Source organism: Meleagris gallopavo, chromosome 14, assembly GCF_905368555.1.
Source record: "Meleagris gallopavo chromosome 14, MGAL_WU_HG_1.1, whole genome shotgun sequence".
Taxonomy (NCBI): domain Eukaryota; kingdom Metazoa; phylum Chordata; class Aves; order Galliformes; family Phasianidae; genus Meleagris; species Meleagris gallopavo.
This window is the reverse complement of record NC_139417.1, coordinates 9926936-9999024: the sequence shown is the minus strand read 5'-3', so window position 1 is coordinate 9999024 and position 72089 is coordinate 9926936. Positions and strand designations below refer to the sequence as shown.

General features: G+C 44.1%; 2 long non-coding RNA genes across 2 annotated transcripts; one reads left to right on the top strand and one right to left on the bottom strand.

The window, feature by feature from the left end:
* The first annotated feature begins 16660 nt into the window (after window positions 1-16660).
* Window positions 16661-28873, top strand: LOC109369938 (uncharacterized). The gene is made up of 2 exons (XR_014886392.1): window positions 16661-26170; window positions 27551-28873. It is a non-coding gene; the product is annotated as an uncharacterized LOC109369938 (long non-coding RNA).
* A 30108-nt stretch (window positions 28874-58981) lies between these two features.
* On the bottom strand, window positions 58982-71781 carry LOC146543417 (uncharacterized). Its single transcript, XR_014886429.1, has 5 exons — window positions 71536-71781; window positions 63911-64069; window positions 63587-63689; window positions 60077-60282; window positions 58982-59143 (listed from the first exon to the last, which is right to left on the bottom strand). It is a non-coding gene; the product is annotated as an uncharacterized LOC146543417 (long non-coding RNA).
* Window positions 71782-72089: the final 308 nt, after the last annotated feature.

Here is a 72089-nt window from a genome sequence, read left to right as displayed (position 1 = left end):
CAGCAGCACAGCACACTCATTTTCCCTGTGGGCTGCTCCCAGCTGCTAAGAGCACATCACAGTTCCAGCTTCACAGAGCTGAATCAAGGCTTGAAGCTGGCACGTGAGCTCACCATCATGTTCATTCACTGTCACATTACCATTTCCATGACATAAAGAATTCACATTAGTGCCTTTCTCGCCAAAGCAGCAGCAGATGCAACCCAAAGTGTCTGATCCTGTGGATTGTGATAACTGTTCGGACTCTACAAACATGCCCAGCACTTTGGTCTCTGTTGGATTTGGTAGATGTTATCCAAACTCCAGAATTCATTCCTGAATATTGATAGGGAGGTTTTAGTGGGAGCATTCAGCTAAAAAAAAGCCAGCAGAAGACAGGAAAGAAAACACAAGAAAGGGTCACGTCTGGATTTGCTGAACAAATGAGCTCTCTTGTGACTAAGAGATTTCACCACGCTCCTCTCAATTTTGTTGTAGGAAGCAGCATAAGACAATGCATAAGACCTTCAAATACAGGGTGGGAATATGCAGGCTAACTCTCAACAAGAAAACCCACCTAAAAGGGTATAATCAGACTTCCCCACAGGAGATCTTTTCCTACATTGCTGTTTAATCCCTCCTACCATACAGCCGTGTGCTCTTTTAAAACAGATCGATCGCACATAGAAAACAAACCAAAATGGACCAAAACAACAACGAAAAATACAAGAGGGTATTATGGTTTTGTCTGTAACATGAAATTAGCTGGAGTGGAGGAGGGGATCAGAAGCACTCAGCTGGCTTACAAAATCTTTAATCTCTCTGGCTGCAGGTGATAGGTGCGATACAGCTATGGATATATGTGAATCTGCGTGCTGAGTGTCCTACCAGCCGTGTGCAGCTGGCCCTTCCAGAACCTTTCATTGCACTGACATTGCTTGGATAGTAACAGCACATCAAGGCCATGAGGACTGAAGGCTGTGTGTGAGCAGTGAGGGATGTGATCCCCTCTCCCAGAGTTTTGCTATCAAATCCACCAGTGCAAGTGATGGTGGGAAGGTGAACATCAGCTGAGGTCTGGAGAGAGAGAATCGTAGATTGGAATGGCATGGCATGGCATGGCATGGCATGGCATGGCATGGCATGGGCAGATGAATCATTCCCATGAAAGAGTTTTGCAGAAGAGTTGAGAAATGAACCCCAGTTTACCCCAGTTTACTCCAGACTCCAAACCACAAGGCCACAATTATCTAAGATACGTAATTTCCTCCAAGGTCAGGAATGACCAACCCTTTTAAACACTTAGAACACTAGATCCTAACCTCTAGCCTCTCTGTCTCAGCCCAAAGCCTTTCATCCAGAACCCTTAAAGTTTAATTTTCACCCCGACTTCCTAGTGAGGAGGAGGACTGTGGCAGGAGGAGCCTGTGGGCTGGGCTTCTCTCAAACCTCTTTTATCAATTGCATTCACCTCTGACATAAAAATGATAGGACAGTGAACAATTAAAAATTAAATCTCAGGCTTGTCAGTGCAGGATCAGACAGAAACACTGTCTAACTTTACTCACTGTGGTTTATAGCTTTTTTTTCTTGTTGTCTCCCTGCAAGCAGGTCCCTGGGCTATTTGATTTATACTTTGCCATCTGAAATGCATAAAAGATGAGGCACTTTCACTCCCCCATGAATCTTCCACATTTTTGTTCAAAATTTTACTGAAGGTGACATGACAAATTACCACCAGAGTCAATTTGTGCTGGAGGAGGGCATCATTAAAAAAACAGAGGAATAGGGACAAAAAAAAAAAAGGGTAAAGGGAGAATGGGGGAAAGAATGAGCTTGTGACCCCTTTGAATATGTCGTGCTCCAAAGTAGCACTACCAGAATGAGACTGGCAGACTAATTATCCACACAGCAGATTCACGGATTCAGAAGAAAGAGAGAACTCAAAAGCTCATTTGACCCATTCACTGGGGCTATTCTGCTTCTTGTCATCTATTTTGGAGGGGATATGGGGGAAGAAAGAGGCAGGACACTTCACAGAGTCACTCAGCACTCATCCTCTCCAACCTTTTCGTGTCCCCATCACAGTGTCTATGCCCCTATGTCCTCTGCTGGCAATCTCTTCTCATAGTCCCATTTGACTCCAACTCCCAGCTCAACAAGCGAGACCATTTGTTTGTCGCAGGTGTTTCATTGTTTGCACTGTGTGAAGAAGACTTTCATCTTTGGTTCAGCTCAGAGCAGTCAAGTAGCAACAGGTAATTTGATACATCAAAATAAATGTGCAACACTTTGAGGTTTTCTGGTTTGTTTCGTTTGTTTGTTTGTATGTTTGTTTATTTGTTGTTGTTGTTTTTCTTTTTCCCAAGGAAAAGTACTGTAGTAAGCAGTATTATAATGAATCGTGATGCCATGTGTTACTTCTCCCACATCTTCATGAAGGTGTTGGAAGGGGACTTTGTGCAGTGAATGGTGTCGCTGGTGTTTACTTCTGTATGTTATTTCAACACTTCTGCAGGCAGAAAACTTGTCTTCTTTTTGCAGATCTGGGGACGTTTTTCTTTGCAAACAACCATTTTCACCACAAATGCCAAGGTATCAGCTGGGATCAAATTCTGAAGTACTTGTGAAAGTACCTGTTTTCACACATGGCTGCAAGCAAAGTAAATATTCATGAGGTTATGCACAGTACTGGGTAATAGTGGATCTGGTATGCTTGGTCTCTGTTGGTTCTGTAGGAATTTTACCCTATTTATTTTTTCTACATCCACAGCTTTTTGATTCCTCACCTAGAGCCAATTCATTTCAGGGAAGACTTTATCCTTCTCTTTCATTTCCTGAGAATATCTGTCACAGATGCTACTTTAGCACACAGATTACATTACAACAATTAAAAGATCCTGGGTATTACTTCTGTTTATACAGTTTATACTAACTGGCAAAAGCAAATGCAAAAAAACACATGGGTTTCAGCAGAAGCAAAGTCTAGTGATTTTCATAAATCTCTGCACCAGGCTTAGCAGATGCATCCTGCCTAGATGCACCTGGAGCGCTGCTGAATTTACAATACAAAGTATGTCTGGCTTTAAAAAGACTTTTATTATTGTAGGTGTGCTGACTGCAGGACACAGTTGCCATGCTCACAAACATATCCACTGCATCTTAATGGACATGGTCTGTTGTGCAACCAGCCTCTGGCCAGGTATGAGACAGCCAGGTTCACATCCATGCATCCCTGCAACATGATGTTAAACTGCAGAACTCAACTAGATGATGTCCACGGAGGCTTCCTCTGGAAAGCTCTGCAAAGTGCAGTGGATCCCAAAAACTTCTGGATATCATGGGATCTAACAGCACTCCCAGTTAGATATCCTTGAGCCTTTTTAGCTGATTGCTGATTTTTTAAAGGAATTTATTTGGAAAGGACTTTCTGAACCACCAAGTCTCCTGTTACTGCAAGCAGCAAGATGTTCAGCACCTCTGTCAGACTTTGGTCTCAGCATATCTTTTGAAAAGAAGGTGATACCATAACATGGCAATCAAATGACCAGAACCTCCTAGCTGCCATCCTACATCTATCTGTAGATGGTTGATTACCTATTTTCCCCTCTGAAAGACATTTCTAGGACTTAGGACTATTTTTTTGTTTGTTTGTTTGTTTGTTTTTACTTGAGCCATTTGATTCCCCTATGTGATATACATCTCTTAGATGTCACCTCCTATAAGAAAAAAATTGCCCAGAAAATGAAGTAGTAAGTCGCGATGGAATCAAAGCTAATGCCAATTGCAAAACAGCAGGCAGGAATTTGATGGGAAATCTGGGATCTGTAGGGAGAGAACTTCATCCTGCTTATTGCAGCTGGAAAGAGGCTGCTCTGGAATCCTGGGCTGAGACAAGCTCTGTCTGGGGCTCAGGCACTATCCAAGCTTGTCCATCATGGGCTAGAGGCTGTCTCCTCCGTACACCTTCATCTGGTCAGATCTCAGATCTTCCCCTCCCTGATTGCTATCTCTCCATTTCTGCTTTGCAGCCAAATGTGACACACAGCCATTGCCCCCCTTCCTCACACCGAGCACCCTCTGCTCTTGAATTCCTTTTTTTGTGAGCAGCATTTGGGGAGGCAGATTGATTGAAAGCTGTGATACTAGAAATAGATTCTGAATGACCCACCAGGAGCCTAGTACCCACTGAAGGATTGGAAAAACTTTTCTCATTCTTTTTCAAGGAAAAAGAAGCCACCTGCTTTCGTACTCTCGCAGCAAGTACTGTCTGACAGCGCTATCCTCAGCAACCTGCCTTGCTGCAAAGCTTCTGATCTATCTGTCTTCAAAGCTGTTAGACCCATGATATGTTCATCTCTAACTGCTAATGGTGTGCATCTCCCTTACCATCTTGGATTTCATCTCTTTTCCACCATATCACTGGAATGGGCTGTAGTCTTCCAGAGCTCTGTTGTTTGTGTGGAAGTAATATTCCTCATCTTTTCCAGACTCCTCCTACCTTGTGTTATTTATTCTAAATATATGCAAGCCCAATAGTAGAGAGCTGTAGATAAGATATCAAGTGCAAAGGGCAACAAAACTGTGTATTTGGGATTTTTGGTGATTTTCCATTGCTCACCTTCCATGCAGGCTTCTAGAAATGAAGTCCTGTCAACACATCTCACTTCACTTTATCATTAAGAGATGCTGAACAACTCATCCACTCCTTATTCCATTTCTCTACTTTGCTAAGGACGCATGCATTACACAGAACCTTGAGGACAGAGAGGTGTCCAGATAGGTTCCTTTCCTTTAGGTTCATGCCTACAGCATCTTCTAAAGGAACCTCAGCTGTGCAGCTGGGATTCATCAAGCCTGCCAGAAAAGAAAAATCAATTGGCAGAGCCTACTGCACAGATGATCCTATTTTCCTGGGCTCAAATACATGCCCCCTCTCCAGAAGTTCAAGGGTATTGAGATCAGATGTTTTGCCTGACCTCATTATACATAGAGGGACCATCTGCCAAAGCTCAGATCTGGATCAAGTTTCTTCCAAGTCCAAGTCTGAGATTCTGACTTGAACTTCTGCCTGACTTATTCAACCTCTGCCAGGACACAATGAAAGCGTGGTGCAAGATACCAAGAATCCTTTCATTAGTAGAAGTGCTGGACCAGATTTTCAGCAAAGCTCAGATCCTACTCTGAAATCCAATTTCTGGACTGCCTTCAGATGTGGCCAACACCCTACAGATCTCTTGCAAACCCCGGCCTCTCCTTCCTTTCTTATTTCACACCCATCTGCCATGTTATGGAACCCATCCAAATGCCTATTAGTACAGAATATAAACCTGACATGCAGTGCCTGGTAATGTATATATTGACCATCTCCACTTGCGAAAGTACGTTGCAAGCGATCCCTTCCCAAGGGAATGTGGTAGATCAACAGATTCTGCACACTCCCAGATTCCCTGTAGGTCTTACACAGGCAAAACATTTCATAACACTGAGCTGCATTGACGAGAGGCCTTTTCTCCTTCTTTTCCTTATGAAAAAAGAAATATATGTTTGAGATCCCATTGACAGCCATTCTCCCTTAACAATCTGCTTGACTCAACACAGGCCATGCTCTTGAGGCTTGTTAAGGGAGGGTTGGGGAAGACATCTCTACACTGTTCTCTTCTTTCCTCCTTTCTTTAATCAAAGAAAGAAAACAGGGAAAGAAAAAAAAAAAAAAAAGAGAAGGAGGAGGTGGGGGGTGGGAGAAACCAATAGTGCCCTCCTCCCTATTCCTTGGTTTTCTTCTCTGTCTTCCCAGCTGTCAGATGCTCCAACATTCCTTGCACGTAAGTGTTTTGCTTCAAAAGTTAGAAGAAGAGAGCGAGAAAGAGAAACTGCATTGCACAGTCCCTGTTGATAAGGTTCAAAGCAGACAGAGACGCCTCAGAAGCACATGCAGCCTCTCCCTCTCTCCCTGCTACAAGGAAAGAAAAAAAAAAAGAGCTAAATTCCATGGCAGAATTTGCTTTCTCCTGCTGCTGTTATCTTTCCTTGCACACAGGCTGGAGGTAGGGAGAAGATAGATGCTGTCCTGTTTACCTTGCAATTTCTCTCCACCCCCGGCCCCTTTGAAATGCCAGCTCTAAGCTTCTTTTGCACTCCCCATTTGTAATGGCATTTTAAAAAAGAAAGATGTCCAGACACATTTGTGTGCTGAGTTGCATTTCTTTCTTGCCGTTGTTTTAAAACTTTCAAGAAGCCAGGCTGAGCCCAGACGAGGTTACTCAAAGCAAAACCCTGCCAAAAGTCTTCCTTGCTGCTAATATTTCCCCAGCCTTGTCATTATCTGAATTTCCCCTTCCTCTGCTCCTTGATATATCCCTCTAATTTTGTCTCCCCGCTCAGCACTGGAGCAGCGAGGAAACACCACTAAGCTATCATCATATTATTCATCTGAGAAATCCAGCCAGGAATTCTTGGGCCTAGCAGAACAGTCACAGCCATCTGTCTGTCTGTTGTGCTAGAGAAGAAACAAGCACGCAAAAAGTAACCAAGAAACGCACACTGACATTTACTATATGGAAAGAAACCCAAGAGCCATGAAAGTCAGAAACTAGCCACTGGAACCGGCAGTCGCAGGGAATATTAAGATAGAGTTTCAGTCATTTCACTGAGACATTTCAGATGAGCCTGGTGAGCTAAAAACCCTCCCTTTATTGCCTTCAGAAGGGAATTAAAATAGCTAAGAGGTTGGTATAGAGAAGTCAGTAAAAGTTAAAGAGCTCATCAGACTGTCCCCTCACTTCCCATCTGCCTAATAGGAGCATCAATCTGCTCAAGGCACAGTGTCCCCACAAGGGCACCCTAGGACAGGTCCAGCTGGCAAATGAGGTTAATTGATGCTTTCTCATTGAGGTGGTTAGGACTCAGGTGTTGCGTGGGTTCCTCTTTCCCTTTTCTCAAGCAATGCAAAGTCTTCTGGCAGCAGCTTGGTTCTTGCTGGCCGCAAGCAGTTTGTACCAAACGCCAAATGCTTGCAGTCAGGAATTAATGCTAGAAATGGAGTTCCTTGCAATGCAGTGCAGTGCTCCAAGAGGGCAAGGGGGGCTGCAGGCTGCTCAGAGGTGAGCAGGGAGGGAGGGTTATCAACTGAAAGCATTGAAATAGTCTTTACTGCTCCCACCTGGAGTTGGTCCCAGCACATTGAAAAGCTCTTCTCTCCCTTCCTTGGTGTTTTCGAGCCAAAAGACAAAAAACTGAAAACTCTAAGAGGTGAAGATCCATTCTAGCTTTTACTTGGCCTGAGTGCCTGAAGAGGTAAGAGACCTAAGCTCTCCTCTGTTTATAGATAAAGAGCGTTGTTACTGTTGAGTTCTCTCCAAGTTCATGGTTTTCATCTAAAAAAAACATGACAAAGGATATCACATGTGGTGGATATAATTTAATGTTTCCCTAGCCCAGATTGCTCCAGGGATGCTGCTGAAGAGTGACTTTACACTGAAAACAGCATCATATTTCTTCATAGGAAGATTCTGTTGTGGAGAGCACTGGGCGGTTTTCTCAATAGGCTAACTCATGCTTCATGAAAATATTCACAAATGCTTGTGGTGTTGAGGTTTATGTCAGTTATGTCTATCAAAAGTCATTTCCTCATGAGAAAGAGCAACAGATGGAAAAAGAGAGACTAGGATGTGCCGGAGATGACTCTCCAATGCTTGTAGTGCATCAGAGGAAGGGCATTGCACAGCCAGCAGAGATATCCTTCCCCAAGGCATAGCTGACATACGCCTTGCCTGGAAGACCTGGCAAGTGAGTCTGACATCATTTCATAGCTACCTGCATGGCTTTCCTTTTTAATTCACAGGCATAAGAGTTCAGGAGGAAACTCCAAAGCTGTAATGGAACAGTGTGGGAACATTATGTATAAAAGCCACAATTCAGAATCTAGTCCCACATGTGCCCATCTCAGAGTTTCTTCTGGAAAAGAAGCGTTTGGGGCAGAAGAAGTTACTTGAGAATAATGGAAGGAACGGACTTACACTTTGTCTCACTGAAAAAAATTGAGTTTCCTTACCAAACAGTGGAATAGCAATAAACTTCCCAGTAGGTAAAAGCAAACCCATGCTGGTTACCGCTGTATTTTCACAGCTGGCCTCACCTACCCTATCTTGCCTGTGGGCATGAGATCAGTTTGTTCCACGAGTCACCTAGCTCTTGGTGCCAAAAAACTAAAGTTCCTGCCCATCACATCTGAGGCAGACATTTCAAAGTTAAACACCTAGTCTGTTTTCAATTTTTCCTTCAAATACTAGAAGAGATTGCACCACATTATGGGCTAATCGCCTGTCAAATTTAATTTCTTAAGCTGAGGCTGCTTTAGAGCCAAGTGAATGAAAAGGAAAAAATATCCTGTCCAAATCCACTAAATTATTATTTTTTATGCCTGTGTAGTTACCTAGAAAAAGGAGCTTTTTCTTAACCTTTTTTTGTTTAACTTTATGACAAATATGTTACTGACAGACTAGGGCATTACATGCAAAATTTGATCTTCCGATAGGTCTCGATGTCCAAATTGTGATGAACTGAATTTCATGAAAGTAGCTCTAGGTTCAGCTAGGAGCAAAGTCCTCCTCTGTAATTATTACTGAAGATCAAACACAGACCTTCGACTTTGCTCTGTTGGAGCAAGACTTCTCACTTCACATATATCACCATCCACCTAAGGATCGCATAGTGACATAAAGGTTTAATGCTGATCAGTCCTAGGAGGGGGTCTTGTTGATTTATCTGCTTGGTGTCCATCACAGCGTGATAAATGTCATTAACACAGAGAGAACCAGGGCCTGAGGTGTATTTTGTTGCAAGCCTAAAACTAAGGTCAAACCCAAGTTCTCATTCCTCAAGATTTTGGTGGATAGGTTTCAAATTTTGACAGGAGGATGATGGAAGTACGTGTGGATATAAATCCAAACATAACTGGAAAAAAATCTAAGAGTCTCTGTGCACCAGTCTTGGGTGGGAATGTCTTGTAGCTCAGTTGTTAAAATATCTAAAAAATGGGTCTGAGCATGGCTTAGCCTCTTGGTCCTGAAACTATAAGAGCAAGAAGGACAAGAAATGGAGAAAATAGAAAATTGAGATTGAGACCAGAGCCCTTGAGAAACCAGAATTAGAAGGGAAACCTAAGGTTTCCTAAGGAAACTTTAATTGAAACAGAAGTACAATCAGAGGCTTCCAGTAAAGATAATAACCATACAGCTATCAATAACTATGATAGCTTTGGGGCAGGGATTATGTCAGTGAATCTAAAATTTCCAGTTTTCCAATCCAGGTAGGTATCAATGGCATTACTTTTTTTTTTTTCTTTTTAACTTGTTGAAGAAAACACAATACAAAAGCTAGAAAAATTACTTGAAAGAAAACATCCCTATCAAAATGGAATTTATTTTGGAGAAATGCCAAAAAAAAAAAAAACAACAAAAATTAAGATTGCCTGCAAACCAGCTGAAAACCTTTGATGTAAGTGTAATTATTCTTGATATATTATCAGAGAGACCAAGTCCATCTCTGATTTGCTAGTGTTTTTCATCTGAAGATCCCAATGTGCTTTATAGCCTCCCACTGCCTTCTTTCTTGTAGGAAAGCAGAAGAGAAATTTGTGGCAGCTGAGTGCCTCAAGTCATACAGCCGACCAATGACTGACAGAGCTACCAAGTGTCCTGCCTTTCAGATGCAGTCTAAGTTATTAATTTCCTCATGTGAATGTAGGCTGTAGCAAATGAGAACTATGAAAAAAATTGATTCCCAGCTCCCACCACCTTCCAGAAGTGTCCCCCCCATTTTGTCAGTGGTCATCTGCCCCAGAGTCTCTCACATTTCCACCTTGCATATCTTGGCTGGCTCAGTCCTCTCTGCTCACTGCTGATTTCATGCCTTCCATTGCACTGAGCACTGTAGCAACACTTTGCATAGCCAGAGGTGGAAGTATTTAATGGAGAATGAGGTGGGTGTTTCTGAAATGATAAGAATAATTGTAAAATCTGCAGTTATTTTTTGAAACTACCATTGGTAAACAGGCTACCAGCCAAGAGCATGAGACCTAAATAAGCCATGCAGACATGGCCTGAAAGAAAGGCTAGAGGGAATTTTACTGCATTCTTCAAACATTTTAAGAGATAACAGGGCACACCTGAACACAGTGGTTTCACACATGTTAACCTAAGCACAGTGAGATAAAGTTTTACTCTCATGTTGGTATAGAAGAGCAATACTGCCAAAGTCTCTACCAAACCCACATTCCTCCTGCACCTACTCTGCTTTCATGTGCAGCTCACTCACACAAGGAAGGAAAGGCACCAAACATTCCCTTCTGGTCACCTGGAGAGAGACTGCCAAAATGGTCGGACCTTGTTCAGAAGCTGTCCCTGACAGATTCATTCTGCTGGTGTACATTCATCCGTCCATTCAGATCGACCACCTTTGTCGAAGCAGGTCTTACAGTGTAGTTTTTTGAAGGAATTGGTTATGCTGCTTAAGGCTTTGAGCAGCTCAGCACAGCAGGATTTTGGTGAGCAGCTTTGTGGCAGAAGGGCAGTGGTGTCAGGTGAAACACAAAGCTCACCAAACAAGCCTGGAAATACGACTGTCCTCCTCCCCTGTTCTCCCCCCTTTCCTATTTCAACACACAGAAACGCCAGTTTTAACAGAGCCAACTTAGAAAGGCAGCAAGCATAGCAAGCATGAATGTCTGAGTATTAATCTGGAAATAAGATGAATAAATAGCCCTGGGAGAATGCTTGCCTGCTATCTCTTCAGCCACAGCTCCTCGCCTCTCTGGGGAATTGCTGCTCCACGTACAAATCAGTTACTCCACTGAAATTATTTCCTTTCTCCATGGCCCCAGTCTCCAGGGCCCATGCCACCTCCTGAATCCACATCCTGAGCCAGATCTGAAGAAGGAACCTGAGTTCGAGGCAGCAGAGGGCCATCATTTCCTCTAGTATGTCCCCAGAGTGGACAGCCAAAGATATAGGTCCCATTGCAGGATCTCAGTGTTCCACCCCAATGTGGACACAGCCAGTGCCTATTTTCTCTTTAGTCTCTGTTTTCCTTTTGACTCCTCCGAGAGGTTCGTCAAGTGGCTGAGAGTCAGCTGGAAGACAGACAGTAGAAGAACAACCTTCAAGCCAGTGCCTTAAAAGAAAGGTTTGAGCTTCTGAGAATTAGGGTAATGGAAATATCTGCAATCAGACAGCTCCAGTGAGGAGCTGCTCAAGAGAAATCAAGGCTCAGAGGATGGACTGGTGTCAACAGTCCTATCACCAACAAGAGAATCCTTCTGAAACCGCTCATTCACCTCTGCAGGAAAACTGGTCCTCCAAAGGTTAGTGTGAAAGGAAAGGGAGGGTGGGGATGCTCTACATGTGAACCCAGGCATCCTTCCTGAGTGTGAGAGAAACACCCATTCACTTCAAAGCCAGCCTTGTTTGCATCTTCCTTTGGGAGGAGAGAACCCCAAGGAAGCAACTTTAATTAGAGTGCTTCAGAGAGACATTCTGTGCTAAGAGGAGAGGAGCAACAGGCCAGGAACCAGGGACTGGTTGCTAATGCCAGTGTTACAATTAGGCATAGTGGGTCTTGTATGGTACCAGAACCAATTAAGAAGGGATTGGGAAAAGTTACCGTAAATACTTTGTAATGAACAATCTCCTGCCAGCCCCCAGGGAACCAAGGTGAGGTGGGAAACAAGTTGATCCCTAATAGGTTTTTTCCATCTCTGATTTCTGTGATGTGCCATACACAAAGCAAATAGCAGCAGCTAAAATCAATGCACAGCCCAAGCTGAGCAGAGAGGTTTTAATCAATCTGAGAAGCTATTTATTGTGAGGATCCAACAAAGCGACAGATATTATCGCTATTATACATGAAACTGGAACATGGAAAACAAAAGAGGAGCATTGAGCTCTTGCGTTGAGAGGGCTGGAAAGTGTACCTGTTGTTTCTCTCTTAGACTTAATAGTAGCATAGCAAGAGACGATAAATCAAGGAGGGGAGATTGGGGATGATTCAGTCCCAACTACTCATCAATGCCGAGTTTAGAACAGGAATGTATTTGCTTCCCTAAGCTTAGGAAGGAGAAGACAGCGCAGCCCTTAAGGTGAGTGATGTTTTCCATTGAGAGACCTGAGTGAAATATGGAGGAGCTGCGAGCAGGTTGGCTTCTGGCTGGAAGGACAGTGTATGAGGGCAGATATTTGGCACATGAAAGGAAGAGTAAATAAATATCTCATGTATCCATCTGAGCCGCAAGAGAGAATTGGCCATTATCTTTCCCTCAGTGGGGTTTTCAGAGAATGGACCTTCAAGATATTTGCTACAAAGGCACTTCTTCTAGAGAGAGACGCCCACTGTGTTTCTGTCCCATCTTGTGGGGCATTTGCCTGGCCCATTTGGAAACTGGCCTCGCAACAGCAAAACATCTTCTGATTACTTTGACCCAAACAACCTAGAATTTCAGTGTTCAGCATCCCTTGCACCAAGTGCCAGAAACAAGTTAAGACTCTCATTGTCAGTGTTCCATCTTATAACAGCAGTACTTGCAGGTTGGAGAAATAAAGAAAGGCCACATTGTCCTGTTGAGCTCTCATATTCACTTCAGCTTGCTCCATCACAACGGGCAGCTGCATATAGAGGACAGAAATATATGGAAGACTGACCCTAACCCTAATCCTAAAATTGCTGGTAGAGATGTGGGCAGGAAGGAGAAGAGAGGTGCTTTAGAGGCTCACCTGAACATGCTTGGGGAAAATCCATCTCCTGTCTTTTTGGTCTGCTTTGGTGCCAAGCTAAATGTTCCTTATACAAATTATGTAGGGAAAGTCAAGGCTGGATCTCCTTTCATTAAACACCGACAATGCGGTGCAACAGGAGCTGCAACCTTGCTGCCTTTCTGCCCTGTCCTGACTCCTGTCGGCATATATGTATTTTCTGTCCTCATTTTCACTCCAAATCTTTCTCCAAAACCGTGGCTGTGAGAAGTGAGCAGACTGAACAAGCACATGAGAACTGCAGAAAACCCAAACACAACAAAACAGTCATTAATCTCTCTTTAAGGTATCTTTTCCTCCATACCCTCCCCAAAACAGGAGCAAGGAGGAGGGAAGATCCCAGAAGAACAGCCTAACGATAAAAATATAAGTGCGGTTGCTAAAAGCCCAATCTATTTTCAAATGATGTGCTCTAATGGAATGTTGCTGTACATCTTTTGATGAGACAGGAGTCTATTTAAAAAGACAGGCGCTTTCGTATGTGCTTTTAAACCCTGTCTGTCAATTAGAACAACATCAAGGGTTCAGTGGCTGGGAAAAAAGATGACAGTAATGAAAAGCTGGGAGGGCAGTAGAAGAAAAGAAAGATAAAGACAAAAAAAAAAAAAAAGTAGAAAAAAGAAGACAGGAGGAAGAGAAAGAAATCTGTATTAAAGAAAAAAAAAAAGGTAAGAAAGCAGAGCAGAATGAAGATTCACAAAGATTAGGGAAGAATAAAGATCCGTGGAACAAGATTGCACTCATTTGTTCCCCTCAAATTATATATTCATTCATAACCAAGAAGGAAGCTGAACACAGGGAAAGCAGTAAACACAATGCCTCTCAAAATCTGATTCTCTGCATTACTCAGCATCTCAAGAGCAGGGGAAGAAAATGGTGCTCAGCTCCTCCCTAGATGGATCCTGTGCTGGAGGCTCTCCCTGAAGCCTCACTAAAGATGCACACAAATGTAGGGGAATAATTTAATCTCTGAGAGGCATTCGGACACCAAGGTGAGGAGCAACGTAGGGAAAAAGCACATGAGGAAATTTATAACTGATATTAAGCATAGGTGTGAGAGAGCAGTAAATAAGGCACTGGGCCACAAACTGAGCACAAGAGGAAACAAACTGGGATGGTGCTCCTTGTAGAAGAGGTCAGGCAATGCAGTGCTCTCGGTGGGCACAGTGTTGGAGGTGGCTGCAGTGCACAGACACCTCTGGGCATGAGGAGCAACTCCTGCTGTGCTAACAGTGCTTCTAAAATAGTTGTAAACATAGCAGTTCCATCATTAAAAAATAAAAATAAAAAAATAGTAAACCCCAGAAATTCCATCATTTAACACCATTTTGCCTCCCCCTCCCAGTCTTGGGTCACTGGCATGCTGAAAGCCTTTCGATCCAACACACTGACCTCTGTCATTTGGGCTAATGACAGAGATGGATAGCAGTAATAAGCTGCTCAGTCTGCCTGGGTAAGGACCATGGGAGGTGGTACATACATGCTGCCTTTAACCCAACTGCTGGCAGCTGTTCCCAGTGTGCTCCCTGAGCTCCAGCACCCCAGCACCCCAGTGCAGTATGATGGAATTCACCTTGCCTGCATGTTCTCAGGGCCATGGCTATATCAGTGGCTCTGTCCTCCTCCTTGAGCTATTGGTGGCTAGGAGATATCCTCAGGGTGAACACAGAGCTCATGCACTGGCTGTTCAAGCTGTTTGAGCAGCAAATCCCATGCAGCACAGTACGTACACAACACAGGTTTGGGATTGCACCCTGCTGCCTCTCATACAACCTGAGGCAATCTGTCTTGCAAGAAAAACAGAGTTTTCAGTAGAATAAGTTGAGTTTTTCACCTTTTGCATTGCAAGAAAGGAGAAGCACTTGCCAATAAGCAGTCCTGAGCTTTCACTCTTCTGTCTGGGCTTTAGAGACTTCTGTTTAGTTAGTTTCTATGACTATACGTTCTTTATCACCACAGTTGCAGTGAGCCTTTAAAAAGTCACAACATTTAACACACCCACTTTCTTGAGAATATAAATAAGTCTCTCTTCCTCTTCCACTTTGCTGCCAGTGGAGCTATTCCCAAAAGCCAGGGCACTGTTTCTCCAGGTTGAATTGCAGCAGATCACAATGGCCCTGCAGGAAGCCATAGGGACACAATAACCCAGCGGCTTGGGAAGGACACAAGCGACAGTGCAGAGGTGGAGATTAACCCATTAAATCAGCATGATGAGGGAACGTCTCCCAGACTGGACTGAACTGGACAAGCACACCTTGTTGAGCAAAGCTGGGGGTTTTGCATGGCTTTACTCACACAGCATATAGAGAAAGGCAGTCTCTCTTTATGTGCTATCCCACAGTTCCGATGTAATTAGCCTGCAGGGAGAGAGGTAATAAAAGGTATATGCTAATGTGAAATACTTTGTATTTTTATGCAGAATTGGTTGATGTATGGTAACTTGTTACCTTTCCTTGTATCTTTCTTATATACTTCAATCCTCTTTCTGCATAAAACTCTGCTTGTTCACCATGTGTCTTCTTAAAAAAATGCTTTGCAAGTACTAGCCTTGCAAAGATATTAGTGGTGTTAAATATTAGGGCTGGGGTTTTCCATGCCAGGCATGGGAACCAAGAGCCCTAAAGGCCCTTGTAACTAATTCCCTTACATCTAGCTCCATATACATAACAAAAACACAACCAGGAAACAATTAATGGCAGAGCGGGCTGCTGTAGAAAGCTCACAGCCTCAGCAGCATGAACCTTTTCTTAGACCTTTGCACCTGAAGGAAACCCTTCATGTTCACCAAAGGCTGCCCGGTCAGCCCTTATGTTCCAAGGTGCCCATTGCACCTGCAGAAAAATGAGCACGGCTTGATGTATGGAGGCCAATCCCCACTTGCTGTCCCCATGACAGAGGCCACTGTCCCCATCTCTTGAGGACTGGGCTCTTTCTGCATAAGAGCTCAGCCTCATTGTTCTGGGGAGAGGGGGACCACATGGGGTTGGTTATGCCAGTGTGGGATGCAGGATCCCTCCAATGTGTGGGGGTGAAAGGCTTGGGATGCCTAGGGGAACGGGGCCTCTCTGTCCTTGAGCTTTCCTTCCCACACAGACCAGGGGCACCCACTCTCCTACTGCAAAGCTGAGATTTCTTCTCCCTGCTTGGAGATAAATGCGACACAGGCCATGAGGTGCTCAGACACTCTGTCAGAGAGGACCACGTAAGTACCTCGGCAGAGTGGGTATGTTTAAGCAGCCACAGCTCAGATCTTCAGTCATCATTACCCAGAGAAACCAGCTGTTCTTCTGCTATTTATGATCCCCCCCTTAAATCTACCCTCCCTATGACTCAACCCACAGCCTTTAAAGTGTGCAGTGTATTGACATTTATATAGTACATTTCATACACTTCCTCTCAAAGCTTTTTACAAAGCCATGAATTACATACCTGTCACCCACTGAATTCATTCATCCAAAAAAGAAGCAGTCATTACGCACTCGGCAATAAGCCTCATAACACCACCCGCCATTGAGTTTGTGTATGTGTGCACCAAAGAGATAAAGTTACTTTAATGCCATCTCTGCTACTAATGCAACAGAGAGCAAGGAAAGGGAAGGGTGGGAGGGGGATGGGAGATGTGATGGGTGGGAAGGCCTGGGTCTTTCTCCGTACCTAGATGTGGAGATGCGGAATATATTTACTTCTTAAGAGGCTGCAGCTGCAGGGAAGTAATTATGTGAGAGGCAAGGTGCCTTCATTCTAGTCTATGGGGGTGATAATAAAACAATACTTTGCATTTGTTTTTCTCCATTCATTCTGGGATCCCAAAGCACTTTTTAGGCATTAATTAATTCTCATTTACAAAAAGAAAAAAGAAAAACAACACCACACTACTACTCCAGAGCAGATCTCATTTTGGAGATGGAGGCACTGCTAGGATGAAGGTTAACGTTGAGGTAAAAGTTTGCTTAGGAATAACGTAACACAGGGCTTACTCTTTTAGGGGGAAACTCAGGACATGGTCAAACATGGGAGGTGTTACCTGTTCTATAGTCATGGAATCTTGGAGCAACTCAAAGTATTGAGAGGTTAATGATTCTCGTGTGCCCAGTTCTGTTTTGTTGTTGTTGTTGTTGTTGTTTGTTTGTTTGTTTGTTTTAATCTAAGACCTTTAAGACATTTACCTTCTCAAATTCTCCTGAGATTTCTGCCTCTAAGGACACAATCATCTCTGCTCGTTGCAAGCAATGGTGCAAGAGTCACCACACCATGCTTGCATCAGAGTCTCTGTGTTCTACTGACTTCCAACTCAAAAGATAAATACGATCATCCTTCTTTAGAGGACAGTATGTCTCTTTATCTGAGAGAGCTGAGCAATCAACACACAGTGAGAAAATATTTTGATTGTCAAAATCCAGTCCCATCCCTCAGTGGAATGGGGCTAACCCTGTCCAGAGCATGTGAAAAAGTTAGAGATGGGGAGCAGCATATACATTGAGCTCCGCTCAGCAAGGCAACTGATCGATGTACCAAACCAAATCTTAAGAGTTTGATTTGATTGAGGAACCAAAACTGAACTGTAGCAATGTGATAGTCCTGGTCTCATTCAGCCTCTCCAGTCTCAAAAAGATCCTAAAGCCAGGCTGAATGAAGTCAGTTAAACTAGGCAACATGATTTAATGTTTTCATCCTCATTTTCCTTCTCCTTGTGTGTTATTGTAATAAGAACTCTCAATAGACTAAATACAAGTATCCCCACATTCAACCCCCAGGCATACTCAAGGACACTGAAAATGTTGCTCCAGAAGATAAAAGAGTAGAAAATAAACTGTGGGAAAAGCAATCTGCCTCCATCCTCACCTTTCCTATTCAAAGAGATGGTAAGAGGAAAAGTGATGTTTTTTTTTGCCTGGTATCACCATTGGTTAGATATTACAGATGAGCAGGAGCAGCTTTACATTGCAAGACAGTCAGTCCTAAGAAATCCTGAAAAATCCACTGTAGAAATACCATCAGCTCAAGATTTCCAGTCCATTTCCTAGATTGTTTTGTCAGTGGTTGGAAAGATGTGTGCGTATCCACAATGGCTTCTCAGGAGGGCTGTGCTTTTGCTTGAATACTGCCCAGGCCTCTTACCAATTTCTGCAGACAACAATAATGAAGGTCATCCAGATTATGAAATGTTGAACATTTCTGGTAAGTAATGATGGCACCAAAATAGCAAGCCATCTTTGCATTTTTTGAATGTCTTCTTGCTTGGAACACAACTTGCCAAGCACTCTCCCGGCTCTGATATCTTCCATGTGACACCACCACTCAGCTTAAATTAAAGCACCCATGAGGATCGATTAGACAGACAATCCAGGAGAAGGTTTGGTGTACAAACAGGTAAATGAGAATATGCAGAGCCTTATTAACATCCCATCCTCTGTATCATTGCCTGCAGCGTGGTATCATCATTCATTTCTAAGGGATTTCTGCTCTGTGCCAGCTAGATGAAGCAACAATAGTTCATTCAAGGTCTCGCTGTGTTATACACTGATAGAGATTGTGTACACTTACAGTGATGACAAGCCCCTTGTAGAGAAGTATCCTGTCTTGTTGGGTATGACTCAAGTGCAGGATTTGTAAATTCATTTGCAAACACTGTGTGGCTTCTCAACAAAAGCCTCTTTCAAAATTCAAGTCATTAATTTATTAGCATTAGTATCATTTAAGCCCTCCTCCCTATCTTCCTCCAGGCTCTGACCAAAGTTGAATGGTGCAACATTAACATGCACAGTATGTTTAAAAGGCTGCAAAACTCATCTGGGAATCAAATGCACCAGTGTCCAAATGCCATCTTCTCCCATTCTCAACCCAAAGGCCTCAAGGGAACAAACGGGATCCAAATTGCTGACCCTCATCTACGTTCCAAAGAAGCAATAGTCTGTCTGGAGAAGTAGCTTTCCTCTGCCTGCATTCACAGAAAAACACAAATGTGGAATTCTTTTGCCTCTGTGCACCAAATCGCACTTCTCAATGGTGCTTTGGAGATTAAATACTTTCAAAATCTCTCAACAAATGGCAAAATAGAACATGGAACAACAAAGATGGCATTGCTTTAAATCTAGCTAGATTGCAGTTATTACAAAAAAATATACTTTACATTTCTTTACAGCAAAGCATTCAGCAGGCTACTGCTGAGATTTTAAAAGTAATATGTTGGATTATATGCCTAATACCCACTAATTTAAATGAAAAATAGAGATAGGCTTTTAAATCTCCTATATATTCCATCTCTCCCCAGCACAGACATGCGCAGACTCTCACATGCACACAGAAATCCCTTTGGCCACGTGGTGGTTTCTGTAGTGGAACTGCTGAGCTGGTTTTTTTGGAAAGATCAAAGCATCGTTGCCAACTGGCAGTCAAGAGGCATGAGTTTTCTAAATGGAAATGCAGGAAAAAAAGGAGAACACCCATGTCCTAAAAAGGACACTACAGTTTCTTTGGGAGTTAAGATTTTGGGGTCGTTTGTACAGTTAACTCCTTGAGAGAAGGATACACCATCCCATGTTTGGCCAGTCCACATCTTAGCCATGACCACCATTTCAGACTTCACATCTGTAGTGATGCCACTGGGGATTTCCAAAAGCCCATCTCACAGTTCAGGCCAGGCTAATTCCACCTGGAAGCACATTGCATGTCGAGTGCTGTGCAAAGGAGAAAGCTGCTGCATGAGGCATGGTGTGTTGTAGATGAGGGCAGAGGGGACTGAAAATTGTAGGAAATTTAAACCTGGTTCCAGTTCACAGTGATGTCAAACCACAGGAAATGAAAGCAGAAAGTGGAGATTTATGAAAAAAGTGGCAGGAGTCATTATTATGTGTGCTGTATTGATTGAAGAAGATCGTGTTGCCCCCAAATCGAAATGGCTTTTACGTGTTTGGGCCCATCCTGACAAAAACACTTTCTTCTCTGTTGATGAGGCCATGTTGCCATGGCGATGCAGGGCTGGATGCTTGGCAAAAGCACGTTTCGATAAGGCAGGTCTAATGGATATATTTTCACAACATTCACAGTTCCTTTCTGCTCATTTTCTCCTGAGCAGACTCGTCCACATCTTCCATTTTGCCACTTGATGAAAAAATATCTTTTTAATCTTTTAATTTAGCTTAGATTTCCCTCCCTCCAGCATCAGAGCTTGGCAATTAAACTACTTATCTGAGATGCTCCACACCAAGGCCAAGTGCCTGCTTTTCATTATCAAGTTGGGTGGCTTGTTTTCACTTTCCATCCTCCATGTCTGGACCTCCTTGCTGCTTGCAGTGCATTACAGATGCTGAGATATAGGAAGTGTAAAGTTTCATGCCCTTGCTACTGGAAGAGGCCTTGAGTTCATCTCTTCTCTAGGACAGCTTTTTTGAAATGCTTGGGCCATAAAGCAATATTATATTGGCTGGACCACACATCAGACCCTGTGTTTTCCAAAACCACAGGTTCTGATGTAGTGCTAGCAAGAACAGAGAAAGAGATAAACATTTTTTATACACAAATACATACATTGCCCCACAAAAACAATTTATTTCATATCTTTGATTACCCAAAGTGTGACACATAAATGGTGAGGAGGGGGCTTTTGCCTCTGTGATTTGGGTTGCCTGTTGCATTTGTATTTGAACATCTTTTGCCCATTCTTTCTATTTCAATATCTCTTGATCAACTTCAGGAATCTGAGTTTCTTTTGCAGGAATAGCCAATGGGAACATTTGCTAGAAATAACGCTTACAGAAACATCCTATTTGAATGTAAAGAACATTTTGAAAAGATACTTTCAAATACTGAATTTAAAAAAAAAACACTCTATATTTATTCCACGTAATCTATTTATGCCATGTGGCCTCTGTGACCAATTAAAACTAGTCAGCCTCCTTTGAATTGGCAATACTATTAATGAAGTTCTGCTGAAGAAAAGAGCAGACCAAGGAGTATTTGCATCAGCAAAGAATTTCAAACAACCAATTAGCTGGAGAAATCAACACCGCAAGCATAAAAAATTCACAAACATTAAAAGAGGCAAAATTCATCCAATAAATTATTCATTATGAATTATTTGTCCAGTTTCCTTTAGATTTGGTTTCAGTTATTACTAATTAGTTACGGGGCCCTTTACTTACTAGGTCAGACTTGGTTGGGAAGTGGTGGAAAACCATTATCTCAAGCAGTGATTTAATGGCAGCTCCTGGGAGCTGGAACTCAAAGCTTGAATCACCAAGTGACTCTTACAAGCTCTCTTGTTCCAGCTGTCACCAACACAGCATGATTTTCAATGGTGACAGTCATCAAACAGTGCATTCATCTTTCCCTTCCCAAGTCACGACCGAGATGCTGTTGGGTCAATATTTTGGAGTTGTCATTGTTCAGTGCATTCAGTGAGTGCCCCAGGGACTGCAGCCTCTAGGGCTGTCAGTCAGACTTGTTGCAAAGCTTGGGATGTTTCTTTGTGCTTTTGTACATGCTAGTGGTCTTGGAAAAAGAAAAACAAAACGAGATTAAGTATCATAGGGTTCCTTGTTTCTTTGGCTTTGCCTCTATCTGGGCAGTATGTTGTATAAAAGGGCTTTGGCCCAGGACGTGGGCTGTGAGATGTGAGGCAAATCCAGTAAAGGAATAATCATCCAATAAGCAAATTCATTTCATCTCCTCATGCTTCAATTTTCCCATCCACAAGACACTGCTAATGATATGAAGGGAGCTGCATATGAGAAAAAAAATAGAAGAAAAGAAAAAAAAAAACCCACAGCATTAACTCTTTAACAAGACTAATCCTCTTTGTCTGCTCTAACCACAGAAGCATGAAAAGCCTGGTGTTAGATGTGCTTCTGCGGTGCAGAAGAACTATAATTGGGAGCTCAGAAAGGTACAGGGGAGCTGAAGCAAAGACAGCCAACAGCAGGAAATAGCTATAGTAGAAGGATAGATGAGGTGGAATCCCATGGATCAGAACGCCCATCCCGAAGGCAGGATGTCTTGAGGTCTACAGGACCATGGGTGGTGTAAAGGCAGTAGAGCAGGAGCACTTATTTCCCATGTTGCATGGTATAGAATGATTTGGTGGCAGATTCAAGACACGGGGAGGAGTCTCACTTTGGGGAGAATTACAGGCTACCCCTGCTTCAATCCATCCCTAGGACAAATGACATGTTTTGCTTGGTTTTGAAGACTCGTGCACAGCTGTCTCTTAAGTAGCAGAAGTTTGCAGCTACATATACATGCCTAGCAGGGAGATAATACCAAAATTGAGAAGACATCCTGTTAACAGACCATTTGCATTTTCATACAGCCACGTACAACCAAGGCTAAACACATCATTTATTTTGGTTACTTTGCTGATTATAGGACGGGAGCCTGAAAAGGTCTGAGTACAACGAAGCCTTCCTTGTAGATTTTCTCTGTGGAGTTTCCACGTGGTCACGGTTCATTGACAAAATGAGTCCCAGGAAGGTTTATTCATTTTGCTGCTTATTGTTTTCTCTAACAGGTGCGATTGCTATAATTAGATCTGTACAGCAGCATTTTCTTGTTACTCGAATTCCTTCTGCCTCTCTCGGATGCTCCTGGCTATAGCACTACTGTGGCTGCTGCTTAGAGAAGGAGTGAAAATGAGTTGTTTTCTTTCCCTCCTTGTTCTTCATTCATCCACATTAAGCCAGGAGAAACATAGCCTCTGCCTCTCACAGATCATTTGCTCCTTTCCTTCCTTGGGCTCAAAAGAAGCTTTGGTGGCCATGGTGGTGATGGGTGGATGGCTAGACTGGATGAGCTTAGTGGACCTTTCCAACCTTAACGATTCTATGATTCTAAGGTGCCACCAAATGCCCTCACTCATAGCTGAGATAGGCATCTTCCTTGGAAGCACAGCGTGGACCAACAGTAGGAGCACTCACAAGTGCACAGGAGCAGAGTTGGGGAGAGGCTGATGTCCAGCAGCTCGAGGGGTATTCACTAGATCTTTTGCTCATTTAGAGGCTGCTTGTCTGTCTTTGCATCAAACAAGTGTTATAGGCAGTGCCCATTTCAAATATTTGGAAATGTATGGTGCAATCAGTTTAACCAGCAACAATCAATCCTTCCCCAAGGCCTCCACCGAGCATCTTCCCCCTCAAAAGCAGTAAGTCTGCCCAGAGAACAGGGGAACATGCAGCTCTTTCGGCACCATACTGAAGTGGGATATTTTCTGTTATTTTCTACCTCCATTACATGTGTAAATTCACATCATGCTGCAGAGTGGGGTCTTTCTGGGAACAACAGGTTGCATTTTGGCAGCAGCCTCGAGGCCAGATCAGTTTGAGGCTATGAGAAGCAACAACGCGCTGAGTAAATGAGGCTCTCAAGATAACAAGCAAGGGGCATGCGCTGCTTTCAGTCAATCAAGACCAAATTCAGCCACGGAGCAATCAAGCTCAATTCAAACGACTTCTGCATTATTATTGTTATTATTTATCACTTGAATTATTGGAGCACCTTAAGGAGGCAGCTGAAATGAGCGTGGAGAGGACTGGTGCTGTACAAAGGTATAATGAGAGCATGGCAGCCCAGGCAAAAACATAGGCTGCAGAGATTGGGCCAGCAACCAGCAGAAGAGAAGTGGGGCTGAAATTGGGCATTAGCAAGATCAGCCTTGGCATGTTTTGAGTAGGCTACTCAGTATCCAGCAAATTCAAGTCTCCCTCCATAGCTGGTAGAGATAGAAACATAGCAGAGCTGAAGTCCAGTATAGGTCCTCTGTGGAGCTGAGTATTTCTTGCTGTTGAGCAGCATGGGGACATCAACCTCCTGGAGGGCCAGACAACAAACACGGAATCATAGAATCGTAAAATTTGGAAGCCATCAACCCATCCCCACCATGCCCACCAACCATGGCTCTCAACATTCCACGGTTCTTAAACACCTTCAAGGATGGTGACTCTATGACCTCCCTGGGCAGCCTTTTGTAATGTATCATCACTCCTTCTGAGGATTTGTTTTTTCCTTATATTCAACCTAAACCTCCCCTGGCGCAACTTGAGCACATTACCTCTCATCCTGTCACTGTCACTTTGGAGAAGAGGCCAACCTCCCACCTCATCACCACCTCCTTACAGGGAGCTAAGAGAGCGATAAGGTCTCTCCTGAGCCTCCTCTTCCCCAGACAGAATCATTCCAGTTCTCTCAGCCACTCCACATAAGATTTCTGCTCCATATCCTTCACAGCTCTGTTGCCATTCTCTGGACATGCTCTAAGGCCACAATTTCTTCCTTGTAGGGAGGGGCCCAAAACTGAACACAGTACACCATCCCAAGCTCAGTGCAAGCTAGTAGACTTCATAGCCCTTATACACAAACCACTTGTTTCCAGCCAATATCCTACATGCACAGACAGACATTCCTATCATGCTCCATCAGCCCTCCATCTTTGCCATTGTTCGGCTACAGACTGACACATCTCAATAAACTCATTGTCTGCTGTGTGCCTGACCCAGAGCTTTCCCCAGCACCCACCCTTCTAAGTGCTGAAGCCAGGGATCCCCTTTCATCTACCTGGCTGACTTGTGCACACCAGCCATCATCTGTAAGTAATATGCTAGACATGTTTCTTTTTTCAGTAAAAAAAAAAAAAGTAATTTATTTTCTAATTACAAAAGAATATAGGGGAAAAAAAAAGAAAGAAAGAAAGAAAGAAAAGAAAAGAAATTATGACTACCAGATGGCAAATCACCATTTAGCAGGAGCAGGCAAAAAGAAGACTCAGTCAATCACAGGGTAAGTGATAAGACACCAGACTGAACCACCGAAAAAAAGGCAGCTCATTACACAAAGCACTAAATTATTCTTCCTGGGATTTCTCCTCCTTCTTTTCCCCTTCTATTTTTTATTCTGAGCAATAAAGGAAGTAATTCCACTGAGACCCTCTTTTAAATGATTAACATTTCCATTCTAACTTTTGTTTTTGCTTGTGTCCCTGCCATTAATCTTACTGTCTTTTCATGCACCCTGCTGTTCAACCTCATCTTCTATCTTTCCCTTTTGCTGGCCCATCTCCCCCACCACCAAAATTAGCCTTTTGCTGGGGGGGGATCAAGCCAGGGCTGGGGCTCCACTCCATGAGACATCATCTGAGACCTGGCAGCACTGCAGCCAGCAGTAGATGCTCCATCTCTCCAACAAGGCATCTAGCTGAGATGAGCACCTTATATGTGCTTACGTATCTGTTTGGACGCAATTTAAAAATCCCAGGTACAGTGATAATCCTGAGATAAACCTGGCCAGCAATCCCTGCCTGACTGTGATGGGAGCTGATGATATCCATGGCCAGCTGAGAGCTATTTCTGGCTCTGTTCCCTTCCAGCAAGCAGCTAATTCATCACTTGCACGGATCTGAAAAATTTTGGGCAGCACAGTGCCTTCGGCCAGGAACACAGTGGTGTCTGCTGCTGCTGTTGTTGTGCCAGGGGAGGTTCACATTGGATATAAGGAAAAAATTTCTTCTCTGAAAGCAAAAAGGCACTGGCAGGGAGTGGTGGAGTCACCATCCCTGGAGGTGTTCAAGAACTGTGGAGATGTGGCATTGAGAGACATGGTTATGGGCATGGTGGAGATGGATAGTGTATGGGAACTGCTGAGTCACAGCCTGAACCACTAATTGAGCATCTGGAGGAACGACCCAGTCAGCCCTGGGAGCGCAGGTGAAGGTAATTCACCTGTGATACCAGAAGGGGTGGAGCTTGGCTCTACTCCACTTAGACCTCATTTAAGGGCTGGCAGCCACTGAGGAAGGACCTTTTGTTGGAGATCTCTCCTCTGTGGAGTTTTAACCTGAGCCTAGATCTTCAGAGAGAGGTGAGCATTCTTCTTTTTGTAACGTCTTCTCATTGTGCTGTTACAGGTAGATGATTGGACTTGGTGATCTGGAGCACTTTTCCAACCTTAATGATTCTGTTTCCTATTCTGCTGTCTAAGGAGCCTGGATGTAGCAGTGGCATTGGGCAGCAGATGGTAGGATACGTGCATCTCTGCAGGTATCTGTGCAAACCAGATAATGGGGGGAGCACTGGTTATTCACCAGTAACACCACCTGTTTTGCCATTAGTCCCAAAGAGCTGTAGATCACACCACAAGTGGCATCTCTTTGAAGTTACAGGTGTTCTGTCTGTGCTGCACCCAACAAGAACCAGAGACAGCAATGTCATGGGACCGGAGGGAGACTCTGTATTCTGCCTCATTCCTCAAGCTTTTCTCAGCCAGGGAGTCCGTGATGGAAGCCATCTCCCTAGCAAAATGTTGTGTTTCTGCAGATGCTCCCTACCTCCATTTTGCAGAGGAAGCCTGAGAGGAGCAGGCACTGGTACCAGCAGCAGGAGGAGCAGCCCTGTGTTTCCCTGGTGAGGTGTAATTTGAAGCTGAGGGTTTTGTGAGTGCATAAATCCCTTCCTACTATGCACTTTCTTGCCCTGTTGGCATTTATGGCTTGTTGATGTGTTTGAGGAGCATTAAGCAAAATACAGATAGCCTGGCATTTTATTACTCATATTTCTCTGCTCTTAATGACTGAGTGGAGCACAACTTGCTAATGAACTAGGCTGAAATGAATGCATTTGTGGCACTAATTGAAATACACCCAAGGTCTGGCTTTCAGAAAGGAGTAAAATCTCCAGCACTCTCAAAAGAGCCTTTTTTCCCTTTAACCCCTTCCTGCTGTCTTTCACTACAGCTGCATCTGGGTGTAATAGAGCATGGCAGCTTATGCCTACAGCAACCAGGGGCTCGAGGTGCAAGGTGCTGGGAAAAGGGCTTGGTGGTGCTCCTCGTCTTGCCTATAAAAGCAGCTCAATGGGTACAGCACAGCCTTCAGGTGGCAGAGGGTGTGGAGTGGTGGAGAGATGGATCTGAAGGCGTGTGGCTGGAGGGAGGTCAGGCTCTTCCTAGCTTGTAGGCTGCATGTATCCATGAGGAGACTAGTAATTGTGTGATGCAGGGCGGTATTTTCTAGAAGCTATGTAGGCAAAAGAGGAGGCTTCAGTCGATACATGAAGTACTTCTAGCAAAACAGGGAGAGTGTTAGCTTTTAGCAGCGCAGGGGCACTGCTTAATTGTAGGTGCTTACAAACATGGATGCTTGCTTGTCAATAAAAAACAAATCTTGCACTTGAAGAGAAAACAAATTAAAATTAATTAATCAGTGGAAAACACTTCATTTGAACTGGGAAAAGCAGATGCAACTAGCAAGTCTAGGTGGACAAACAAGATAATCAAATCAATACCCCCACTTTTCTGACTGGCTCACAGCCACAGGCTACAAAGTGAGAGCAGGCATGTGGATCCACTTCATTTCTATTAGGTATCAGCTGGTTCTGTAATTAAGTGGAATTTGAGCCTGCTGGGGGATTTATTGCCCTGTCCCTGGGCGGATCTACCTCTGTGAGGGTGGTAGCTCATCTGTGCTGCTGGTATTCCTAGCACTCCTCTGGCTTCTACATAGATCTTTCTTTCTCTCCTACCCAATGCGAGCTTGTTGCAAAGTGTAAATTGGAAGAGGGTGGTGGATGCTGGAGAGAAAAACCCAGTCCATTGCTGTAGTTAGTAATCAGTGCAATTGTCAACAGGAATAGCTGTAAATGAGTAGGGCCAGGTGTAAGGTTTAGTTAATAATGCTCTAATTGAGACTAGATTAGTATATGTCTTGACATGGGCAGGAATGGGGAATGCTTTTATTTCTGTTTTCTGTTGCTGTTGACAATTTAAATGTTTCTTATATTTTACAGATGACAGTTACGTTGCTTGTATGCTGAAATTGTGTACCCTCTATGGAGATGTTGAATTCAGGTTGGATATTAGGAAAAACTTCTCAGAGTGGTAATGCACTGGCACTGCTGCCCAGGGAGTGGTGCTGGAGTCACCATCCCTGGAGGTGTTCAAGAACTGTGGAGATGTGGCACTGAGGGTTGTAGCTATGGGCATGGTGGGTGTGGGTTGGGATTGGATGTGGTGGTCCAAGTGATCTTGCCTAACCTTCATGATTCTGGATTCTCATCCATGGAACCTCAGTAGTGCACCTGTTCCTGGGGGCTGGAAGCAATGTTGCTTTTAATTGGCTAATGTTGCCCTATAAAACTTGAGCTTTAAGACTCAGAAACCTGATAGCAGCTTGGTGTTCCCTTGGAAATCACCAGAGATGGCCCGAGAGCACCTAAAAGGAAGAGAGTGTAAGTTCTGTTTTCTTTAATTGAATTTTTAATTATTACTTGATATTTGCTCTCTGCAAGAAGAAGCTAACTTTGTCCTCGGCCTGGCTAGAAGCTGAGGAGAAGGCTCATAAATATTCATTTGAAACTGTTGCAAATTAATTTCACTGCAGTTCTTTGTGGTTTTGCTTCTCACAAGCATTCAAGTGAATGTGTTTTGGTATAAGGGGTGGTAAACAGAAAAGGCAATTAAAAAAAAAAAAAAGTGTAGCAAATATTTGCCAAAAATAATAAAAAGAAAAGTTATTCACCTAATTTACAAGCAAATTCAGAGTAGGAAGAACTGCTGTCACCCCACTGGGACCATCCAATATGCTGCATCACCTGCATATTCAAGTGGGTCACACTGCACATTTCAAGCAGCAGAAGTGACTCAGAAGTCAAACAAATGGCTTGGAAATTCACAGGAAAATTTTAACAAAAAAAAAAAAGGAAAAATGAGCAGCAGAACTGCAGCAGTTCTTCCTCGATTCTGCTGGTGAATGCTCAGTTTTTCTCTGTTGCATCTACCTCTTATCTATTTATTTTTTGCTGCTTTTTAGTTAAACTTCATGCTTTTTGTTTAGGCAGCTGAAATATGTATTTCACCTGTAGTATTTCTTATTGGAGAGGTGAATCCGGAACTGTTTTGAGATTGGAAACAAAAAAGTAGCTATTGCTGTGAGATCTGGGGTCTTTCTGCTACACCAAAAGCTTATGAAAGAAGAAAAGTTGAGTTCTGTTGATCAGGATTGCATACATGTGTTTGCATTCACACCTTAATGTTCATTGCAATGGTTCTGTTCCCTCTTTCCCCCCCTGCTTCCTCCATCCAAGGTCTAATTAAAACAAGAGTGCACTGGGCTGCCTTTTGGTCTGTTTCATCTGCTGATATTTTTTTATGTTAAATCCACTAAGGAAATCTCCTGAAGGCTTTGAAGACTTGGGGTGTGTGAATAAAGATGTCACAATGCTAGACTTGGGGCTTCTTAATGAGGACAGAAGGTTTGATGTCAGAACACTTCAGTGCCCAAAGGAAAGAGATACTCTCCAGCAAGCTCCCTTTCTCACTTTATTTTTTGTATCCCTGTTGCAAAGGCTAAAGCTTTTTTCCTCTCCTCAATCTTTTATTCTTTCTCCCTCCTTCAATAAGGAATGGGAACAATAAGGAGGGAATGCATTTCCATAGAATAATCTGAGCAATGCTCAGGGACACCCACAGCTCCATCAGGTGTTCAGAGCCCATCCAGCTTGACCTGGGCTGTTGTAGAGATGGGACACCACCACCTCTCAGGCCAGTTGGTGCCAGTGCCCAGTTCTACAGATCCCATCATTATTCATATCAATATTTTATATCTTGTTTTATCTCAGTGCCCTGCCCAGACTCCTGCTTCCCCCTTTCCCATCTGGGCCAGCGTAACCTGCCCTCTTTTTACATCTCCCTTCCTCTCACCTCAAAAGTTCTGACTTAGGGAAGGAAAGTTTTGCTTTAGCAAGACATGAGGGAGCCTATGGGAACAGTAGGATGTGATTAAGGCAGAGCTGGGTGTTTTCCTGGCTGTGTCACTTTTTTGTTGGAGAAAACTTCTGGGTTTCTGGGGAAGAGGTGTTTCCTACATGTGGGATGTGCCTATCAGAGACAGACATCCATTTCCCTTTGGGGTGTGCAATTCTCTGAGAGGACGTTGTTGGAAGTTGGTGCCTACATGAGAGATCAGGAGGAATACTTCCTTTTCGTAACAGAGAAATAAAAGTTTGGGGCAAAGCTGCAAATCCAACCCAGTGGCAGCAAAAGCCAATTGCGCTCCTAAGGATACAGTCTGTGTACTTCTTCATTAAGCTCAAGCATAGCTGGAGTTTTTGCTTCAAACCTCAGAATTTCAAGCTTAGCATGAGTCAGTTCCAAAGTGCTGAAATATTTAAGATTTGTTTTTCTTGTTTTTTTTTCTTTTTTTTTTTTTAACTCGGGAGCTGGATTTATTGACACCAACTGAGCTGTATGATTTCTCTTCTGAGAAAATCCTGATGTTGGTGTTGGTAGTGATGACAATGATTGTTTAAAATTAAGCTCTTTTCATGGACTGACCACACCTACTTAGTTCCATCCTTGCCAAATGAGACACAATCTTCTCCATCAGAATTCCTGCTCAAAACTTACAACCTTCTTGCTTCCTTGGGTAAATTTTAATAGGGACATGAGTGTACACTCACTTCATTAGTTTGTACTTTGATGCAATTGTCCAGGCCTGTAGGCTGCTGGGAGATGACTGGAGGAGCGAGGAGAGGTGCCAGGTTGTAAAATACATGAGCAGGTGCAAAGATGGGTGCTCTTATGGTAAGGTGAATGCTTTTGCTTTGCAACTTTGTGAAGCGTTGTCAGCCCTTCCCTTCAGAACAAATCACGGTTGGTTGGTTGGTGGTTTTTTTTTGTTTTTAAACAAAGTATATAATTCCATGTGATTCACTCTAAGGGTGTATATTCTCAGGTGGAGACTTGTGCTGAAAAATACAATGTTTCTCAGCCTCCTATTTACTGAGCAAACTTGCTGCAGCAATCAAAGGTGCCCATTGTTGCCCTGTTGGAGAATGAGCGTGGATCCAGGCAGGGAAGAAGCTGTTCTGAGTTGCTACAAAAGTTATGCCTGGGCTTCAGTTCTCAAGTGAAACCCCTCGCTGCCTATTGAGCTCCACACCTGTAGTGATCTGACCTTAGACCAGGGCCTGACTTAGTGCTCAGGACTGTATATTCAGCAGTGTTGTTTGCTCAGGGGCTGTTTTTTAATAAGCATGAAGTAGGACAGTATAAGAACACAGGTTACCTTCTACTTGTATATATTTTCCAACTCCTTTGCCAGAGCACCTCAAAAACATATTCCCTAAACCCAGTAAAATCCTAAGGAAGCATAGGGCCAATCCCTAATACCCCAGAGACTGCTTGACCTGCTCTCTGGATATGACCAGTCTTTGAATTGGAGGGCACTTGTCTGGATCCCTACTACTATTATACCAAAAGCATCCTTTCCACAGTCAGAGGATTAAGCCCTGCTCAGGTTTAAGGTCTCCTGCTCCCCGTCTGCATTAAGCCATCTGGTCTGTGTGCCACTGACCTTTGTCAGTTCACATTAATTCGCAGGGGTTGATGAAAGAGTTCCAAGCTGCAGAGCTATGAGTCACTGCTGGGAGATAGATGGGTAATGAAAAAGCTGTTCCATTTTGTTTTGAATTCCAGATCTTCAAAAATAAATCTCTGTTTGGATCAAATCATATTTCTATAAAATTCCCTTCCTATTACACTAATCTGTTTGCTGGCATCTTGAGCTCCACAGCCCAGACACCAGCTGCAGGATGGGATTCTGTATCACCTTCTCCATCACTGTATGCCATCCTCCTTCATTTTCCATGCGCTCCTGAACACTTGAGCATCTTTCCCAAAGTCACCCTCTATACAAGCATTCCCCTCCCTGTCTTACAGCAAACCCAAGCAGCTCAGTGTCTCTGCATCAATGCATCTAGCCAAAATGTGTTAGCAACAGACATATCGTGCACAACCAGACCAGGCAGCTGGGGATGCATCCAGCACTACTCAGCCTTTTCACACATGGAGCCCAGGTCATTGCAGTAGCACAAATGCCATCCAACAGCCCCAGTTTGGTTTGCTGAACAGCAGGGGGCCTGTTGGGTATTCACAAAAAAAATACCCACAGAGTTTCTCCAATTCATTCTGTAAAGTATTTTCTTTCCTGCTTTGTTGGTTGGGTGATTGTGCAGTTTACTTTGCTGTTCAGTCAGGCAGCCACAGAGGTAAAGGGTTTCCACGTGACCAGGCCTGTGCCATCCAGAAAGAATAGCAAATAATTGCAGTAAGCAGTATGCTAGCTCTCCTTCATGGGGATGTTAGCCATTTGAACTTGACTTTGTGAATAGCATCTCTGGAGGCTGGGAACTTTCCAATGAAAGGCTTTCCTCTTCTGGACTGTGAGCTTGGAAAATCCCATTTGGTATGCTCCCATCTCAGCTCCTTCTGCTGTCCTTTCTGCCTTCTCCCATTACTCCAGGGAGAGATAGGAGAGCTGCACCTCTTGGCTGGATCTGCAGAGATGCACGATCGCAGTGCGTCAGCTTGGGTGTCAGAGATATGGATGGGTGGTCAGAGGTCACGGTACGCCAGGGGACTGACCTGCGACCTCTGTTATTAGAACAGATGTAGATGCAAGCAGCCTTGATTGCATCATTTGTAGCTAGTCAGCAAATTTGACATGGAAGTAAATAATAGGAAAGCATTTAAATGAGATGGGAAAAGCCAAGTTACTCAGGGCTGGCTGTGCTGCTACCTTCCTTCTTCTTTGCTTCTCTGTTAGCAATTAGTTTTAAGGAGGATAGCCTAGTGCCTAAGACTGCAATACTCCCACGTGCTTGTTTCTACTGTGGTTAACTGTGTTGCCATCTTTGCTTTGGGAAGGATAGTTGCTGGAGTGGTATTTGGAGATTGGAACAGGGAGGTGTGGAGCCACTGTCCCTGGAGATACTCAAGGCATGTTGTGATATACTCAGGGACATGGTTAGTATGCAGTAATGGTGGTAGGTGGACTGTTGGACTAGATGATCTTAAAGGTCTTTTCCAACCTTAAGGAGTCTATAGTTTTGATCCACCATTTGCATCCAAAACTGAGTGCCTGGAGGTAGAGGGATGAGGCAAAGACAAAAAAGAATCTCTTCACACCAAGCACACACCCTTATGTTCCATTTCCTGATACATGATGGTTAAGGCACCCAAAGGTTCTGCCTCCACTGTTTCTCTGTGCATTTCTGATGAGAGGGTTGGACATGTAACCTTTGCCATCTGCAATGTGGACAGCAAGGAGAGCATTCAGCTCAAACTGCGTTTGAACAGACGTTCAGATCTCAGACCAAAGCACACCTGCTGGGTTTCCTAACGCAGCATAGATGCATCCCAGCTTAGATCTCCCCATTCTTCCCAGGATCTATAAAGCAGGTGAAGGAGAAACATTTGCCAGGCTTTGAAGTATGTGGAGCAAACCACAGCAGTGCCCCTCGCATGTCAATAATCCAGTCCAGCTGAAACCACTGCATCTTCTCTGTGGGTGAAGACTTTCAAAGCAGCCACAGACCTTGAAGCAGTGAGAATTTGTCCCTGAGGAGGATTTCAGTGACTACAGTTTGTCCTTTAGCGCAGCATACAATTGAGTGTCCATTTGCCAGATCCTCTAGCACAAGCTTCTTAGAGATGGTAATGCTGAGATCAGGTGGGCTGGCAGAAATGGTGTGCATTCAGCAAGATTCAGCATCCCTTTTTCCCCTATAGAAATTACTGCCATTTGAAGTACCCACCAGTGGCACTGTGAGCCAGACCAGCTGTGTCTGCTTAATTAACTAAATGCTCAGATGAGGTTGATTCAGAGAAACAAGGTGGAGTCAAATAAGGTTTTCACCAATTTTTCTTTTTCTAACTGTGCTGCTCTGAAGAATTTTGACCAACATCTCCCCAAAGAACCCCATGCATAGCATAAGAAGGCTTAAGATATTGGTGAATATCTTAAATATATTATCTGGTGCAATCTCAAAGTAAGCATTGTTCTGACATTAGCATCTGTGTGAGGAGTAAACAAGAAATCTCACACAGCTCTCAGCAGTGAGTTCCAGCAAGCATCGCGATGAGGTTGCTTGGTGTTGGAAAGCATGCCACAGCCATAAAGCACCCGTTTAGCTCTCCATTGGGTTGGATTGCTACTCATGCCTTAGCTTTCTGGCCTAGAAATACTCAGAAGCAAATGCAGTATACATTGCTTCTACTGTGTGTTTCCTTCCACACACCATGACTGGTTTCCCCTTCTTCATCTTGGCACTGTTTAGCACATCTCACGCCAGAGGCTGACCCAGCTGAAACCTGCATTTCCAGCTCTATAGAGAGAATCGCACATCTTCGGCTTTCTTTTTTTTGTTGCTACTGCCTTTTCAGGAGCAGGATACCTTAAAAATTCTTGTGTTCTTGAAACCTTACTAAGTCTTAAGTGATGAGCAATGACCCATGAAGATCAAAGCAGCAATGATTCTTGGAGGATATTCTACTTGATGGAGCCAGTTATTCCCCTGACACACAGCACAAGAGTTGGATTGCCTTCCATACAGCAAACATGCACTTTGCCAGATCACAGTCTTGATTATATCTATATCAACCTGCTTAAAATACCATTGGCTGCAATTAAAGAACAGACATGGACCAGATGCTGCAAGCTGTGCCTGACAGTTCCTGCTTCCAACACAGAACTACTTCTGCTTCAAAACTTACCCTTCGTCTTCCTCTTCTGTTTCTGACATCCTCTGTGAATGAAAACAATACATTTTCTGCTAACTTTTTTTCATTGTTGTTTTCCTCTAACTTGCCTGCAACTTCTGATGGTCTGGTTCAGGCCTAGCCCATTGCACCATCATCCCCTTAAATCTAAAAGCAAGATGCTCATTTCAGCACATCTGTCACTTGGGCTTTTCTCTCTCTGAGAATCAAATAAGCAATATCCCACATTCCTGCTCCTCTAGTGAGGAGAACTTCTGATACTTGGCCTGGGGTTAACTGTAGGGCTAACCAAGCCATGAAAAAAATATCCTGGGAAAATGCAGAAGATTTCTTGCTTGGTTGGACCGAGCAATCTTTCTTTTTTAAATTCACTGTCACAAGACAGCCAAGCCGATCTCTCCATCGCAAGATATGTTTCTCCTTCCTTACAACATCAGACCACAAAAGACATGTGCTTCGCTCTGGCCCTTTCAGAAATTTGGCTCAACTTGCCCTTTGTTCCAATGGTGAGTCAGGGGAGGCCATTCAGCGAGATCCAGAGCATTTCTGCACTGGCTGTAGCTTGTCAGCTCCGTTTGTAAGTGCACCCTCAGAAGGGGCAAAAGGCAGTTTCCTTCTGTATCACCTCCATCTTGCTGATGATCATTTGAGTTGAAAGAAACCCTTAAAGGCCATCTGGTCCTACTTCCCTACAATCAACAGGGACACCCACAGCTCCATCAGGTGCTCTGAGCCCATCCAGCCTGACCTTGGCTGTCTTCAGGGATGGGACACCACCATCGCTCTGAGCAACTGTAACAATCAGAAAGATCATCGCAATGGAATGGTGTTACAGCAGATATCACGACAAGGGAACCAGCACAATAGAAAGGTGTTACAAAGCAAAGGTACTTACCCATCTCTGAAGATCTAGGCTTTCAAGGAGAACTCCACAAGGGAGGGACCACCAACCAGAGATCCTTCCCCAGTGGCCATCAGCCCTTAAATAAGGTCTAAGAGAGGTGCAGCCAGGCTCCACCCTTCCTGTCACACAGCTGAATTGCCTTCACCTGTGCTCCCAGGGCTGGGTCCTTTCCCAGGTGCTCAATCAGTGGTTCAGGCCATGACTCAGCAGCTACCATACAGCAAGCTGTGCCAGAGCCTCACTGACCTTATTGTAAAAAAAAACTTCTTCCTTATATCCAATCTGAATCTCCACTCTTTCAGTTTGAAATCACTGAAGTGATAGAGTAGGAAACTGCAGCCAGAGATTTCCCAGTGCTTCTGGCCCAGTAAAGTACCCTGAAAAATCCAGTTAAAGACTAAATCTGATGGAGCATCCCTTACTGCCCAACTACCCTCTGAAATCCCATTACTGCCTTCCCAATTCTTCCCTATAGCAGAACTGTTTTGACTTTTCTCCCCCTCATTCCTGTTCACCCGGCCCATCCCTTTACCCATCCTTGAGGAGGATGCTCCACGCAGGAGCATCCCCTCTTGTGTCTTACAGGTACATGTGGGCCAGTACGCTCCACTGGGAGGATCAGTGAACACAGTTTTAAGCAGAGGGAAGAAAAAACAAGAGGAGCAATAACAATGCTGCTAAATTTTGGCATCCTGGTGCTGAGGACTCATGGCCCTGAGGACTCATGTCAAGGCCCCTGCATGTGCTGCTGAGCTGCTGGCACAGTGTGGAGCCCAGCCGCCCTATGGTGTTTGCACACAGTGCGGCAAAGCCCCCTTGCAGAGCACAGAAAATGCTAGAGAGCTACTCCTCTCCACAATGACTTCATTTTTAAAGGCCATGTGATAGGAGCTGATCCTTCACATCAGCTCTTTTAAATCTCCTGCTGCTCATCAGCTATTGGTGAAGAGATGGCCAGACCCATCCTTTACCCTATCCTCCACTCTGATACACTGCTGGACATTGCAGTGCAGGGAGGACTCTGTTATAGGGAGCAGGGTCGATGTTGGGGCTTCAAACTGCTTTATAAACTTCTCAGTTAAAAGCCATTGGAGGAATGTAAAATATTAGTGATATTTTAAGAAAGTGTGTGGGTGTGTAGACACAATTAATTTTCCTTTTTATAGGCCTACGTGGAATATCTCCACCTCCAAGGAAGATGTCTAGGACTGTGCATTGTTGGCACCCCGGAGCGGGGCACTGTTAACAGAAAACGCCATTGAAATTAACAGTGTGGTCAGGCAGTGTCATCCCAATAAATGATCACACGTGTGAGAGGCGTCAGACTGAGAGCCTCTCTGTCCTTCCCAGGCTGAAGCAGCTCGTTCTTCCTCGTTAAACGCACACGGTAGCAGTCGTAAGGATTTTTGTCACGTTAGTCCCCTAAGATCAGAGAGGAGCTGATGCGACTGCGTAGGATTAAACAGCAGAGGTTATGCGCACTCGCGTACATGCAGGCAGTGTGTCTGCTCTCGTGCTATGTATTGTTATTGACACACTGCACCTTAATGGCTATAATGTCAATGGGCACTTTGGGACCTTTACTTGTGGATTATTAATGCATTAGTCCATAGCTTTTATGGGTTATCGTGTCAAGAGTGGTAGGAGTGGATGCCTGCAGTATATGGGCAGAATAAAGATATTTCTTAATCAGAGCTGTGTACATAGCACAGCTGTGTGCTAAACCTTATAAGTCCCATTTGCTTCTGTGCTGTACCTGCATCCAGCATGGAAACAATGACACCAATGTGGAAAAGGGTCTGGAAAAGCACTGCGGGGAAAGGAAGAGAGCTCATGCTGTAACGAGGCAGTTGCGCATTGCTGTCCCAGGCTGGGGGAGATTATTTCCTGATACCCTGCAGCATGAAGATTAATAGGCTCTTTATTTTATTGTTAGGAAGTGCAGGTGCTGCTTTTATTTATATAGACGTGCGCTGCTCTCTTGGCTACGGGCTCAGCCCAGAACGAGCCCTCCCATAGGATTTTGGGGAGAGGAACTTTCTCACGCTGTTCCTGCCCAAAGCCAATGTCACACCGCATTTGAATGCGTGTCCTTTTGAATATGATGGAAATTGCAGGTGCTCGAGGGCTGGATCCTGCTATTTTAAAGGGCCTTTTTGAACACAGCATGATTTGCAGGGGAGAGTGATGCCTGGGTGCAAGAGGTCTCTTCTTGGTACATAGAGTATGTATGAGGGCTGCTCCAAAAGTAATGCCTCTCATTTCATTTCATTATGTTGGCCCATAACGTCACATGCAGATGTTGGTGATACGGCAGCAGAGGTTGAACCTTCCCACCAATATTCTCTTACATTTTGTTGCCTTGAGACAAATGGCAGCAGAGGAATAGTCTGACAAAATGGAGTCTGATGTGGAAGTGCACATATGAAGCAAAGGTGTGTCACTGCATTGCTCAGTGTGGAAAAAATGGCACCCATTGACATTCATTGACACTGAAAGTTTATGAAGACCAAACAGTGGATGTGAGCACAGTGAGACAGTGGGTGGTGCAGTTCAGCAGTGGAAAGATGAGTCGTGTTCCAGACAGCCATGCAGATTTTTTTGAGCACAGCATGCAAGATCTCATTCATCATCAGTGAAAATACATAATGGGGGCAACTATGTTGAAAAATAGTGTTTTGTGGCTGAGAATTTGCTCTACCAAACAGCATTATTGTGCTCTTTCTATCTGTTGTAATTTTTATGGAAATAAATAGGAGGTGGTACTTTCAGAGCAATCTACATATATTTACAAAGCCTTGTTGGACAAAATGCGGTGTTTAAAGCTGCAGATGAAGAAGTATAATGTGCTAAGGCTCTGTGAAAGGAGCCCTGATGTGCTAGAGGAGCAGAAGGACAGAGACCCACCAGCAGGGAGGACACACGAGCGTGGTCAGAAATGTCCTGGCTGACATTTAGCAACGCGGTTGCATCCAGGACAGAACATTGGAGCAGTGAGTGATGGGCAGTTATACAGCCCATCAGCCGCAGTTATACAAATGAGGGTAAATGGGTTTGCTTCTGACAAGAGTTGCCATCCTTTTGTAGTTACTACAGCTCCTCTATGATGAGACCTGGAGGAATTATCTGCGGTACTGAACCATTGGGCAATGGAAGCCATAAACAACCAATACCAGAAACCAAAACCACATCACAGGTGGTTTTCCTTCTTATAGGAGGGGAAAATACCGCTAACACATGGGCTGCAATGGCAAGGAGCAAGAAAGAGGCACTGTGGTCTGATCCCAGGGGCTGCTGTTCTGAAGAGCTGGAAGTGAGTGGTGCCATGACATGGGGGGAAATCTCTTGTTTGCAAACTGGGCCACGTCCTTCAGTTTATCAACTTCTCATTCCCTTGGCTTCACATCTCAAGGAGGCAAAGAAATCCCTCTGTTTTCCTGACGGTGCTGAATAGAATTTGAGTTTCCATCATGTCATATCTGGCCATGGAAAGGCCCCTGCCTTTATTGTGTGACGACACAGAAATTACGGAGTAATTACAGGATTATGCAGCACCCTGTAAATTAAATGTTACCTCTTTACTTTTTATAGAACAAAAAATAACCATGTAATTACCTGGTGAATTAAGCTGTTAAGGTCTCGTGGTAATTATACACGGAGTCAAAAGCTCCGAGTTCTTCTGGTAGTTACAACTAAAGAATTATCTTTCATTTTTTAAACATATGTTGCAGTTGGATCCCAAAGCCTGCACATTTCCATTTTAATAACACTATGGGCTGCCCAAATGAGAAGAGGCATATGTCTCCCATCTGAGTGTGCAAATAGAGTGAACATATATATATAAAATAGATTGGACATATGCAAAAGTGACCCAGGTTCACACCAGAGAAATTATATGGACTGAAATGGAATAGCAACACGATTAGTTGGACGATAACGTTTAAAATTGTGTTTAGTTTCCTAGCACTGGAACCTGTTTTCACAGGAAGCAAGTCAGTGTGATGCTATTTTTAATATCCACATGTGATTGTATTTTGAAAACAGACAATCAAAGCAGCCATCGGGAAGCTCTGTCCCCTAAAGGGAGGCTGGGGACTTGCAGCGTGCGTGGTTTTGCTCTTGGGCTGAATACCCACCTCCCAGCACTGCTGGGATATCAGAAAGGTGCCTGCAGCTGCTGAAATACAGGTCAGGTTTTTACTTGGCATGAGGATTTGCAGCACATATCAGTTGCCAGTTTTATTCTGTATATCTTCAGCTCTGGTCAGTGGCTACAAATGCCTTTTCAACCTTTTAAGATTCAGGTTTACTTCAACTGCTCTGCATAACTTCTTTTTTCTTTAATTTTTAACCAGAAAATAAAAGCAGGCTGAAGTGTTTCAGGTTTTCTTCTCCTTCAGCTTTTCTCCTTCCAGGTTCATAGGAACAGTGTTCACAAAAATCCCAATGAACTTCAGCGATGAAATAATAACTGTGTCTTCTCTCTCCGTCTCTCTCTTAGATTAAAAACAGGCATTTTTGTAGCTCCCAGAATCAGATTCCTTGGCTTTGTAATTTTAGATCCCTGAATCAGAAGCAGGGGATATTATGGTATTCTGAGCACCATCTGAAAGGTGCTGCATGTTCACCTCCAGCTCTGCAAAAGAGGCATTACGTGCACTTCTAGCTAATTTTATAACTTGCTTTGAAATATGCAGCGTGTTACATAAGTGCTCACTGTGGTAATCATGGGAGAAAATACCGAACCAAGTTTAGAGCTGGGTTTCTCCTTTAATGAAGCTTAGCACTGACATTTTAACTATTAACATTGTGTCTACAGTTTCTATTGCAGACCTAACTATTTCACCTACAAGTCATCTCTAATCCAAACAGTAATTGCTCCAGGTACAAAATGAATTGAAGTAATTATCTTCTAATCTATTTTTTCTTATTATGCATTTATTCTCATTTTGGTTCCAATGTGATCAGCAATTCCCTCTGCTTTGCCGTGTTTAAATCCTGCAGTAATGCTGCATGCTGAACACAGTAACATGCATTTGCTTCAAAGAGTCATTTGTATCCCCTGTAAGCAGGCAGGTTTTCCTGGAGAGATGCAGTGTTTCAGTGCAAACAAGCTTTTTTACATGTTTGTTGCATGACTTTTTTCTCCTTGTGTCCCCCAGTGTTTGTAGTTGCCATCCGGTGAATATTACAAAGAACCCCTTGGGGTTAAATGAGAAAACGTTGGGGGGGAGAGAAAAAATCACACTGCATCTCATTCCTGGTCTCTCGTGTAACATCCCTTCATCCTGACACAGATTACTGCCAGCATTGTGCTCGCAGGTTCCTCTGCCTTAATAGCCTTACGTCTCATTCCGAGAGAGATCAAAGGGAGAGAAGTACCAAAGGGCTTACATTCAATTAACAGGAAAGGGGCAGGCTTTCGACGTGCTCAGCAGAAGCTCTGATTGCAACAAACTGCTGACTGAATATCATGTACTATCGCTATCAGCATGTGTAACGCCAGCCCTTTCCCTGCCATGCTGGAAGGTGGTCTGGAAAGGCAAATGGCATTTCTGTGCTCTTCCAAGCTGCATGGGGATGGAGGAGGCTAGCGTGACCCACATCACCTTGCAGGGATGCTCAGGAGCTGCTTTATTTTCTGAGAGCTCCAGAATGGAAACTCAACCCCTGACCAATGCATTAGACAAACTGAATGTTTAACGCTGAGCTACTCCCTTCTGCCCTCTTACCCAGATCTCAGAGTTGGTGGCTTAGCCTGCAGCAGTCAGGAGTCCTAAGGCAACAGCAGAGACTTTTGACCCTTACTGTATATTTAGAGTGTACTGCAACGAAATAAAGCTCGTCTTGTTTCTCAGAGCAAACTGCTTCCTTCTTTGCCCTGTCTTGGTATCTGTGACATCCACAAAATCCAAATGAGCATCTGACAGCTGCCTTGTACCCCAGTGATCAGGAGTAAATGGAGGAAAGGGGCTGTTCTACGTTGGCCCTTTGCACGAAGAAAGTGGGACTAGACACTGACATCAAGACATTGTATCGTGAGGACCAGAAACCTCTCGTTATGGCAGCCCCAGGACGCTACACTGATGGCAGCCTGGTTTTACAACTTTTCCATTTTACCTCATTAAAGGCAGAAGAGAGAGCTGCAGAACATGCAGCTGGATCGTAAACACCAGGAAGGAAGAAAACAAGTGCATAAAAAAGATGGGGCACGGAGCATGGGAATTTTACTCTTTGAGCACTGCAATACCACATCCCATTTACTACACTATCTGGGCTCACTGCTGTTAACTCCAAGTAGATCACAGAATCATAGAATGGCTTAGATTGGAAAGAACCAACACTGTGCTATGGACTGGTTGCCACCCACCAGATGAGGCTGCCCAGGGCCACTACCAACTTGGCATTGACCACCTCCAGGGATGAGGGAAGGGAACACTGAGATCTCTTTTCCCCAAGTTCTGCATATGGGATCTAGGAAAGACCCACATCCTGAGTATGATGTTACTTCTGGCATTTTTGTAGTATTATTTTTTTAGAGCTCTGAGACAGCACGGATTGCTGTGGGTGTTAGAGCACGCTCTGCACCAAAGCTGATTTCTGAGATAATCTACAGGCAAAGCTCGGGTGGGCTACCTACAGCCCTGCTTTGCATCCTCTTCACTTTCCTTCTAACACAAACACTGCAGAGCAGGAAGATACACGTACATACAAATCATCAGTTCCAAGGGATTCCGTACCTGCTCTTGCCAGGAATATTCACTGCTACTTTAACCTTTCAAAATTTCCTGCTTTACCGTGGGAAATGACCACTTCACACATTTCTCACAGGTTAACAGTGCTATAAAGAGCTCAGCTGGTCAGCAGAGTCAGAAAACACTGAAAAGGTCAAAGCATGCAAGTGCTACAGTGGTTTCCCTCTAATTTAGAGCAGCCTGTGACCTTCACTTAACTCCTACTTTAAATGATTGCAAATTAAGTTGGGCAACTTAACCTGAGCTTTAAAAATCTAAATGAATTGAAAGATGAAACTCTATCAAGCAGCTTTCCATCAATGTCAGACAGTGTCCTCCAACACACGTACACCAGACAGACACTTCTGCCTGTGAGCCTTACTCACGCAGCTGAGATATATTCAAATAAAGTCCCATTAACTCCCCCAGCTCTAAATGACATCCATGCATTAGTAGCACTGCATAGTTGTCCTCATGAACAAAGGCATATCCGACCGGGGCTCTTTTCTACAAGGTGTTTTTTAATCTTCTTGGCTTATACAGGACTTACAGCTATAATATATGGTGTTTGCATAGCAGTCATAGCAAGGATTTCAGCACTGTAAATCCATCACCTGCTTTTCCATCGTCTGCACACTGGCGCTCATGCCAAAGCTTTCAACTCCAGCAGTACCCAACCTCCTGGGCTCTAGGGACCAGTTGCCCACCAGTGATTAAATGCAGTGATGAAACAGAAGAAAGCTCTGTAGCAAAGCATAAAAATCTCAAAAGTCTCAAAGCTTCTCAATCTCATCCATCAGGTGACAGCAGCGTGAACCTAGCCATGGGGCACTGACTGGAAGAGCTGTGCTTGGGGGCCTCTGTGGGGCCTCAACCTCTAAGCAATCATTCGTACCCAGGAGCAGCAGAGCTGGAGGCTGCTGTCTATGGCAAGGGAATTGGATCCCCCAGTGGCACCATGAATATTTGTCCATTAGCACAAAGAAAGGAGTCCTGAATGAGGTGTGGGTTTGTACATCAGCTCCTCCTTTTTATATTATTTAATGTAGCGTTTGTTTCCTTTTACTTCCTGCTTACACACCTACCTGATCCTTTGTTATTCCACAGCAACTAATGTGAACAAAAGAAGCATTTGCTGAGAAGCAAAACTAGGAGTTCCACTTTTTTCCAGCCACATAAATCTATATCCCAATAACTGTAGCTAAAGCAAAGATACACAACACACCTCCACAGACACGTGCAGGAGAATCAGAGAATTATGGAATTGTTTGAGTTGCAAGGATCCTTTAAAAGCCATCTGGTCCAGTGCCCCTGCAATGAACAGTGACACCCACAGCTCCATCAGCTCACAAAGCTCAGAGCCCATCCAGCCTAACCTCTGCTGTCTCCAGGGATGGGGCACCACCACCTCTCTGGGCAGCCTGTGCCAGAGCCTCACTGGCCTTAATGTACATTTTTTTTTCCTTATATGCAGTCTAAATCTTCCCTCTTTCCGTTTAGGGGAAATTAACCCATATCCCCTTGTCCTATCACAACAGACCCTAAAGAATCTGTCCCCTTCATTATTATAGCCCCCCCCCCTCTCCCTTTAGATACTGAAAGGTTGCTATCAGTTCTCCCCTGAACCTTCTCTACATTCCACAGAACAAATTCTTTATTTCACCAATAATCCTTTTTTTACCAATTTCATTGACACTGAGATAGGGCAGCACTGCTGAGGAAACAAACTGTCCTGTGAGCAGCTTAGATTTGCTCAGTGCCATGGTCCAGAAATGGCTGCTCAGTGTCTGATTTACTGGCCAAGAGGATACTCTACTTTCTGAATTCCCATGGAGATGGCCTGATTTCCATAGCAACTGGATTCTCTCTCTTGCCTTTCCCTTTAACAGGTAGAAACACACTTACGTCCTGAAAATGCTAGATTGTTCTGAGTATTTTTATACTTTCAGATGCTAGTGCACTTTCTGGACAACGTGTTGAAATACAAGCACCTTCATTATATTTTTGTATCCACCTTTTGAACTGGCAGTGACATTATCTCCCATCCCCTTCTCTTGAGATTTGTTATGATGTGAGTACGAAGTATTCTTTTTTGCTTTCTCTCCTCTTATTCTTCATTACCATTCCAATTTTCTGTCGGACAACCTGCAATGCAGGGTGATGACTGTTGAAGAAAGCTCTTGGGGAAAAGAGGGTATTGATAATATCAACCAGCAGCAGTCTCCAAAATGCATGTGATGTATTTCTAGAGACAGAGGTTGGTAGAATCTCTGCTCCAAAGATGAATTAAAAATGCATGCTATAATTCAGCATGTCAGATAGGAGCTCGTGTTGGCAGTAAGTATATACATTTTTTGTCACCTGTTTGCCATGTTTTTTAATGGTTTCACATTTTTGATTTTATATGCTAACATGAAATGTCCTCTTTTTAGCTCTGCCCTTCAAGTGCATCTGCTCCGCTTCTCCTCTCTAGACTTCAGCTTGAATAAGTACAAAGAACAAACAAAACCCACAAAGGAATTGGCTAACCTAGGAATTTCTTACAGCCATTGTAGAGGGATTTGTAGAGAATAAAAGAGAACAGACCCCGCAAACCATCTCCTGAGGATCTGCAGAGAACACATATAGGACAAGAAGTCACTGAAATGGGCTTTTGGTTAACATGGCAGCAACGTGGCACATCAGTCTGGTTCAAGGAAGGGAGTGCCACAGATGCCGTGAGCCATGTGTGGGAATTTCAGTTTTAATGGGTAGGGCTTGTACACTGATTTGGGTTTGTGAAAGACCAGCGAGCTGAATCACTCTGGAAGTCACCTGGATTATGTGCAGTGCCATAGCACCTGGAACAAAAGCTTCTGTGTGGCAATGTGTGACAGCACAGTCAAAGGGAGCAAAGCAGGAGGTGATGAGTGCAGATCCCATGTTTGCTCAGATGGCTGCAGTGAGTGGAGGACATTCCTGGCAAACAGAGCATTTTGGGGCCCAAAGGATAAGGGCAAAAGAAGCAGAGAGGCTGAGCAGTGCTGTAGCAGACATACATTCCCTTTAGCCACAAATCACAGAAACACTCTGCACTGAGGATGAATTTCACAGATATACCATTCACCCAGCAGTGCAGCCCATGCCCCACTGCCTCCTCTACCTGAGCACACACTGCCCTGGCTCCCATGAATTGGCTCTGAAATAGAGCAGCCCAAGTTACTATGAGGGCATCCTGAGGTCCTGACAGCACTTTGCCAATTCACTGACCTCCATTATGTTCTGAATCATGGGAAGTTACACCCAAAATCAGCCTAAAAAGTTGACTGATTTCCCCGTAACCTCCAATCTGACCTGCAGACCCTCACTCACCATCATACAAGGTTTTCCCCACCTCTCCACCATGAAACCATCCCTCCACCCTCCTCTCCCCCTTCCCAGTTAATGCTAAAAGCCAGGAAAGAAAGCATAGCAAATTGAAATAAATGAGAGTGAGAGAAGGAAGGGGGAGGCAGGAGGGGGAGGCGAGGAGCGAGCTGCAAGGTTCTGTCACTTCAGGGGTCTCGGGGGGAACAGGGGGGTGGCAGCAAGGCCAAAGCCTGATCCTCAGTGATGTTGGGAGCTGCATAGCCTGTGACCTTCAGAGCACTTAGCACTGATGAGGAGCATCTCAGTGATCAGAGAGGGGCAGGAAGGGCACACAAGTGTGTGGGAGTGATGTGGGTAGGGGGGCTGCCTCTTTAAGATGGTGAGGACAAGGGGACTGGCACCATCGCAGCTCTCTTGGAGCATCCTGCTCCTCCCAACCCCACCCTTGGGGCTCCTCAGAGAGATGCCAGCCAAGGGCCCATAGAGGGCACTGATTTGTCAACAAGCCAGTGAGAAATTACACATTTGGGTAAAAAAAAAGACAGGCACGAAGGGCCCAGCATCCTTCTGCAGCTCCTGTAGGCGGGTTAATGATGGACTGCTTCTTTTTTACTTCTCTGGTCTCTCTCAGAAATGCAAACACTGTGGGGAGGTGGGAGAGGTGGCTTCCCCTTCCCATTTGCTCAAGGAGCAGATGGCCCCACAGCTGATTTCTCCTTGCTTCCCTCTGTCAGTAAAAGATATGCAACCTAGCTCTGAGAATACCACTTCTTGGCAAAGATGTTCCTGAAAAATAGCAGGGAAATTCCCAGTACTGTGATATCATGCTTCTCCATCCTCCTTTTTTAGTTCTTTTATTCTACTCACAGAGGCAAGGTGCACAGCTACAGCTGGGTTCAGTTACTCAGACAGGCAGTGCTCAGTCGATACCTGGCACAAGGAAAGTCCAAGGGGAAGGCTGCAGGCCCCTCACCAGGTCAGCATCCCTTGGGGCAGCTCAGTAATCAAAACCCAAACTCACCATGGATCCGTGGCATGTTTGTGGAATTGTGAAGAAGAAAAAAGTCCCTCACTGACCTTCCTTTCCTCTCCTTCCAGCTCCCAGCTCATCCTGTTTCTCCTATGCCAGAGAGAAGGCCCATTACCAGCAGCTCTGCTGCAATGTCTCTTTAAAGGAAGTGTCAAGAATAAAGATTTACCTCCAGGTTTTGGAAGACAATTATTGCACGTTAATTAAATATGAAATGACACTTAAGAGCATATCCATTGCCTTAACAGCGACTCTCTGTAATAATAATAATACTTAGCACTTACATAGCTCCCTCCATCTATATAGTGCTTTACAAACATTAACTAATGAATCCTCACAACCTCTGTGTGAAGCTAAAGAGGCTGCTGACATGATGGGGAGGGGGGGAACAGAGATGTATCATGGGAATACCCTCCTCTTGGCCTGCTGATGCTGCTGCTTTCCAGGCTTCTATGCTATACATTCTCTCTCTTTTCTGCCAGCCTTCCCTTAATCCTGCTTCTCTCTGGCACCATGCAGTGGGCACATTGCATGGTGGACATCGGCAGCACAGTGAGGTGGTAACAACAATCACTGCTGCAGAAAAGGCTATTGCTCCCCTGGATTTGTCTGCAGCTGGAGCTCTTTGGATGGACCATGGGAAATACAGTTCTGGCTTTGGATATAAATATCTGTAAAATGAGCCCAGAATATTATTTTGAGCTGAAAGACCATCTCGCCTGTCTGGTGTGCCTCCATAGGAGCAGACATTCCACTGGTAGATGTGCTCACTTTGCTCCTTCTGAGTTCTCTCCGTGCTGGTTCATCTTTCAAGACCACTGCTTGACCTGGAGGGGACAACAGATGATCCTCCAAGTCTGTGTTTTCTATTGCATTTACATTTTCCTCAGTGCATCTGCCTGTGATTGTACAGTGTCTTTGCTGGAAGAATCTGGAGAGAGATAGGAAACAAGCGTTATTCTCTCCACAAGGACAAAAGATCATGACTGTCCATAGATTCCACCACCATGTTCTGATCCCCATTTTCAACACTTTCCTTCCCCTATCTCCCTCAGCAGGCCTGGCTCTGCTCTGGCTTTCAGGCAGCAAAAAGCCCAGCTTGGCCCATTTTTCCAGTTCTTTTCCAGTTCTTCCCCCAGGAAGCATCGATGGGGCACTATGTCCATGGTGTCTTCCACATAGAATCATAAAGGCTGGAAAAGACCATAAAATCAAGTCCAACCGTTAACCCATCACCAACATGCCCATTAACCCACATCACTCAGTGCCACATCACACACCTGGGCTGTCTCACCATAAACCGGAAGACATGAGAAGAGAAGAAGGACAGCAGCAATGTGTGGTCAGGGCTGCTCAGGGAGAAGAAAGTGGTTGTCTGTCCCTTTTCATGTAGGGCTTTCTGCTCAATCTGTTTCCAGACTCTTTTTTTTCCCAAGCTCATTCCTATTTAAAAGGTAATAAATATTCAAAATGTACTTGCTTAGATTAACAGCTATGCACTAACAGCTTCAGCACCTACAAAGACAATGCCTGTGCATATCAGCTAAGCAGTTGTCAAAATGCATAGCTTGTAACATTTAAGGCTGGTTTGGAAGGAGGTCTCAAGGCTACACTCTACAAAACACCCTGCATTGGCCAAGGGGGAAAATAAACAACGTGACCTAGAAAATCTTGTCATCTTCAAAGTTTCCCAGTTCTGTTGCTATTTATTTAGCACTGCAAGCCCACCAGATCTGCTTCTAAGTCATTGAGGGTTGTTTTTGTCTTCCAGAAATGTCTCAAGCAAGCCTCTTAGTTTGAGCATGCTAATATTTTCAGACATAGTCAAGTCAGCACCAGTGATTTCAGCTGTGTTCCAGAATAACTCCCTAGTGGGCTTCTGGGGGTTGCGTTCATATAGGAATGGTGCACTCTGTAGCTTGGTGTAATATCAAAGATTGCCTCCGATGTTAAAGAGAATCTAAATCTTTCTGCATATATCACAGTTATCTTGTCTTTCTGCATTGAAAAGCCCTTGAGAATTGAGTAGGAAAATATATATAGTATGTGAGAAGTCACCTGTCCAGCCCTAAATGTACAGACTGATGGAAGCTAACTTCAATCTATTTATGCCTCACTCCTTCCTGTTTCAAAAATTGCCTTCTCCTGCTTTTACTTTGTTTTGCAAACCCAGCCCCACACCTCAGGGACTTTTGCAAGGTGAGGAGATAAGAGTAATACTGGCACCTTCTTTTAGTCACAGGCAAGTGACAAGGCTGGGTGCGTTTGAGTGTAGGTCTCTATAATGGAATTTCTTTGGAGGTTCCCCATGAAATGCCTTCATGTGGAATCATAGAATGTCTTGAGTTGGAAGGGACCCAGAAGGGTCATTGTGTCCAACTCCTAAAGAGTCATGGAGAGCATGACCCTGAGACACCTGCCCCATGTGCAGAGGAGGATTGTCCAGCATGTACCTGTTGGTCTGCACCTGTACAAGGCAGCAGCAAAACACATTTGATCCAGGGCTTTTCCTTCAAACCCCATGGGCTTTCTCCAGCCCTGTGCCCAGGCTGGTTGAAAACAGCAGCTCTCCCACCTCATTCTCAACCTCAACGCCTACATAGTCTGGAGCTGGGCTCTTTCTCCTCCTTCACGAGTTAACAAATCGGCCATTCCCTGAGAGCGGATAATTTCTTCTTAATGGTAGCCATTTCTCAGCACGTACTTTGGCTGCCAGCTTTTGAAGGTAATTGCATTGTTATTTAGGAAAGTCAAAGGTGCATTCTTGCAGAGAGGCTCTGGCTGCGAGCAGGCATGCAGAGGCTGGTCAGGAGGTGGCTTGGCGCTCTCTGTTACAGCAAGGTGTCACTGCAGGCAGCCAGGAGACAGGGATGGATGTGCATCTCCCTCCCACTTCCTTTTCCTGCCCAGAGATGAATCAGTAGAAATTGTTTGCTGTAAAGTCAAGATGGGCATTCCAGTGCTGGAAATACACAACATAAAATGTTCCTTTTCTGATAAGAAAGTGATGTCATGGATGACCTTATTAAAAAAGGTAAAAACACTTGTTTACTTAAAGCACTTGTTCAAAGAGAGCAAGGAAAAAATGTGGCTTTAGGATATTTTTCTTTCTCCTTTCTCTTTCCTTCTAAATGAGATTGAAATACAGTTTCACATTTGCAAGGCCCAATGCCCTTTCTGCCAAGAAATCCATTGACAGTCCAATCAACAGACATGTTCTGGTTACAGGAATCAGGCATCAGTCAAACGCTTGAAAGCCGGATCCAGCAAGTGCAGCAGATAATAGTATTGAAAACAGCCGGTGGGGGAGATGAAAAAGTAATTGGAGTATAGGTAAGAGCTAGTATAAGCAGCATGGATCGGCATATTGCTGACACGAGGAAGGGAGGAGGCAGAAGGGGAGAGCTAATGAGAGGGGTCGTTGGAATGACAGAAGTTGCTCGATGTGTCAGGCTTTTCTTCTTTGAGGACTGAGAAAAGGATTTATCTGCGCAGAGGGCAGTCCATCCCATGGGATTTAGATGCCAATGATACCACAAGAGCTGGTTCAGCCCGGGGTTTTGCAGGATAGGCGTACAGTGAAAGGCCATGTGGCATTCATGGGTAAGATGATGGGGTTGGACTGGCTGTGCAAGTGCCCATGGAGGCAGCTGGAAGTGGTTTTCAGCAGGGATCGGAGCGGGGTTAGCAGACTTACCACAAGACAAAGGGCTTTGGGCAGCCCTGTGCAGTGGGGGCTGTGACCCCGCGGGGGGACTCATTACGGGTAGCAAAGCAGTGCTGGGCTCTGCATGCTTGGGGCTGCATTGCTAAACACCATCGTTTCAATCTCAGCAAGCTCTAAAATTTGCTGATTTCATCCTGAATGTAAAAATCTAGAGAAGACAGGAGTGAAAATGAACACAATAGAATTTGATTGTATGGACTGTATCTCCTAATATATTCCAGAGCCCTCGCTACTAAAATACCCAGGCTCTGATTAGAGCAGTGAGCGCAGGACAATTACTCACTTCCTATGGGTAACATGACGAGCAAATTACCTGAATTCCTTGTGAATCTGTAACCCTCTTCTGGGACTCAGCACTATGGAAATTGCAGAAAGGGGCTGTTGATCTCATATGCTGTGGTATGCACTCCCTCACATACCAGCTTGGGTGGGTTCTCCATACATTTCCCTGCCCTGTCTGGTTCATTTCTGCATCTCCTTAGATTCACCTTCTCTGCCCCATTGCCCCAGGCTTTCAGCTCCATTTCCTCAGCGTTTCTGGGAGCTGCTCACTCCTGGGCTGGGGCTGGTGGGGAAGACAGGGAAAGAATTGAACACTATGTAGAGACAGCACAAAATATTCCAAAGTAATTCAGATCCGACTTGAGCAAGTGATAAATGAGAGCAGCATGGCAGTGACAGGTCAATCAAATATTTATAGAACTTCATCCATTAGCATTGCGGCAGCAGAAGGAGGCAATGAAGTCAGGGTGTCACAGACCTGTGATGGGAGCGGATGCTCATCAGCTTCCCCAAAATCTGCCCATGTGCTTCTGTCTTCTCTCTTGTCCTGGAGGGCATGGGAGAAAACGAGGCAGCGGGAAGAGCTAAAAGGGAGCTGGGATTATGCAGCACTGCATTTTAGAATAAATTCCTCTGATCTCCTTGGGTGGATTAATATATTTGCACACTGGCAAAGAGATCCTTGCACCAAAACAATGAGAAAGCAAAGTGCTGCATGTAGGTGTACACGTGTGTGTGTGTGTGTGTGTGTGTGTGTGTGTGTGTGTGTGTGGTGTGTGTGTGTGTACACGCTGGCAAAGGGCATCAGGTTTTGCAGATCTCTGGAAAAGTAGTTGTTACAATCAGTGAAATGCCAGAAAAGGTTAAAGCACAACTTCAAACCACCCAAGGAACCTTAAGGAGAGAGCAGAGTGGAATCGGAAAGCCTATTTTTAGGATCACATGTTATGATTTGATTAATATTTTAGGAGGCAGTTATCATATGCTAAGAAGCTGACGGATTATTAGTAGCATCCTAATGTGCCTACTGTCAGGGTTGTAATGAGGGGATCCCAGCCAAATTTCTGCCTCCTCACTTTTCATCAGTCCCATAAGCTGGGGGTGCAGAGCTGGTGGGGGGAGGGACCACCCTGGGACTCCAAGTAGTAAAATAAGAGCATGACTTTAAGCTGAAGAAGGATGTGAAGGACATGGTTAGTGGGCATGGCTGTGATGGGTTGATGGTTGGACTTGGTGATCTTACTGGTCTATGATTCCATGATTCTATGATTTGGTGATTGCACCGGAGACTCTCTTCAGCCTGATAAGCCTAGTCACATAAATGTGTGTCGTGCATCCCTTCTCAAGGTTCACATTTCCTCTGATAATTTGGGCTTCACTATGAGTGCTCTACACTTACAAACAGCGCTTAATTTGTGCTGGATCTGGGACTCACCTCATACACTTTCTGATACTATTTGTTCAGCTCCCGTGAATTCAGGAGGAATCTGGGAAGGGAAATGAGCTCTTTCTTCTTCATTCAGTGCTCTCTGACAAAGTTTCATTCATCTGCCCTGGGAGCAGTCAGGGTGCTGTGTGTCAGAGGCAACCATTCAGCCAGGGGTGAGGCAGGGACGGCAGTTGCAAACAGCCCATTTGCTGGAAATTGATGATCCAAAGTTACATGGGGGATTTGTATGAATGGAAGGAAAGACAGACAGTAATTGGGATTGGTGGGTGAAGTGTCAGCAAACAGAAGAAAGGGATACTGTGGTGACAGTGATAAATGCTAGCAGCTTTTGGTCTCATCTGGAGGAGCGAATTGGAGTGAAGACTTTGTAAGAGAAGGAAGGAATGAAAAGACAGCGGTCTGATGGATGTTACAGAGAAAAAGGGCTCAGAAAACAAATATTCAGTAGAGTATTTTTAGGGGATGATCGGAGGCAAAGCACAAGGGTCTTTCCCCAAGACTGAGAGGTCACTGTTTTTCACACCCCTGGGAATAAGCCAGCAGGTTGGAAAGGGGATCCTCTTGCCAGGCCCTCCATTCCCATGCTGGGACATCTCCCAACCCACCCTCATCCTCTGGCAGCCTACGCATGGGATCAGATGCCTAAGAACCCCAGCTGCAGGTTAGGGTCCTAACCAGGACCAAGCAACAAGGCATCCGACCAGTGTGAGCTCCTGGCAGGTCCTTGCCTGCTGACCACTTAGGGCTGCTGTATTTTTATCAGACACCCCACCAGATACGAATCAGAGGGAAATTTTCCTGCAAATCCAACTACTGCAATAACAAGGTGTCATTTCCAGCATAATTTCTCTGACCCTTACCAGCATTCCAAAACATGTCTCAGACAGAAATGGCATCTTAGCACTGCTGATTTTAGAAACATTTTGCTTTGGAGGAAGGACTCAGCACAGAGGTGATTATCCCTCCCCTTCTGGCAGGTTCAGGACTCTAGCAGCTAGCAGGGAATGTCAGAGATGAACAGCATGTAAAAGAGCTCCAGCAAATGCTCTGTCCCAGAGCACCGGGACGTGCCTCCATCCTGCTCGTTCAGACTGCTGAAGATCTTTGCCCCTTACAAGAGAAAAGCTCCTGGCTGAGGTAGCACAGACATCCATCTAACATGCCCAGAGACAGCAGCTCAGTGACAGGGAGAGGGACTGATTCTGCTGTCAGCAGTGCCAGCAGAGTCAATGGGAGTCGATGTTTACTTCTGTTGTGCTGCTTCATGCAGACACTGATAAATGTTATGAATTTTAAAAATTGAGATTCACATTAGTTTCCTTTAACTCATTTTAGATTTTCTGCTTAGCTTTATTAAGTGGCTTTAAAAGCAGTTGAGCTGCTCGCAGCACCTCAGCAACAATCCAAGCCCAGGGTGCTTGAGGGGAGCTGGAAGATGCTGGGGATAGTAGAATCACAGAATCATAAAGGCTGGAAAAGATCTCTAGGATCATCCAGCCCAAACCCAACCCACCTCCACCATGCTTGCTGACCACATCCCTCAGTGCAACATCTCCACAGCTCTTGAACACCTCCAGGGATGGTGACTTCACTGCTCCCTGTGCAGCAGTGCCAGTGCATCACTATTTTTTCAGTAGTTTTTTTTCCTAATACCCAACCTGAACCTCCTCTGGTGCAACCTGAGGCCATCGCTTCTCATCCTATCACTGTTACCCAGGAGAAGAGGCCAACACTCATCTCCCCACAGCCTCCTTTCAGGGCATTGTAGAGAGCAATAAGGTCTCCCCTGAGCTTCCTCTTCTCCAGACTGAACAACACCAATTCCTTCTGCCATTCTCCACAAGACTTGTGCTCCACAAGACTGTTCACGGCTTCATTGCCCCTCTCTGGGCTCATTCCAGGGCCTCAATGTCTTTCTTTAATCTTCCCACTTCCTTTTGGAGGGATGCGCTGCCAGGCATCACGCAAAGCTGAAAATCAAGAGGCAAATCCGATCACCTCAAATACAGATAGAGGAACATTAATGCCAAAGTTTTGTTTTCTGTGTCCAGAAGGATCATACAGACAGACATGTCTGGGCACTCCCACCCAGCAGATCTCAGGCTGATCTCCTGCACATTACTGTAAATTGAGTTCAGCCCCAGTGCTGTGAACTCAGCATCTTCCTGACTTTAAGAGGCCTCATCAAGCTTCCTCCGAATCAGTGAGAAGATGCCAACTAATTTTGGGATCAGTCCCTGCAGGCGCTGCTGTAATATCCATAAGCTGCAGTAAAACAATCCATTTCTCTTCTGTTCCACCCCAAACTCTGCTTACCACCTGCCATTTCATTTTGCATGACACAATTATCATTTTTAATAATGCCACCGCATTTTCTTGGCTATAAAGAGCCTCTGGAGACCCAGTCTGAAAGAAAAGCTTCCCCATCTCCTCTTCTCCATGCCTGCAGGTGTATCTGTATCATAGCAAGCCCTTCCTGAGCATCTCTTCAAAGACACTCACAGCTTCGTCTCCTGCAATCTAGATGCACTTTTGACATTGCTAAATAATTATGCAATTACACAGTAAACTGGTGGTGGGAGATATGCAAGTGGCACAGCTCTGTTCTGGTGATTAAAAACAGCAATCCCGCCTATTTTGAGCTGCAGCAGCAAAGCTCTCTCAGGTGCCCGAAAACTGAAGCAAGGGGAAACTGGACCTGATATGGTCAGGAGAGTAATGGTGATTTGTGGGAGATAGAGACTTAATCACTCAGGTTTATTTTCAAAGAGTTGACACCGCTCGTCTGCCAGGGACTGGGACAGAGATAAAAGCTGGAGCTGCTCTAAGCAACCAATGGCAACCCAGTGCTGCAGGATGGGGATTTGTCTCAAGGGACTTAACCTTCTTCCCCTATTGGCATTTTATTTTTTGTCCATCGATTATAACGAGACAGGAGAGATGGAAAACTCATGTAATTCTCTGTCCTTAGGGCTGTGGCCTGGCCAGTAAGTGCTATCTAATTTAATAAGGATACATTGCAGGCTGGTTCATTTGGGCTCTCCTCTATCCTTTGGGAGCCTTGTTGGAATGAGAAGCACAGAGATGAATTAAAACTCCCTTCTTTTGAACAGTTTCCCAAGAGTTGAGTGATGCTTGGTGACCACAGATCCACCTCAGAAGGGCTCATGCCCCTTTGTGGGCAGCAAGAGGCAGAGCTGGCCAAAGCCAACAGCTGTCTCAAGAGTCATTTTGGGTGCAGCTGTGCCAGCCTCCCCTCCACCCCTGTTCTTCACCTCCTATTACATTTCCTCAGAGCCTACCTATTGGGATAAGAGAAGAGTACTGGCTGCAGAAGAGGGCTGATGTGCCAGGCAGCAGTGGCAGGTGGGAAATAGATCCAGTACAACCCAAGATGAGGCATTTTCCCATCCAAATCACCTAACTCGTGCAGATAGCCTGAGAACACTGTTTAGATAGGAGATTTTATTCAGATGGCATATTAAACTTATTTTTCCTTGAATTTAATTTTAATTAATTGTGCTGCCAAGGGTGAGCTGAAATGGCCTCTGTTCTTAATTTTTTCTCCCCACAGTGGATGTCCTTAAACTCCTTTCTATAATGATATGATTGCAGCTTGCAAAAAGCCAGTCTGGATTTATTATTCTGCTTCTTCCCTTGTCCTCTCTAATCCTAGAGAGAACATTGCAGTGACTGCTGGTTAGAAAATTAGTTAAGTGAACTGTATACTGTATTCTCTGCCTGTATCGCTCCTTATTAGGGAGAAAAGATAATATAGTTCCCCCTCTCCTCTCTGCTCACCCTGCATTTCATCTACAGCTCATGTAGGGAACATTTCAGCTGACTACTGCAGCCTGTTTGCCAAATGATGCCCATCCTAAAGCCCTCAAGTTAACTCTGGACTTTTGGTGAAAAGGGAAACAAGTAGTATCACATCTGCAGAGCAAGATGGTGGAGAGACCTGCCACTGATGCTTTGATGCTAAAGAAACAAACATACTGGAGTCAGTTCTGCACTAGGCAAATGACAATCTATCATGTGTCTCATGTATAAGCAGTGCTTCTCCAGGCAGTATTTGCAACACAGCACTGCAATTCCCTTTGGGCCCCTGCAGTTGAAGTCCTCTAACCAAATGCTTCCAGTTTGTTGGGTCCCAAAGCAGAGTGGTGCCATGGTGGTGAGCTCCAGCCCATGTACGCAGTGCAGCCTGGCAGCATGATTTCTTGTCATCAGGGTACTGCCCATCATGGAGACCTCACCCTGCAGGTTGCTCATGCATCGTGTTTGGAGATCAAAAATGTGAGAGGGCTGCAAATGGAGCCACGTACAAGGTAACTGACCTCTTCAGCAAAGTGTGGACGAGACACCCTACAGCCTGTTTAAAAATATTGTCAAAATTACACTGTATGTTTAGCGGGTGAAAGCCAGAAATGTCCTTGTAAAACATTATTGCTATGCAGTTAATAGTGGGTTTTGCTTGTCCATACGGACCAGTTAAGGGAAGGAATTTTCCCGAACTAAGCCAATTTATTACACAGGGGCCATTTTAAAAGAATATCTGACAAAGGGATAGATGAGCCTGTTATGAGAATAAACTCCCAGAGAACTAAAAGTACAGCCCCAAGGAAGGCCAACTTGATAAGAATGGAGAGCTATTAAATGAAGATACTCTTTGTGTTCCAAATCCAAATATATCTCATGCAAGAGTAGAGCTTTCTAAAACAAATCCCTGTGACAGATGAAGGATTTAGGCACAGCCAGGTTGCCTGTTTAATGATTCCCAGCATTTACCCCACTGAGGGAGGAGGACCTAAACACTGCTGTTCAGAACCTTTTTCATGTGGATTAGAGCAGGCACAAATGACAGAAAACTAATTTTGCCTTGTTACCTCCTTCACAGCTCATGTGTCCTACTTTTTAGTTATAAAGGAATGAGTAATTCCAGAAAAAAAAAAAAAAAAAAGAGGAAGCTTCAATATTTATAGATGCTCTGGTCTCTTTTGGGCTCAATGAATATATGTGAGCCATGAGCTTAATTGCATATTTTAGGCACATATGTAATTCTTAAAATGTATCAGGAAAACCTTGCCTTAGAGGCAAGGAAGGTGGCTCAAAATAAAGTCATACACTCTTTCCTGCAGTAGGCCACATTCTATCCTACAGGGACCCTTTCCTGGTTTATTTCTGGGTCGCTAGGAATCACTGGTGAATAAATGAAACTCCCCTTGGGATTAATGGAGGCAAAATGCATTAGGGAACCTACTAGGCTATGCCTAAATCCATATCAGATGGGCCTTAGGAGCAGTTTTAGAATCACAGAATAGCTTGGGTTGGAAGGGGGCTCGAAGATCACCAAGTTCCAACCCCTAGCTTTGGGGAAGGTTGCCAATTACTAAATCAGGCACCAGAAAGGTTGCCCAGGGGCCCATCCAACCTGCTAGGGAAGGGCATCCACAAGCTTTCTGATCTTCATACTTGACCCTGTTTCCCTTCCCTTGGCACAAAGCAATCCTCTTTCCCCAAGTAAGTAGCACAAGAGATGCCCTGAGTGTTAGTAACCATCCAAGCCAAGAGTTACTTTAAATCTCAGCTGAGTTTCTGACTTCTGTTCTCCTGAGCCACCAGCTATGGAAATTTTTCATCTCTGATAAAGCAGATTAGCTACTGGAAATGTCAGAGAGAGGCTACAGATGGCTGCACCGTGGGGAAATATTTCCTTGCTAGCCTGGAAGCTGCTGAACACCGGACCCCAGGAGAGATGCTCCACAGTCCATTGCATAAAGTGACTTGGCCTGTGAGGCTGATAACGCAGAAACACCCCAATGTGCTCTGTTGGAGAAAGTTAGCTAACAGCAGTAACTCCGACCTACAGACAGCTATGTAAGGAGGTGGAGTGGGATTTTTTTTTTCTTTTTCCTACTTCCATTTCTTTCTTCTTTAATTTTGGTAATGGATCAGAGTCAAATGAACAACATCTGGCAATTAGCACATCCCTCGCCTGGCTCCGATCTGCCACTAAGTTCTGAGTGTTTGCCTTTCTTTTTAAATGGGTGGCTGTCAGAGAGAATTAAATGGTGCCTAAAGAAGCGTGCAGACATTATAATTAAAGGCACGCCAACCCTGACAGGTAGCAGGGAGTGGAGTTCAGAATTTCAAATTTTCATAGGAAAGGGGGCTGTCAGCACACGCATGTGCAGTTGAGCTCCATGTGTGTCCCCCAGCTGATCTATCCCCAGGTGATTTTTATACACCCATACTTGCAATTAATTGTCTCTGCCTGCTCCATTTCAGCCCAGTACTGCAAAAAGGACTATACTTTAAATCTAGAAATAAAACTGGAATCCATTAGCTGTGATTGCATGTGCTTCTGTGGGGCTTTGCTGTTAACAAGGATAGAAATGATTTAATGGAAAACAGAACAGGGAGCATAAACCTGCCAGCACACGGAGCATCCTGAAGCCATGTAGTCTGTAATCCAGGGCAAATGCCTTCCAGCTAGGAATGACATGCCTGGTGCTCTGGGCACTTTCCTGCCAGGCCATATTATTATAACTATGATCTTCTCTTGCTCCAGATTTTTTATTCTGCTCCTAATTCAAATAGGGCCAAATCCTCCTCCCTTCTACACAGCCCCATCCAACTCACAAACCCAGCTGATTCTTTTAAGGGATAAAGGGAACATGGAAACTGGATTCATATGCTCAGCTTTGACCCTGGTGCTGAGAGGAGGGCAAACATCGTGGTAATAGGATCTTACCTGGTCTCACAGCCCTTCCCAGAGGACTGCAGCTCTGGGGCTGCCAGTCCAGCATCCGTCATGCTGTAGGCTTAGGGCTATAATTTAGAGCACTGATGGTGACAATCACTGCTGCCCAATTGATCTTAGGGCCACGCTGGTCTTACCAGCGATGGGCAGAGCTGATGGGGTGGGCTGTGCTGCCATGGAACTCCTGTTCTACCAACTAACTGCAAATTTGGATATCACACCAGGCAGAACCTGCAGGTAGAGTGCAGTCTACCCACATCTTCCCTTCTAAATCTGTATTTGCCACAATCCCTACTGCATGGTAGTTCTATCTGCCACCTGGGCAGGTGGGCAGTGTATCTGCTTTGCAAACTTCTTGTGCCTCCTTTCTACTGTGAAGGGGAGGTGGGATGTCCCATTGGTCTAGGCTCACCTGGCATATCCATGTCATGGGATGGAACCTGGGGCAGTTCAACAGGCTGTGACAGGTTGCTTTGGCACTAGTAATGGGTTTAGATAGCAACTGAGGGCTCAGAACCAGGCTGATTGGTGGGACTGCTCAGGAATAACCTCCCTCCGTGTCTTCTTGCTGCAAAAATGGCTGTATGATGAAAAATGACAGAAGGAATGTAAAGCTGGGGGATGAACACCCCAGGGATGGTGTTTCTCCCTCTGTTCCACACCTCCCACCTTGCTCTCAGCCTTTCTCATTCCACTTCTGATACCTATCTTTTTTTTTTCACCCCCTGCTTCCCCTGCTCTCCTCCCCAATCTCTCTCCCTGATGGATGGAACCATTAGCGGAATCACTGTAAATAATGTGTAAAGTTAGAAGTTACAACAAGGTATCTCATTAAAGCTGCTTCACTCATCTTACTTCCCAATTAATGTTTAAGGCTTCGCTGGAATGCGGTGACAATATGTCACAGCATATCATTGTGGCAGGCGACAGGATGTTAATAACCCACTGGCCCTTAAAGGAGCCTTTAATGTCAGCTGCAGAGGAGTAAATAACATTGGTTTCTCCTCCATAGCCCGTCCCCTCCCCCTTTTTCTTTTTCTTCTTTTAATTCACTGCAAGAATAAAAGAGTTTGTGCTGAAATAACATCATTATCTCATAAACCCAACTCCCTGCAGAGGCAGAGCACAAAAGGTGTTGCCCAAGGGACTCTGGGATTTTCGGCGCTGTGACAAAGTTGCTCCAACTCCCTACCCCGAAAATTCAAGAACTCATGGAGTGTTTGCCTTCACCAGTCTTTCCACCTCCACTCAGAGCCTCTTTCCTTTTTAATAAAAGAAATCCCCTCATCTTTCTTTTCTTATTAGTAATTTCTACCCCCTTTCCATACCTTCAAGCCCCTAAACACAACTTCACAGCATCAGTGTAGTCAAAAGTTTCCTTTCATGTGTAACAGTTTTATCTACCATTATAGTAACTTTCTTCCTTTGACTACACTGCTTTCTGGAAGATGAGTCATCTTTGCCTTTCATTCTTCTAACTATCTGTTCACTTTGAGCACAATTGTCACTCTACCTTCCTGTTGCCATGTGATGGGTGGGACTTGGGCTCCCCTTGACATCAGTTGCTACAGGCTCCAAATGAAATTGATCCCCATTGAAGTCAAGGAAACTCCACTGGTTCATCCTAGAGCTGCCAAACATGGAACTGAGCCCCTGCATTCAGAAGAGGTGATGTAGCATCACTGTCACCAGTCCATTCCTCTCTGGAGATGTAAAGATCTGTTAATCAGAATGTGATGAAACCAAATGGCCCCATTATTGGAAAACCATTTTGTAGACGTATTTCTCCCATGAGGAGTAAAATTTTTTTTAATTTACAAGAAAATTATCTAGGACTTAGAGAAAGAATCCCACAAGCTTTTTGCTCAGTTCAGCCCCACATCCAGTATGTCACATCAGGCAAATTCACACATGGATTTTTCATGGTCTCAATTTCCTCCTTTACAGTGGGTCTAAAATGTTTGCTCTGCACACCTGAATTATTGCTTTAGTGTTTGGAAAGGTCTTTCAAATTTCAGGATAAACAGTCAAGTCTTGTCACTGTATAAATACTTATTCTATTTATTGTACAAAGGATATTATAAATATATCCCTACACTTCTGTTCTAATAATCAGAAAATTCAGGATGAATATCAATAGTAGGCAACCAGCAAAGAGATTAACTCTTATTGCAAAACACTCTAAAATTAAATGTTAATTCTTTCAAAGATTTAAAATTTCACTAGTCCCAAAATTTTTGGAAGGCTTTATTCTCTTTCAAGAGAGATCAGTACAACCAAGTCGTATTGCACCTTTATATCAGCCTGAGCGGACCATAACACATCCTACAAAGCAGAGAGGTTGGGAAGTGTTTGGGAGAGGGTCACAAGTACAAAAGAACTATGGAACTATAAGACAATAACTGGATGATCATGTAGATGAGTCCAAAGCAGAAAGAGTTTGGTCCAAGCAACCTTGGAGACAGACTTCAGTGCTGAAGTTGCGGAAAACACAACTCCGTGAAAGGAAATGGAGCTCTGTGTCCCATGGGAGTCACCAGTAAGGTGGGAACTAGGAGAGGTGTGTCTTATGGGGAGCACAGGAAACCAGAGGTTTGCCATAAGCCAACGTTCTTGCATAGGAGGGCCTCATGACCTGTGCCTGAAGCCCTGTTCTAGAACTTATTCCCTACATCCTGTTGGGTCATCTGTAAAGGTGAGCAATTCAACTACCTGGTTCTGTTTCCCCACACTGCTGGAAGTTTAACAGATTGGAAGTTCACATAGTTCTTTGAGATCATCAATTAAAGGCACAACAGGAATGCAAATGTGCTCAGCTCCTTCCTCCTCTCTTCTCTAGCTCAAATACATTATTGATTTGCTCAGTGACCAGGGGCCACTTGTCAAAAGTATAACAGCATTAGCAGCACTTGACGTAATAGGGGAATGGAGAGATCTGTGATTAAGTTTAGACAGCCTTGTTTGACTTAGTTAATTGGTTAAATATATTCAGTTACATGTGATGCTTCAGATTTCCGGCTCCAGTAGGGTGTAATATTAATTTTAATTAAAGCTTAACAGAGTTGGCCAAATATTTCTATTTTCTGAGTATTTTTCTTAATAATATAATTCATACTTTGCTGTAAAAGGAAGCAACTGAGGCCTGAAAACTTTTTATCTGACCATGGATGGAAATAGGCTACCATTGAGAAGAAGATAATTTATTATTTTTTTTTCTAATCTGAAGAAGAAATAGGAAAGAACTTGTTAAAATCCCCTCCACTTCAAGTTAGGATTAACCTATGTTTTTCTAGAGAGATGTTTTTCTCCCTTTCTTTAAAAATCTAAAATTCTTGTGACACCCATAACTGCACCTCCTAAAGTTTGCCAAGGAGTCTTCATGCTGGCTGTTAAGTCTAGACAACCCCCAGTTTGATATTCCCTTTCTGAAGATCTGCATCCATCAAAAAAGGAAGGTCAAACAGCATTCTACAGTCTGCCTTTATCCAAGGATCCCCAAAAGTGGGGACTCTTACCACAGATCCCTTTGTGTTTCCAGAGACAGAGCTCTCTTAGTTCCTTCTTTATGAGACTCCCACAGGACACTGAGGCCCATCTTCTTCAGTTTAGCATTGCTCTTGGGAGAGATTATCTGTGCCGGGTACAGGCTGACATGAAGGTCAGATTTGCAAAGAGAAGTTCCATATGATCAAGAAACATCCCTCAGCTCTTGCCTGGAGAGGCTTCAGTTCAATTGCTTTGGTCCTTGGGCCATAAAGGTCTCCATCCAAAGCTGAAGTTACAGGAGGAATGTGCAATTCCTAATAACATGACCTGACTAGTCATTGGAGCAGATCCACCTGACTTCCACAACATGGCAAGGCATCCAGCAGGTGTTCAAAACAGGGAGGTGGCTACCTCCGATGAACCATGTTGATGTAATAATTACAAGAGTTGGTATTGCTTTCCTAATGACAGCAATTGAAAGTGCAAATACAGCCAGAGCACATTAAAAATAGCCCACTATAGCAGCTGCATTAGAGGACTTTTCCCAGTGCAGAGCTCACAGGACCGCCTCTCTGGCTTTCCTGCCAACTCCCAACCCCTCTGCTTTGCATTTCAATTATTTTTCCTTCTCTCTCCTGAAATGCGGACTGTAAGATCTGAAAGAAGAAAGATGGAAGGCAACTCTTGTACTGCCCACCAACCATGCCTAGATCTCTTTATATTACAGGCGGTCAATTAAAAAGATATGATATTTTTCTTCTACAGTATTGGTATCCAGCTCTGCAAGCCTTTAATTATCTGCATAGGTGGAGCCAGGACTGGGAGAGGGTGGAAACATTGTCTGTTCTTTCAGCTGATCCATCCCTGACAGCAATCAGCTCAGGCATTTTGAGCCTCGTGATTAAAAAAAAAAAAATTACCAATTTCTGCTTGTTTTTTCTACTCCTCTCTATTGTAGCACCATTAAGGACTTGATGTCCTGACTTCCATAGGACCCAAATACCAAGAACATATGCAAATATTTTGCTAAACAAGGCTCCCAGCTTGGCCCACATTTATTTAAAAAGTGAGTTCATAAATCTTCTTTAGAGCATCTGTACATGGTAAATGACATGGATGATAACCTTCAGCACCAACTTGTGCTGAGATACTTCTGACTATAGTTAATGACATATCCCAGTCTGACTTTTTATCACCCATTAAATGTACTTCTGCCGCTTGGTAGCAACTCAAAGTGTTTCCTGGAGGGAAATGGGTCTGGCAGGAATGCTCCAGGTATAAATAACATAGCTCATTTCTCTCCTCTCCCACATCCTCCTCTAACCCACTTTGGACAACCCCATCTTCCCAAGGGTGGAGGAATGAGCAGTGTCCAACATGCAACAGAGGTGAGAACAAAATCTATTGCACTGTATTAAGGAGTCTTCTTCCTGCTGTTTAGGCTGTGTGATGGCTGGCAGAACAGCACTGGTGCTGGCATTCAGCAGGTACAGGAGTGGGGTAGCACATAAAAGACCACGGGCAGGTTGGGACTCACCATCTCACCATGCAGCAGTCCAAAGGAAGAATCCTGACATCTCGCTCTTGTTCAGGGTGTCAGAGAAACCAGAGTTATGTTCTCAGGGGAGTCAGTCACAGGGCTGGAACAGAGCAAGATATAATTATGGAATAATGCGTGTTCTTTTCCCACCACTCCCCCCTTACTAAATTAGCTGTCATGTCACTAAAAACGTTTCTGTGTTCCACAATCAGTCCACTTAACTGTAACAAAGCAGCACAGATCTATCAAACTCACAATGAGCTCCACTAATGACCGCTGAAATTACCAGATCTGTCGTGCTTCCCAGCACCCCGCTCCTACCTCCACCTCTCTTCAATCACTGCTCTGCTTGAGGCCTGGCCGAGGGAAAATGAGTGAGTCGAAGAGCACACGAAGCTGCAGCATTGCTCTGCCTTGCAAGTTGATCCGTTGGGTTTGTGTCTTTTTCACTGTGAAGGTGATGCTGGAGAGGGCTGTGATCTGGAGGTGCCAAAGGAAAGCCATCAGAGCTAGAGCCAGCAGTGAAATACCAGCACAGTGCATTGTTCCTGGTCTCTGATTATGCATTTAGCTGCATTGCTAAGCACTTTTTTTTTTTTTTTTTTTTTTTTTTTTTGTAACTGCTCCTCGGAAGTGCAATCTTGCTGCTATTCAGATACAATGTAGCTTCTATTCTCTCCTCCAGTTTTAATTATGTGTCCGCCACTGCTGCCTCTCCAAGCTGGCGGGCTCTGAGATTCATAATTTCAGCCTGACACCATAGTAACCATTTAGTTTGATTCAAGACTCTAATGTCATCACTGGCTAGTCTTGAATAGAGCAGGGAGAGAGGGTGTAATTTGAAGGCAACATCACATAGAAACTGCAATTATTTCTCCCTTTCGGAGGGAAATGTAAACAAAAGGTCATCACTGGTCAGTGCTCTTCATTTCCATCCTCATACACTGACAAGCTGACTTTTTGTTTATTATTTATTTCTTCATCCACCCACAGGCCTCCACACCATCACTGGGAGCAGCAGCCAACATCAGTTATCATCCCCCCATAGCAATGTGACTACACCCCTGGGAGAACTCTTCCAGTATTTGAAGATAGAATCACAGAATCAGTAAGGTTGGAAAGATAAATAAGATCATCGAGTCCAATCATCATTCCATGCCTGTGACTGCTATACACCATGTCACTCAGTGTGACATCTTCTTGAACACCACCAGGTACGGTGACTCCACCACTTCCCTGTGCAGCCAGTACCAATGCGTCACTGCTCTTTCTGAAAAGAAATTTTTCTTAATACCTAAGTTGACCCCAGACAGCTTGTAAAACCACTTGGAGTCCCATTAATATTTTGAAGGGGGCTGTCCGCACGGGGCATGAAGTTTCTACAGCCCTCTTCAGCCAAATGCTGCCACATCCAGCACGTTGTTGACAGTTAGCCCTATCCTTGCAAGGAAGTGGTTTCATTCACCATCGCTCTCTTTTCCCTTTCTCCAGTGCAGATCCAATGTAGAATTTCCTGTCCTTTCCCCTTAAGTTAAATATTTGAGTCTCATGTGGACACCACACTCCACAGCTCCAGAATCAACCCTCTAGTTCCCAAGAGCCATCCTACCCTTCGCCAGCTCAGAAAGCTGCCTTCTAGTCACGCACATAGGCTTATAATAAAAAAGCCGCAGGGCAGCAATGCCACCATCCAAGTTATTAGACCCTGGACCATCGTTTGCAATGTCTCTGGACACAACCCTTCCTTGATTCCACTGGGGAAGGCAGGGAAACATAAGACGGATATCGGCAAGACAGATGAATGTGTGAATGCGGTGAAATGCAATTGACTGGGTAGCATTCACTGCAAATCCCGCTGCAATAAATGAAGCTCGCCTGCCCTCCCCCAATGGCTCAGTGATAGAAAGGAGTTAAGTGAAAATAAATGCTCATATCAAATCACAGGTATTGATTTTCTGAGCTAGTAAATGAAGGCGCTTTATCTCCGGTGGGAGATTGAATGTCTGTGTGCCATGCTTTGCTCCATTTTCATAAAAAGGAAGGCATGGTAGAATTATTTTACCTGGCTTCTCATAAAGTGTAAAGGGAGCAGATTCTCATGTCAATGACAAGAGGTATCAATCAGGAAAAATGCCACGAAGACAATGGAGCCATTGAGGATTGGCAATGGAATAACAAGCCTGGGAGGCTGTCCTTGGACATCAACTCATCCTTCAGCAAATATGGATGAGTGCCCTTCCACATCTCTATGGTCCCTTTCCCCTGCAAGTAACCTGTTCTCCACAGTTTACTTTTGCTTTGCTAGAAGCTAAGCTTACATCTACATCATTTAATTCTTCTGGCTGTTTTAAGATGAGAACAAGGATTTCACTGCTACTTATGCCAGTTTTGAGCTCTAATGAGTTCTAAGCACGATGTGATATTGAAATTATAGGTACATTACATTTAATAATCTGCAGAAAAACCTTAAAGGGAGTTGTCCATTGCCTTGAGGAGTGGTTTAGAAGATCAAAGCTGACTGATGCAAAGTAATTCATGTAGGCTGAAGAAGTCACACTCACAAAGGTCCTTTTGGAAATACAACATCTTTTTGACTGGGTTCATCTACACAGGCATGCCTTGAAATGAAAGAGCTGAACTTCTGCATCTGAGATCCACAGATCTGTGTCCAAGCCTTCCATCTTATCTGGTAGTTACCCATCTTATCAGGCAATTTTCTGGCACTAGCAATCCATCTCTGCAGCCATCCACTCATTTCACTATGCAGTCAGACCTGATATATTTTGCAGCTGATATTTTTCAAAGTAGAAGAGATCAAATGCAAAAAAGAGATGCAAAGAAGCAAGTCACTAAAAAGCAGGCCTTATGCTTTTGCAGCACAACATGGGATTATTCTGGTATAAAGCTGCTGTTGAGCACATTTTTACTCCTGGCCTTTCATGGCCTGGCACACTGAGACCAATCTGAGAAGATCCAGGTGAACATAGTGACAGGGAGAAGCAGAACAGGTGGATTTCATCCAGAAGTGACTTCTGCATGAGAGAAGGATGACTGAGGGATTTTTGTGTTCCTGACATGGAACCTGGTAACCTTTTCTATCTTCAAAGTACTAGACAGAGAAACAACTCCTGAGTACAGAATCCCAGTTTCCAGGAACACAATCAACAATCTTCAGCTTTAAGGCTTTTCTGTGTTGACATAAAGAGGCCTGGGATGCTGTTCAGAGTTCCAGAAAGGCTATCTGTGTTGACATGGCCTGAAGCTATTGCTCTTTCCATCCATAGCATGATAATTTCTACTGACCTCTGAGGGAGCAAAGCCAAGCCCAAGTCCATCTGTTCAATGGAGAAAAGCTCACATGTTCTGTCCTGGATTTCCCACTACTGATATGTAATGAATGAAAAGACAGGTTGTTGATACCAGTTTTCACTACATAAAGACATCTATAGAGGATAATAAGAGAGACATTATTAGAGGTTCAATTTGAAAGGATGGAGGTGGGAGTATGGATCTAAAGAAGCATCAGTGTGAGTTCAAACTTTTGGGAAGAAAATCCATGGTATATGGAAGGCACGAACATGGTTCTGTAAGAGAATGCTGTCTTGATGTCAGGCTCCCAAAGTGGTCTTTGGTGTGCACTTGCAACACAGACATTATGATAAGAGAAACAGTTCTGTGACAGCATTCCTAGAAATTTACTTCATTATTTCTTGGTTACTCTACAGCCTTTCTCAAAGTATCTTCTGGGGAGGTGGGTACTTGAAATCAAGAAGTGGATAAAGGCACTTTTTTGTAGATCTTGGTTGAAGCCAAGTCACTTTTGCCAGAGCTGTGAGGCAAATAGGTGAGATTTTCTTTTTACTCCCAGCAGGAGGGTTGTACACAATGTGTTATCATTTGGTTTTGGTAGGATTTCCATTTTCATAGTGACAATCATTTTACACCATCAAGATTTGTTAGCCTCTCTTTGCACATGCTTTTGGTTTTAGGATGTGGGTTGCCTTTTCATTTTTTTTGGGGGGGGGGTGGGGGAGGCGTGAATGGGGAATCATTGTTTCTTTCGTTTTGTTTTGTTTTGTTTTGTAGTAGAGAAAGAAAACATGTTGCTTTTTATTATTATTCCCCCATCCACATGCCTTTGGTGTCTTTTTCAATAATGTTCCTACTACGACAAGCAGAAACGTTGCCCTGTACAACCTGTATAGAGAATGCAAGCATCAATCCTCTCTTATTAAGCTGAAGCTAAAATGCTCATAGACAAACTGTTAAAAAGAAGAAAGCATCCATGCTGTGGTGGAAAAGGTAAAATGCAGTAATTGTCCAAAGCTTTCAAGGAAGAATATCTCAGTAGGGGAGGGAGGACCTTTTTCCTTTCTGTGACAAATTGCCAGAAGACTCCAGGAAAGCTCACTTCACCAATATATATTTATTTTTAGGCACAAAATCACCCTTACTGCCCTTGATTCCTGCAAATTTGTTGAGAAGGATCAAATACTATTCACTACCTAGCTTCAGGTACAAGTTATCCCTACCTAATATTGCTGCTCTTTTTGAATACTTTCTGATTCTGATTTTTTTGCAGAGTCCCAAAGAGAAAAAAAAAAACAACAAAAAACAGCATTCACGTCTGTTATGTCTATTTGGCAACAAGAGAGAACAGTGTACATATAGAGATACAAGGTGGATTAATCTGATTAAATTTAGGCCTCTAAGTCAAAGCTAGTCACCCAAAAATCCTTTCTTACAGTAGACAGACATCTCATCAATATACAGTCAATGGAACCAGAGGTGCAATTCATCCAATTTCAAAGTAGATGCCTAAAGTAGATCACACGAGTCACAATCCTAAGAGCATATTTCTCCCCACTGACTGTAGAGGGATCCTAGCATGAGTAAACTGTTTTTAGAAACTGAAAGCAATGCTGACTGGCTCAAGGCCCCTACCTTTGAACCCTTGCATGGGCAGCTCTTCTTCCATCATGTTTCTGATGCTGTAGTTATTCACCTCTGGTTCAACTATGGAGATAGGGCTTAAAGGCATAGATCTCACTGAGGTAATCTTGGGGAGTAAAAAATGAAGACAGTGCCCCTAATAATATTTTTATCCTGGTCTTGCACACATCCCACTAGACTTTAGCATGGTAATATGGATCAACCCTCTAAAAGCATCTTCTGGCGCTTAGACATGGATGGAGTCATGGAATGAACACATAAGAATACGGTCCAGTGAACTGCTGATCTTCAGACTTTATACACAACCTTAGTCCAAATAGCAATAAACGTAGGAGTCCAGAGGCTGGAGGTAGGTATCTGAACTTGGTCAGGAATAAGAAATTGGTGGACCGGGTCATTTTTGTAAGGAGAATGCCTTTTTCCTTTTTCTGCTATGAGATTTTTTAAATAACCTTTAGAAAAAGTGCATCTGGGAACTCAAGCAAGACAACACAAAAACAGAGCTGTGAAATGCACACCAGCCAGCTCAGGTCTCACCAGACGCAGATTCCAAAGTCAGATGTGAGATTTTGATGCCTAGTGAAGTTAACTTTTTAAAGCAAAAGAAAGAAGACTATTGCAGTCTGAACAAGTCAGTGCTTCTCACAGCAGTTCTCATGAATCCAGAAAGACAGTCCATATATTATTTAAACCATCCAATTTACTGAACAGCTCAAAGAGGTTCTCTCTACAGCAGAGTTTATGAGGACTCTCAGAAAACTTTGCAAAACATTCTGCTTTCAGCCAGTTCTTCTCCAGCTGTAAGAGGTTTTGCTTCCTTGCTTGGATCATTTGCATAAAGAAAGGTCTTTTCTCCTGTCACCTCTGTTGATAGCACAGTCACCTGTGCCTCTTCAGAAGGAGGTGTTGTAGAGTTTCATGGCTCTAAGCCAGCACCTTCAGATGCAGTGGTGACTCTATTGGCAACATCATAGCACAGATGTATCAGAGAGAACAGGAAAAGATGAGCCATTAATAACATCTACTCTGAGTTCTGTTGGAACTGGAATAGCAGACATTAGCTGGAAGGCAAGTGCTCCTCTCCATGGGTTTGAAGGGAGAATTGTGTTTAAAATCCATCGCAGTACTCAACCAGCAGACTGCCCCTCTGGAGTTCCTTGGGCATCAAAACAACACGTCTGCCATAAAAGGAGGTTCAAGTTCACATCTCCATATAAAATCCACACAAGCAGAGCTCTAAGAAGCTGAGAAACTCAGAAGAAAACCAAACTTTCTCACACTTCAAATAATCTTGGGTCTCAGTTTTTCAACCTGTGCTTCGATGAATGTTTGCATCTGTAGTTAAGGCACCTAAACAAGCTTTTCCTTCTTGTGTAACAATCCTATGCCTCTCCTGGATTTTCTCACATCTGAGTTACGAAGTGATGTGTTTATATTGGAAATGCATGTGAGCAGATCTTCCCTAACTAACAGGGGACTGAAGAGAAACAGCTGAACAAGTACATGCTCGTACATGCACAGACAATGGACCTAACACAGCTAGTTATAAATCTAATAAACTGGCAAGCACTACGATCCTTATGCTGCCCATAAATAATTCACTGCCAAGATGCTTGTAGGAACAGCACCTTCTGGATAGTCCATGGGAAATTCTAACGGGTACCGAGCCCTGCTGACTCCAGTTATTAATCCTGTTTATTGCTGCAATGCCAAAGGGCCAACACAGAATGAGCCCCCTTTGGGCTAAGAACTGTATAAACACAGACTCTTGAGTTTAAAAGGACTTTGGGAGGAGAAAACACTGGTATAATGATGTTAGCCCAGCCCCAGGACTGTCAAGATTCAAAATGTCTTTCCTCTCCAAGAACCAGCAATAGCTTTTAGGCAAAATTCTCTGCTTTGTGTTAGAAATGGACCCAAGATGCTGAGTCTAGAGTCTGACAAGGATGTGAATGTCTCCAGCTCTAAAGGATCCAGATGGGTTGTGTTTATTAGGGTGGTCTCTTAGCAGTATAGATCACCTCAATGGGAGGAAGAGGCAGAGAATGGAAGAGATTTCACCCCTTCCTTCTGGAAATGCTTTGTTTTAGAAATATAATTTCCTTATCAAAAGGCATGTGCCCTGCATTATGAGCTTGCAGAAGTCCCAGCCCTGTTGGTTTTCTCACATTTCTTCACCAGAATATTTCTAGGGAAGAACAGAGACTGGTTTCTGTGGTTCCTCAGCCCCTGAGTTGTTTTGCCTCTAGGAGCCAGGGAGTTAAACCAGGGGAGCAAGTAGTGTCTTGGCAATAGTAATAGATGAAATGAACCACTGCTATTTCAAGGGGCAGCTGAACAGGCATTAGGCCATCACCTGTAGAAGGATCTAAAAATATTCTGTTATCTTTTGAACCAGCCCATCCCCTTCCATTGTGATTTCTACATACACAGTTTCATTGCTGGATGCTGAGTTTTCAAAGGATTGTTGTTGAAAACATTCACTACAGGGTGTCTCTTTTTCTTTAACAAGCAAAGAGGACTGAGCTAGGATTTAGCAGAGGTAGCTATCATCACCTCTCCATCGCTCACTCTATTGCAGCTTAGAAATGGCATTGCAATTGCTCAGCTGTAAAGTGGAAGAGAGCTACCACTCCAGAAAGCTCTCTGAGTTCTACGAGTAAATGCTCCCAGTCAGTGCTGATCAATATTATTGATATTTTTTAAATCCTGAATCACGGTCTTGACTTTTATACGGGCATGACAGATGTGAGGTGGCACTATAGCTCCCTGAGCAAAGACCTTTGCCGTAACTTCTACTGGTCATGAAGCACATAGCTGGTCTTTTGCCTCCTAGCTGAACCAATCACATCATCGTGGGCTACCAGAAGGGTCCTGCATGATCATACTCCAATCTGCAAATCAACTCTTTTATGCTTTCTCTCTACCCATTCACAATGGAACAAGGTGTTTGGACCAATGTCATGCCAGCTTTCAGAAAGTTATTAACTCACCTCAGCCTAAACATGGCGATTGAACACTCCTGGGGAGATCTCCAGAGTTCAGGGCTGGATGCCTTTGTAAAAGGAAGTTTAAGAGGGATGCTGGTTCCCCGTGCAGTAACACCTGCAAAGAAAAGGGGTATCAGTGGAAAAGGAGAGAGCTGCAGAAGTTCTGGAGGTCTCAGTGTGATGAAAAACCTCAGTCTGTGCCTTAAGTCTGACTCTGGAGACTACAGCTGTGAGCTGCAGCCACTGAGGTGTAATGCCCTGAAATTAGACATTTATACATATGTGTATAATATAATCTTGTAAGCTATAAAGCAGAGGTTGGTTCTGCTTCTTCCAAGGTGGGTCTCCCAATAACGCCTTAAATGAAGTGTCTCAAATAAGGATTTAATTTAGACTCAATAAGGAGAGTTATTGCTCCATAATGAAACAGCGAGTAGTTATTGCAAACACATTTAGTGAGGTTTAACAGCCTTGTAATAGGTATGTAGAAGCTGTGGCCTGGCTAGGAAAGTTCAGTGAATATCTTCTTAATCTTAAACAGGTATTTTGGTGGGGTT